General features: G+C 52.4%; 1 protein-coding gene across 1 annotated transcript; it reads left to right on the top strand.

Annotated features, from left to right (window-relative positions):
* The first annotated feature begins 19,090 nt into the window (after positions 1–19,090).
* LOC133358590 (enteropeptidase-like) lies at positions 19,091–71,452 on the top strand. Its single transcript, XM_061576957.1, has 42 exons — positions 19,091–19,430; positions 24,428–24,543; positions 25,270–25,337; positions 31,288–31,463; positions 31,824–31,856; positions 32,657–32,692; positions 33,550–33,582; positions 35,575–35,607; positions 36,822–36,944; positions 38,916–39,051; positions 40,194–40,310; positions 41,999–42,098; positions 44,923–45,033; positions 46,179–46,309; positions 46,934–47,129; positions 49,453–49,552; positions 50,013–50,152; positions 50,804–50,972; positions 51,656–51,766; positions 52,459–52,567; positions 53,035–53,144; positions 53,690–53,830; positions 56,202–56,351; positions 56,512–56,605; positions 57,757–57,907; positions 58,805–58,931; positions 59,916–60,026; positions 61,718–61,826; positions 61,970–62,079; positions 64,907–65,047; positions 65,550–65,699; positions 66,021–66,114; positions 66,515–66,665; positions 67,063–67,133; positions 67,775–67,815; positions 68,041–68,155; positions 69,153–69,290; positions 69,801–69,940; positions 70,070–70,219; positions 70,329–70,422; positions 70,923–71,073; positions 71,447–71,452. The coding sequence occupies exons 1-42, from the start codon at positions 19,211–19,213 to the stop codon at positions 71,450–71,452; spliced, it is 4,803 nt and encodes a 1,600-aa protein (XP_061432941.1). The 5' UTR covers positions 19,091–19,210.
* Positions 71,453–72,089: the final 637 nt, after the last annotated feature.

Below are 72,089 nucleotides of genomic sequence, written 5' to 3'. Positions count from 1 at the left end.
CCAGACAAAAGTGTGTTGACCAGTGTTATTATAATAAGAGCCATGTCTGTTTGCATGTTCACCACAAAGTGCGGTGCGGTTAATACAGCACTTGATTCCTTGAAAAAGGTATCTATTTGGTGTTTGAACATCTTAACACAACTTCTGTTTCATTGCTAGAAAGGGGAGACGCCTATTCTTATTTTTCATACTTTGATGCTGGCAAAAAAAAGGTCCCATGACATAGCTGCTCACCCCGAGATAAAGCTGCTCTGACACGTGCATTGCCCTCGTACTGGTCGTCTTTTGGCGTTGCTCGCTGGTCTGACACTGGTGGTGGGACTAGGCCACAAAAAGGCTGCTGTCTCTCGTGTAGGCCCAATCAGTTTCAAAGACAATGCCCGTGGCATCAAAGGCAATGACATCAAAGGCCATGGCATCAAAGACAATGGCATCAAAGACAATGGCATCAAGACATGGCATCAAAGACATGGCATCAAAGTCAATGGCATCAAAGACAATGGCATCAAAGACAATGGCATCAAAGACAATGGCATCAAAGACAATGGCATCAAAGACAATGGCATCAAAGACAATGGCATCAAAGTCAATGGCATCAAAGGCCATGGCATCAAAGACAATGGCATCAAAGTCAATGCCCATGGCATCAAAGACAATGGCTTCAAAGACAATGGCATCAAAGGCAATGACATCAAAGGCCATGGCATCAAAGACAATGGCATCAAAGACAATGGCATCAAAGTCAATGCCCATGGCATCAAAGACAATGGCATCAAAGACAATGGCATCAAAGGCAATGACATCAAAGGCCATGGCATCAAAGACAATGGCATCAAAGACAATGGCATCAAAGACAATGGCATCAAAGTCAATGGCATCAAAGACAATGGCATCAAAGACAATGGCATCAAAGACAATGGCATCAAAGACAATGGCATCAAAGACAATGGCATCAAAGACAAGGGCATCAAAGTCAATGGCATCAAAGGCCATGGCATCAAAGACAATGGCATCAAAGTCAATGCCCATGGCATCAAAGACAATGGCTTCAAAGGCCATGGCATCAAAGTCAATGGCATCAAAGACAATGGCATCAAAGACAATGGCATCAAAGACAATGGCATCAAAGACAATGGCATCAAAGACAATGGCATCAAAGACAATGGCATCAAAGACAATGGCATCAAAGTCAATGGCATCAAAGACAATGGCATCAAAGACAATGGCATCAAAGACAATGGCATCAAAGACAATGGCATCAAAGTCAATGGCATCAAAGACAATGGCATCAAAGACAATGGCATCAAAGACAATGGCATCAAAGACAATGGCATCAAAGACAATGGCATCAAAGACAATGGCATCAAAGACAATGGCATCAAAGACAATGGCATCAAAGACAATGGCATCAAAGACAATGGCATCAAAGACAATGGCATCAAAGACAATGGCATCAAAGTCAATGGCATCAAAGGCCATGGCATCAAAGACAATGGCATCAAAGGACAATGGCATCAAAGACAATGGCATCAAAGACAATGGCATCAAAGACAATGTCATCAAAGACAATGGCATCAAAGACAATGGCATCAAAGACAATGGCATCAAAGACAATGGCATCAAAGACAATGGCATCAAAGACAATGGCATCAAAGACAATGGCATCAAAGTCAATGGCATCAAAGGCCATGGCATCAAAGACAATGGCATCAAAGACAATGGCATCAAAGACAATGGCATCAAAGACAATGGCATCAAAGTCAATGCCCATGGCATCAAAGACAATGTCATCAAAGACAATGGCATCAAAGTCAATGCCCATGGCTTCAAAGACAATGGCATCAAAGTCAATGGCATCAAAGATAATGGCATCAAAGACAATGGCATCAAAGATAATGGCATCAAAGATAATGGCATCAAAGTCAATGCCCATGGCATCAAAGATAATGGCATCAAAGATAATGGCATCAAAGATAATGGCATCAAAGATAATGGCATCAAAGACAATGGCATCAAAGTCAATGCCCATGGCATCAAAGATAATGGCATCAAAGACAATGGCATCAAAGACAATGGCATCAAAGTCAATGCCCATGGCATCAAAGACAATGGCTTCAAAGACAATGGCATCAAAGACAATGCCCGTGGTATTAAAGACAATGGCATCAAAGACAATGGCATCAAAGACAATGGCATCAAAGACAATGGCATCAAAGACAATGGCATCAAAGACAATGGCATCAAAGACAATGGCATCAAAGACAATGCCCGTGGCATCAAAGTCAATGCCGATGGCATCAGAGCATTATCAGAGCATATTCATGGACAAACAGCTAAGTTTGTTTGCACGTTTAGCCACAAGTACGTGTGGATTATTGCAAACTTGATGACGATGCCTTGCGATAGGCATTGTATCTATTTGTCGTCTGAACATCTTAACACACGGCTACAATTTTATTTGCCAGCGAGGGCGAAAGCCATATTCTTACTGTGTTCATCCTAATGATGATGACGATGACGAGAGAATACAAAAACATTCGATAGCGCTGTTAATATTATTATTCCTGGGGTGTGAGCAAAGCGATAGCCCCCCCCCCGAATCCGCCGGCCGCCCTAACGCCTGTGGTGTTCCGTCGCCGTTGTCATTCGCACGGCAAAACGGAGAAAAGCGGCACTACGAGCCCTCTGCTTCACTCGCAGTGGACGTTAAAGATCTCCCCCCCCCCACCCCAGTGGCGCCATTGGCAAGATTTATGAGGCCGCTCTCTCTCTCTCTCTGTGTGCCACGGGAATCGGAGCATCCAAATGTTGCCGAATTCGACAAATGACACCGCAGATCACTCAATCGGCATTTACACGCAGAACTGCCACTCGGGGAGACCTTGGCGAGACCACAGAGCAATCATCGCCCCCTACTGGCAGCAGATTGATTCACAGGGAGAGATGCCACTGGGGGTGACCTCGGTTCGACCACAGAGCAACCATCGCCCCTACTGGCAGCAGATTGATTCACAGGGAGAGATGCCACTGGGGCTGACCTCGGCTCGACCACAGAGCAACCATCGCCCCCTACTGGCAGAAAACTGATGTACAGGGAGAGATGCCACTGGGGGTGACCTCGGCTCGACCACAGAGCAACCATCGCCCCCTACTGGCAGCAGGATGATTCACAGGGAGAGATGCCATTGGGGGTGAATTCGGCGAGACCACAGAGCAATCATCGTCCCCTACTGGCAGCAGATAGATTCACAGGGAAAGATGCCATTGGGGGTGACCGAGGCGAGACCAGAGAGGAACCATCACAAGCTACTGGCAGCAGAGTCGCGTCCCAGCGCGATCATGCAAATGAGACTCCTATCCTGGTCTCATGAGTTCACACCTGGGCAGCATGAACCCCAAGTTGAAACTGGAAACGACGTCTCTCTGTAGTATCTGTGTGTGTGTGTCTATGTATCTCACTGCATCACTGTGTGTATCTGTGGGTCTCTATGTAACAGCGTCCAAATGACGGATCCTTGGGGGGGGGGGCTACGCTGTCTTTCCGACAGGCCTGTTCTTCACCTGAGGACGGCTGCTTGCGTTGTGGCCGAAACGTCGTGAGAATTGTATTTTATTATGTTTGATTTTTATTATTTTATTATTTCCCTTCTATGTGACTTTACCGAAAGAACCAAGAAGACAAGTCAGGGAAGTCGCCGCCATTTTTCGTCGGTATAAAATGTAAAGTTACGGAAGTAGAAATTGCATTGGGGCGAGGCGGAAGGAACGATTGGGATTGAGGAAATGCAAAAGGGTTCGTGGAGGTCGATTGGTGATCTGATTGCCCGCATGGTCTTGGCGCAGTGGTTCTCAACCGGGAATGGAGGTACGCGGACCCCTGGGGAGGTACCCGAATCTTTGAGGGGGTACGCAGTTCCCTGGGGGGTATGCGGATCCTTGGGGGGGGGGGCTACGCGGATTCCTGAGGGGTACGCGGACCCATGGGGGGTACGAGCACCCCTGTGGCTTCGGGGTGGGGGGAGGTGGCACCGGATTAAAAAAAGAAAACGCCAGATAATCACTAAATCATCATTTAAAATAACTTATTTTTGGCACATTCTTGTTTGACATTATGTTTTTAGGTGTTGTGTGTGTATATATATTTGGTAGTGAAATTGGCAGAAAACAACACAAATAGACGCGAATAAATATCGTTCGTTGGCTCGTTCGTTCGCTCGTTCGTTTGCTCATTCGCTCGTTCATTCGCTCATTCGTTCGTTCATTCACTCGTCCGTTTGCTTGTTCGTTCGTTCGTTCATTCACTCATTCACTCGTTCGTTTGCTCATTCGCTCGTTCATTCGCTCATTCGTTCGTTCGCTCGTTCATTCACTCATTCATTCGTTTGTTTGCTCATTCGCTCGTTCATTCGCTCATTCACTCGTTCGTTCGCTCATTCGCTTGTTCGTTCGCTCGTTCACTTGTTCGTTCGCTCGTTCATTCACTCATTCACTCGTTTGTTTGCTCATTCGCTCGTTCATTCGCTCATTCGTTCGCTTGATCGTTCGTTCATTCACTCGTTTGTTTGCTCATTCGCTCGTTCATTCGCTCATTCACTCGTTCGTTCGCTCATTCGCTCGTTCATTCGCTCATTCACTCGTTTGTTTGCTCATTCGCTCGTTCATTCGCTCATTCACTCGTTCGTTCGCTCATTCGCTCGTTCATTCGCTCATTCACTCGTTTGTTTGCTCATTTGCTCGTTCGTTCGCTTGATCGTTCGTTCATTCACTCGTTTGTTTGCTCATTCGCTCGTTCATTCGCTCATTCACTCGTTTGTTTGCTCATTCGCTCGTTCATTCACTCATTCACTCGTTTGTTTGCTCATTCGCTCGTTCACTCATTCACTCGTTCGTTCGCTTGTTCATTCGTTCGCTCGTTCATTCACTCATTCACTCGTTCGTTCATTCGTTCATTCACGCGCTCACTCGTTCGTTCGCTCATTCGTTCGTTCGCTCGTTTGCTCATTCCCCACCGAAGGATTGTAACCTCGCCTTGGTGGTGGCAGTGGTGGTGGTTTGTGTGTTCCGATGACCCTCAGAGCTACGTCGTCTGAGTCTTGTACTCCTGAGTCGGGTCTCCCTTAGGCGAACAGGTCTGGGGCGCGAGACTCCAGACAAAAACAACGGTCCATTAATGGTTCTGAAATACCAAAAATCGGAGAGCCTCATCCGGGACAAGGGGATAACCGGGACACCCGTCTGGAACTAGGCCTGTGGGTGGCGTTCGCCGGCAAGCGCCTGGTGGGGCCGGAGTGACCTCATCCCCCCCCCCCCTCACATAACCCGCTTGGGCCCCAGCCCGAAATGTCTACGAGGGCGCCGTTCCGTGGGCCACACCGTCCGCAGGACGAACATTGACGGGGCGGGCGCGAGATGCGAGAGCGCGCGATGTGAAAACGAACGTCCCACATTCTGAAAAGGTGACTGCATCTCCTGGACCATACTTACCGCTCCGACTTCGAAGACCTCTGGCCCCGTGGGCTCGAAGGAGGTAGCAGCAACTACCACGCTCCTGTTTCAACACGGACCGCTTGTGGGTTTTAACGATCGCCGGACTGGTTGCGGCCCTGGGACCGGTGCTCCGGCGAATGGCTAATTACCACAACGCAACACCCCGCCGTGTCACACCGTGCACGCTTTCTGGTTTGTATTAACCGTAGTTAAGAGTCCAGAAAAGTGTATACACGTGCAGTGTCTCCATGGTTTGAGTTGTTTGTCGCGTATCATGTACCGTGTGTAATATTTGACACTGAAATCAAGCGTAGCTACTTTTTTTTTGTCACGCGCGTGGTGGCGATCGCCGGACCGGGTTACAGCCTTTTAGAGCAGTTTGCCGGATCGGTCCTGGACCGCTGGATAATATTGGAAGAGACCGGATAGTTGATTATTGATTGTACACAGGGACTCCTCTACTAACGAACAAATTGACTTACGAACTTTCAGAGATACACACAAACCTGGTCCGTATGTCCAGTTGCCTGTCTGGACCGAGAGTTGTTCAAGCGCCGTGCACCAGATGGCGGTGGTGGCATCTATATCTGCAGAACGTGAAGAACCAGTGGCATCTACATCTGCAGAACATAAATAACCAGTGGCATCTACATCTGCAGAACATGAAGAACCAGTGACATCTACATTTGCAGAACGTGAAGAACCAGTGGCATCGACATCTGCAGAACATGAAGAACCAGTGGCACCTACATCTACGGAACATGAAGAACCAGTGGCATCTACATATGCTGAATATGAAGAACCAGTGACATCTACATCTGCAGAACGTGAAGAACCAATGGCATTTACATCTGCAGAACATCAAGAACCAGTGGCATCTACATCTAAAGAACATGAAGAACCAGTGGCATCTACGTCTGCAGAACGTGAAGAACCAGTGGCATCTACATCTGCAGAACGTGAAGAACCAGTGGCATCTACATCTGCAGAACGTGAAGAACCAGTGGCATCTACATTTGCAGAACGTGAAGAACCAGTGGCATCTACATCTGCAGAACGTGAAGAACCAATGGCATTTACATCTGCAGAACATCAAGAACCAGTGGCATCTACATCTAAAGAACATGAAGAACCAGTGGCATCTACGTCTGCAGAACGTGAAGAACCAGTGGCATCTACATATAAAGAATATTAAGAACCAGTAGAATCCACATCTGCAGAACATAAAGAACTAGTGGCATCTACATCTGTAGAATATAAGGAACCAGTGGCATCTACATCTGAAGAAAGTGAAGAACCAGTGGCATCTACATCTACAGGAGATTATTCAACTTTTAAAGCCATTCCCCGTGTTTAGTGTACACGCTGTGCAACGCGTTTGGAATCGACAGGAGGCAAGTTGGACTCGCGAACAAATCGAACAAACTTTTGGAACCTAACTCGTTCATAAGTAGAGGAGTCCATGTATAGTTCGTTGTGAATCGAAGGTTGATTCGTATAGATTTTGCTCAGTCGATGCAGGCAACAACAACAACAACTACCCCCAGGTCAAAGTCGATCCCAACTTGTGGGTTATTGATGCATCAATCCGTTGCCAATAGTGTGGTGTCGTGTGATCGAACGTCATCCTTCTTTTCGATTGGCTAATATTTGCACAATAGGTGATTCCGTCCCAGTCCGTTTTGACTGTATCGCATCGCCTTGTGTATGTTCGTTGAACTTATTTCGCATCGTACGTAGCCAACCTATGCTATGGGTCTATATGGGTGTCTCTGTGGGTCTCTATGGATCTCTGAGGGTTTATATGAGTCTATGTGGGTCTCTGTGGGTCTGGGTATCTGTGGGGTCTCTATGTATCTACTTATTTTGAATTTATATGGCACCGTACGTAGCCAACCGTGGTAATCGGAGGTGCAGACCAACAAACTGGACGCAAAAATCAGTTCTAAATAAATTAATTTGTCAATCTAGATCATTATGGGGACCTCATTTGTGCGCCTTTTGGCGTCATCTGGTCCAACCCATATGAGACTAGGCTCGAAGGAAAGCTGTCTCGGGTGTGGACCAATCAACTTCAAGGACAGTGCACATTATCAGAGTTATGTTCTTTTGTTTGTATTATGACTGCAGGTATTGCGGTCTATGCAAACATGACTCCTTGCAAAAAGGTGTCAGTTTTGTTGCCAGATAGAAGGGTAAAGAACCAATTATCAATCTAGATCATTTAAAAGTGCCATAGTTCCCAGTAGCTTCCGAGTCTATGGTGCAGTGTTGAGTCTACGGTGTAGTCTTGAGTCTATGGTGCAGTGATGAGTCCATGGTGCAGTGTTGAGTCTATGGGCAGTGTTGAGTCTATGGTGCAGTGTTGAGTCTACGGTGCAGTGTTGAGTCTACGGTGCAGTGTTGAGTCTATGGGCAGTGTTGAGTCCATGGTGCAGTGTTGAGTCTATGGTTCAGTGTTGAATCCATGGTGCAGTGTTGAGTCTATGGTGCAGTGTTGAGTCTATGGGCAGTGTTGAGTCTATGGTGCAGTGTTGAATCCATGGTGCAGTGTTGAATCCATGGTGCAGTGTTGAGTCTATGGAGCAGTGTTGAATCCATGGTGCAGTGTTGAGTCTATGGGCAGTGTTGAGTCTATGGGCAGTGTTGAATATATGAGCAGTGTTGCTTCTGCAGGGCGATGGTTTACGGGGAAAGTTAACCGGTTGTTGCCGTGCAAGAGTCCCAGCAGCGCTTGTAAAATGGCATCGCCACGTGATCTCGTGTTTGCATTCGAGGACAATTATCGGTCGTAAAGTCGCCGCCCTCGTCATTGTTTTCGTTGTAACATCGCGTCCCATGAAGATGCTGCGTCTTGCTGATTTATCTCACCCCCCCCCCTCCACCCCCACGTGGCACCTGCTGTAGGTGGTGGTGGGGGGGTTTGGTTCCTTGATCTCCAGCCAGCCAGCGTGATGGCCTCGAAAGTGCACCTAGCCTGGCACAAGCGCCGTTGTGTCGTCACTGCCACGTGTTGTTTCCCCCCCATACCCCCTCTCTCTATCTCTCTGTCTGAGCGTCTTGTAATCTCCGGGTGAATTGTAATCTATGTGTTTACGTGTACAGGGACAGAGTTAATATTTAAGTCAATGAGAATCATGGCTAGGAGATGTTGACTACCTCGCCTGGTATGCAGGAGGTCGTGGGTTCTATCCTGACCTGACGCCTGCTGTATATTTGGAGTTTGCGTGTCTCTCTCTCTCATCGTCATCACGGTGGCTCGGAGATGTTAACTACCTCGCCTGGTATACAGGAGGTCGTGGGTTCGATCCCACAGTGGCTAGGAGATGTTAACTACCTCGCCTGGTACACAGGAGGTCGTGGGCTCGATCCCACGGTGGCTATGATATGTTAACTACCTCGCCTGGTATACAGGAGGTCGTGGGCTCGATCTAACGGTGGCTAGGAGATGTTAACTACCTCACCTGGTATACAGGAGGTCGTGGGCTCGATATAACGGTGGCTAGGAGATGTTGACTACCTCACCTGATATACAGGAGGTCGTGGGTTCGATCCCGACCCTGACACCTGCTGCTGATATGAACGTCCACGCGATAATCATGATAATGGTAATCCACTTCGCGGTTCTATGATTTGTGGGGGTCAGGGTCGCTTTCTAAAAGAAAAAAGTTTCGCAACTTAATGGGGGCCTTAGTTGGTAGCATAAAAGATATATAGTTCATATTCTTGGTTCTTTCGGTAAAGTCACGTAGAAGGGAAATAATACAATAATAAAATAATAAAACATAATAAAATTATTCTCACGACGTTTCGGCCACAACGCAAGCAGCCGTCCTCAGGTGAAGAACAGGTCTGTCGGAGAGACAGCATCTGAATGAGCTCCACCAAGCTTGGCAGCGTATATTTAAGCTGGGTTGGAGGGGGAAGAGCGCCTTGACAAAAGAATTTGCATATCAAGAGTATTTTAGCATATTTACCTGAGGACGGCTGCTTGCGTTGTGGCCGAAACGTCGTGAGAATTACTTTATTATGTTTTATTTTTATTATTTTATTATTTCCCTTCTACGTGACTTTACCGAAAGAACCAAGAAGATGAATCCCTGCAGTCACGAAAGCTTTAAATCGAAAAAATAGATAGTTCATAGTTGTATCGTTAACTTTCATGGTGCCAGTGTTATCATTACCACTGCGCCCGGCCGAAAACAACATCGGCGTCTCGATGCTGACGAGTTCAATTTTAGTGGAAGCCTCATCGAATACACGGCACTCGCTCGCTGTGGAACAGAGAGAGAGGCAGACGGAGGAAAAGCCACAGAGTGTGCACTGTGTGCACGTTGAATCTCTTTCGCACCGTACGTAGCCACACGTGCCATGAGTCTGTGGGTCTCTGTGGGTTTGGGTGTCTGTGTCTCTATGTACGTGTGCACGTTGGATTTCTTTTGCACCGTACGTAGCCACACGTGCCATGGGTCTCTGTGGGTCTCTGTGTGTCTGTGTCTCTATGTACGTGTGCATGTTGGATTTCTTTTGCACCGTACGTAGCCACACGTGCCATGAGTCTGTGGGTCTCTGTGGGTTTGGGTGTCTGTGTCTCTATGTACGTGTGCACGTTGACTTTCTTTCGCACCGTACGTAGCCAACCGCGCTAATCGGAGGTGCGGTGGGGGAGGGGGGGATGACAACAAACACAACAACAACAATAACAAGTTTCGATTGAAAGCTTTCGTGACTGCAGGGATTCATCTTCTTGGTTCTTTCGAAACAACAACAAGAAGCTGTTTTAAAGAAGTGAGTTTCCAATCTAACGGAGCGGTAGAGGCAGAGAAAATCAAAGGCCTTTTGCGGTCTGTGCTTATCAACGTGTGACTATATGCACGTATTTGATTATATATCTCAATGTAAATAAACCTCGAAAAACACAGGTGTATGACACTGGCCACAAAAGACAAAGGTCCCCTGTGTAACCTGAACAGACTGTTGGGGCAAGTGCTGTTAGCGAGCATCTATGAATGCCGGCACAGCACACGAGGGGGTGGGTGGCCAACACCACGCCCGGACGCCTTTGGTTCACCCAGTGGCGATGCCCACGCACCAGTGCACCGGGTAACTCTGTTGAGGCTGAGTCGACCTAGGCGAGGCCCAGCACCGGTTCAGATAATCGTCACCGTGTGGCCACACAAAGACAAAGGTGCTCCCCGTGCAACCTGTTAACAGAATGTTGGTGTGTGGGGGGGGGGGCGAATGTTGGTCGCGAGAAGCAGCATTTGCCTACTACGAATGCCGGCGTTGTGGCACACGAGGGGGGCGAGGTTGGGTTGGGGTTGGAGGCAGAGGTCGCAACCGGGTACCCGATACCCGTACCCTACCCGATACCCGGCTACCCGTACCCAGCCGGGTACGGGTACAGGTACCCGTTTGCGACCCTGGTGCGGCCGGGTACGGGTAGACCGTGAGTCACTGGTGAGTCACCGTTTGTCACTCATTTCCCAACGTCTCGTCTCTTCTCACAATTCAAGTTCCTAGAATCAACCCACCCGCGCCTGCAACGTGGCTTCATCCCAGAGGTCGCAATCAGGTACCCGATATCCGTACCCTATACCCGTACCCGACCGGGTACGGGTGTAGGGTACGGGTACGGCCGGGTACGTGTACGGGTAAGGAATCAAAACCCGTTTGCGACCTCTGGTTGGGGGTCGACAGCAATCACGACCACACGCCACCACGCCACCACGCACGAATCGGCGGCGGTACACACGCGAAATCTTGACCGTGACCTTTTTGACCTTTTTTTTTTTGCCGCAGGGACGTCTCTGAGCTTTGCTCCGGGTGGTGATCTTTGCGCGCTATCGAGACGCCGTGTCGACGCCGCCGTTCCCCTCCCGACTTATCGCCTCCGTCCTTTGGACGTTCGCCATAAAGGCTCCGTGCCACGCGAGGTTGGACCTCGTTCGAGCGGCCAATAGCCAAATAATGCCCCCCCCCCCCCTTTTGCAAACGCGTTTCTGTTTCAATTGTTTGAAATTGTTTACCGTGTGGGTTGCGACGGGAGCCGCTGCTGCTGCTGTTGTTTTTTTCTTCTTGGTTCTTTCGGTAAAGTCACGTAGAAGGGAAATAATAAAATAATGAAAATTCAACATAATAAGATACAATTCTCACGACGTTTCGGCCGCAACGCAAGCAGCCGTCCTCAAGTGAAGAACAGGTCTGTCGGGAAGACAGACAGACGCTGCCTTTCCGACAGACCTGTTCTTCACCTGAGGACGGCTGCTTGCGTTGTGGCCGAAACGTCGTGAGAATAATTTTATTATGTTTTATTTTTATTATTTTATTATTTCCCTTCTACGTGACTTTACCGAAAGAACCAAGAAGATGAATCCCTGCAGTCACGAAAGCTTTAAATCGCTGCTGTTGTTGTTGTCGTTCTTGTTGTTGTTTACAACAACAAGAACGACAACGTAAACAACACCCGTGCGTGCGTGCGCGCGCGAGACCGCGGCGAGCGGTGGCGCAGCGGTTAGCGCTGCGTACTCCGGCGACCCGAGTTCGATTCCCGCTCACGGCCAACATTATTTGAACCGGTCCTGGGCCTCCCTTAGGTCGACTCAGCCTCAAACGAGTGACCTGGTGCGGCGGGTGTGTAAACATCGCCACTTGCGGGGAGACAAAGGCGGTCCGGGCGTGGTGCTGGCCACCCATCCCCCTGGTGTGCCGTGCCGGCCTTCACAGGTGCCCGCTACTCGCGAACAGCACGAACGACCTGGGTTTGATTCCAAGCCTGGACTTTGTTTGTCTGCACGGAGTTTCAGCCAATAATTAGCTGGCAACGCTGCTGGTTCTAGATTTGAAGCATTCGTGACTGCAAGGATTCATGATCTTAGGTTTATTTCGGTCAAGTCACGTAGGTAAAAAATGTAATTAATAAAAGTAAAATAAAAATAAAATAAAAATCACGACGTTTCGGAGGCAACACCAGCTTCCGTCTTCAGGTGGAACCGTCACAGCACGAGAGCTGTATCAAATAAGAGAAATTCCAAGAAAACAATCCTTGTATATAAAATAATATCCAGGGCCTACCTTGGCACCTCCCACCCTCAACCAGTATATATACAAATACTGTTTTCTTGGAATTTCTCTTTACTTGATACAGCAATCGTGCTGTGACGGTTCCGCCTGAATACGGAAGCTTGTGTTGCCTCCGAAACGTCGTAATTTTTATTTTATTTTTATTTAACTTTTATATTTTTTAATTTAAAATTTTTATCTACGTGACTTTACCGAAAAAACCTAAGAAAATGCTGCCGGTGCTGAACATTTCACGCCTGGCAACTCGTTCCGAGGCTGAGTCGACCTCTAACCTACCCACAGTCACACCACCCATCGACCCCCCCCCGTTGGGTCCAATCGGAGAGATCATCGGTATTGGCCCGGTGTGCGAATGCGATAAGGGGAGCGCAATACGTAGAACACGGAGATACACCAAGGCCCCCTATTGCCCGTCACACGCGCTCGGATAATAGACAACGCAGGCAGGTTATGAGAGCGCGCGCGTGTTCACGCAGACTCGGTGCCCTTTGCAATGCCTCACATAGACACTATTCACACAGAGACCCATAGACTCACACAGAGACCCATAGACTCACACAGAGACCCATAGACTCACACAGAGACCCATAGACTCACACAGAGACCCACAGACTCACACAGAGACCCATAGACACACACAGAGACTCATAGACTCACACAGAGACCCACAGACTCACACAGAGACCCATAGACACACACAGAGACTCATAGACTCACACAGAGACCCATAGACTCACACAGATACCCATAGACTCACACAGATACCCATAGACTCACACAGAGACACATAGACTCACACAGAGACCCATAGACTCACACAGAGACCCATAGACTCACACAGAGACCCATAGACTCACACAGATACCCATAGACTCACACAGATACCCATAGACTCACACAGAGACACATAGACTAACATAAAGACCCGTAGACTCACACAGAGACCCATAGACTCACACAGAGACCCATAGACTCACACAGAGACCCATAGACTCACACAGAGACCCATAGACTCACACAGAGACACATAAACTCACACAGAGACCCATAGACTCACACAGAGACCCATAGACTCACACAGAGACCCATAGACTCACACAGATACCCATAGACTCACACAGATACCCATAGACTCACACAGAGACACATAGACTCACACAGAGACCCATAGACTCACACAGAGACCCATAGACTCACACAGAGACCCATAGACTCACACAGATACCCATAGACTCACACAGATACCCATAGACTCACACAGAGACACATAGACTAACATAAAGACCCGTAGACTCACACAGAGACCCATAGACTCACACAGAGACCCATAGACTCACACAGAGACCCATAGACTCACACAGAGACCCATAGACTCACACAGAGACCCATAGACTCACACAGAGACCCATAGACTCACACAGAGACTCATAGACTCACACAGAGACCCATAGACTCGCACAGAGACCCATAGACTCGCACAGAGACCAATAAACTCATACAGAGACCCATAGACTCACACAGAGACACACAAACTCACACAGAGACCCACAGACTCACACAGCGACCCATAGACTCATCACAGAGACACATAGACTCACACAGAGACCCATAGACTCACACAGATACTCATAGACTCACACAGAGACCCATAGACTCACACAGAGACCGATAGACTCGCACAGAGACCCATAGACTCACACAGAGACCCATAGACTCACACAGAGACCCATAGACTCACACAGAGACCCATAGACTCATCACAGAGACACATAGACTCGCACAGATAACCATAGACTCACACAGAGACACATAGACTCACACAGTGAATTACAAACCTGTCAAACCATACGGTCTACTCGTATTATTGTATAGAGAAATTGAGTTTTCAGATTCCATACAGCCGTTTCAATACGGGGCAAAACAAAAATTGTGTCTGTTTGTTTGTGTTTCTCCCTTGTGATGGGACTTTGTAAGATGAACGTTGAGATGTATAAGGGGCATGAGGTGAGTAATGAGGTCTGAATCGGTCTGTAACAAGGTAGGGCACTGATAAGGGGTTAACAGGTATGCAATGGGTGCATCCAATGCGGTGGGTGGACATCTGGACACCTCTTGGGTTTATTGGCAGAACGCGTGGTGGGGGGGGGGGGGGCTAAACGCCTGTTGTTGTTTATTTTATTTTATCATTTTAATGCTGGCAACAACAACAAAAAACAAGTCCCATCGATGCCGGTGTGGAACTCGACCTGCAGTTCATCATCCGATTGGTCGTTATCTATGATTTATTTAAGTCCTGTACTGAAACGATCACCTCTTTAAATTGGCCTTTAAACTTAACTGTTTAACTTTTAATTTAACAGGTGTAAGGCCCAAACCAGGATCTATCTTTTTTAAACGCGACCTGGCCATCAAAAATGATTGCTCACAGGACGTGGGGGCTTTTCATCACCACCATCATCACGTGGATGTGGATAACAGCAGCCAAACATTTTTCGACGCGTGGTGACGCTGATTCTAAATTGTGGAGGGGAGAAACCGCTGGAGCCGGAGAAAAACCCAAGCGACCACGGGGAGAGAGACACCGCAAAATCCACATATACAGCAGCAGGCGTCAGGGTCGGGATCGAGCCCACGTCCTCCTGTATACCAGGCGAGGTAGTCAACATCTCCTAGCCACCGTGGGGTCGAGCCCACGACCTCCTGCATACCAGGTGAGGTAGTCAACATCTCCTAGCCACTGTGGGATCGAGACCACGACCTTCTGTGTACCAGGCGAGGTAGTCAACATATCATAGCCACCGTGGGATCGAGACCACGACCTTCTGTGTACCAGACGAGGTAGTCAACATTTCATAGCCACAGTGGGATCAAGTCCACGACCTCCTGTGTACCAGGCGAGGTAGTCAACATCTCATAGCCACCGTGGGATCGAGACCACGACCTCCTGTGTACCAGGCGAGGTAGTCAACATCTCATAGCCACCGTGGGATCGAAACCACGACCTCCTGTGTACCAGGCGAGGTAGTCAACATCTCATAGCCACCGTGGGATCGAGACCACGACCTCCTCTGTACCAGGCGAGGTAGTCAACATCTCATAGCCACCGGTGGATCGAGACCACGACCTCCTGTGTACCAGGCGAAGTAGTCAACATCTCCGAGCGATTCGAGGAGAAAGCAGAAACTTAGGACAGGCGTCAACACACAAAGTGGCTGTCCCATGCAAGAATTTCGCAAATCGTTGGCTCACCACGGCTGGACCATTAATTTAGCATGGCCACAAATCGCCACCTGGCCCCAAACCACGAAGGTTCACCGCCTCCGACAAGCACTCACCTGCTCAGCTCACCACCACCCTACTCAGCTCACCACCACCCTCACCACCACCATCACCACCAGTCTACCAACTCACCACTACCCTCACCACCACCCTACCAACTCACCACCACCCTCACTACCAGTCTACCAACTCACCACCACCCTCACCACCAGTCTACCAACTCACCACCACCCTCACCACCACCCTCACCACCACCCTCACCAACTCACCACCACCCTCACCACCACCGTCACCACCACCCTCACCAACTCACCACCACCCTCACCACCACCCTACCAACTCACCACCAGCCTCACCACCCCCCTACCAACTCACCACCACCCTCACCACCACCCTCACCACCACCCTCACCACCACCCTACCAACTCACCACCACCCTCACCAAAACCCTACCAACTCACCACCACCCTCACCACAGTGGCAAGATGTTAACTACCTCGCCTGGTATACAGGAGGTCGTGGGCTCGATCCCGACCCTGACGCCTGCTGCTGTATATTTGGAGTTTGAGTGTCTCTCTCATCATCATCACGGTGGCTAGGAGATGTTAACTACCTCGCCTGGTTTACAGGAGGTCGTGGGCTCGATCCCACGGTGGCTAGGAGTTGTTGACTACATCGCCTGGTCTACAGGAGGTCGTGGCTTCGATCCCAACCCCTTTACGCCTGCTGCTGCTGTATATTTGGAGTTTGCGGTGTCTGTCTCCTCGTGGATGCGTGGATTTTTCTCCGGGTCCTCCGGTTCTACCCTCCACATTTAGACTCACCATCACCACGCGTTCAGAGTATTTGGCGACTTCTACAAATTTCCACACGATGACCACGATAAGCACCACTTCGTTGATCCATCATTTGTGGCCAGGTGGTTTCTTGAAAGAAAAAAATTCGCAACGTTGCTCAGTGGGGCCTTAAGCCTCGTTAAATAAAAAAAAACCCCAACGTAGTTTAGTGTTGTTTTTAAGACCGCCGGCGCGCCTATCTCTCGCGCGATATCCCAGAAATGTATTTCTTTGAAACTTGGACCTGCGCACCATATAAACCGCATTTTTTCGGGGGACGGCGAGGTCAAAATCCTGCCGGTTCACGTGTTCCACGGCAGATAACGGAGGCGCCTTGGAGAAGGAGAGAGAGAGAGAGAGATACACAATGTGTGCACCTGCCGGCTGCAGATACGGGCGCCACAGTGGCTAGGAGATGTTAACTACCTCGCCTGGTTTACAGGAGATCGTAGGTGCGATCCCGACCCTGACGCCTGCTGCTGTATATTTGGAGTTTGCGTGTCCCTCTCATCATCATCACGGTGGCTAGGAGATGTTAACTACCTCGCCTGGTATGCAGGAGGTCGGGGGTTCGATTCCAACCCCTATGCCTGCTGTATATTTTAAGTTTGCATTGTCTCTATTTCATCATCATCACGGTGGCTAGGAGATGTTAACTACCTCGCCTGGTCTACAGGAGCTCGTGGGTTCGATCCCGAGCCTGACGTCTGCTGCTGCTGTATATTTGGAATTTGCGTGTTTCTCTCCTCGTGGTCGCGTGCATTTTTCTCCGGGTCCTCCGGTTTTCCCCTCCACATTTAGACTCACCATCACCACGCGTTCAGAGTGATTTGGCTGCTGCTGTACATTTCCACGCGATGGTGATGATGGTGATGATGATGGTGGTGGTAGTGACGATGATGGTGGTGGTGATGATGGTAGTGGTGGTGGTGACGATGATGATGATGGTGGTGGTGGTGACGATGATGATGGTGGTGATAATGATGATGGTGGTGGTGGTGATGATGATGGTGGTGGTGGTGATGATGGTGGTGGTGGTGATGATGATGGTGGTGGTGATGATGATGGTGGTGGTGATGATGATGATGGTGGTGGTGATGATGATGATGGTGGTGGTGATGATGATGGTGGTGATGATGATGGTGATGATGGCGGTGGTGGTGCTGATGATGATGGTGATGATGGTGGTGGTGATGATGATGATGATGGTGGTGGTGGTGATGATGGTGGTGGTGATGATGGTGGTGGTGATGATGATGGTGATGATGGCGGTGGTGGTGCTGATGATGATGGTGGTGGTGGTGGTGATGATGATGGTGATGATGATGATGGTGGTGGTGGTGGTGATGATGATGATGGTGGTGGTGATGATGATGGTGGTGATGATGATGGTGATGATGGCGGTGGTGATGGTGATGATGATGATGATGGTGGTGGTGATGATGATGGTGGTGATGATGATGGTAATGATGGCGGTGGTGGTGCTGATGATGATGGTGATGATGATGGTGGTGATGATGGTGGTGATAAGACATCCACGGCGTTGAGCAGCTATCATTTGCGATCGCCCGGGGTCGCTCCTCAAAGAGAACTGCATCGCTCAGTGGGACCTTACCTGGCAAGCAATAAAAATAGTTTGTAGTTGAATACGTTTTGCAACCGGCACAATTCGATCATGAAATAGAGGGGGATGGGGGGGGGTTGGAAGGGTGGGTGGACAGGTGTCTGGGTGGGTGGGTTCGTGTGTTGGTTGGGTTGGTGGGTGGACAATTGTGTGGGTGGGTTTGTGTGTGGGTGGGTGGAGTGGTGGGTGGGCGGGTTCGTGTGTTGGTTGGGTGGGTGGCCAGTTGGGTGGGTGGGTTTGTGTGTTGGTTTGGTGGGTGGGTGGACAAGTGTGTGGGTGGGTGGGTTTGCGTGTTGGTTTGGTGGGTGGGTGGAGTGGTGGGTGGGCGGGTGGGTTTGTGTGTTGGTTTGGTGGGTGGGTGGACAATTGTGTGGGTGGGTGGGTTTGTGTGTTGGTTTGGTGGGTGGGTGGAGTGGTGGGTGGGCGGGTTCGTGTGTTGGTTGGGTGGGTGGCCAGTTGGGTGGGTGGGTTCGTGTGTTGGTTGGGTTGGTGGGTGGACAATTGTGTGGGTGGGTGGGTTTGTGTGTTGGTTGGGTTGGTGGGTGGACAAGTGTGTGGGTGGGTTTGTGAGTTGGTTTGGTGGGTGGGTGGAGTGGTGGGTGGGTGGGTGGCTTTGTGTGTTGGTTGGGTTGGTGGGTGACCAGGCGTGTGGGTGGGCGGGTGGTCGGGCATCGTGTGGGTGGCTAATGTCCAACAACGGGAGGGGGACGGAGGGGGTCGCGGTGATCGGGGGCGTCGTCGTCGTCGTCGGGGGGGGCCGGAGGATAAATACCGTGGACCACCCGGCACCGACCGCTGCCGTGCTCTCGCTCGCAAAGCAACAGCACCGCCGCCCCGACTCCCAAGCGGCGCGAACGCGCTGACCCACCGACCGTCGCCAAGTCGCGCTTCGGAGCGAGCCATGGGTCGCGGGGAAGGCCGCAGCAGCCGCAGCAGCAGCAGCAGCAGCGATGGCGGGTCGAGCGAGTGCGGTGCTGGGAAGAAGAAGAAGCAGCGACGCTCATGGAGCCGACTGGAGATCGCGCTGACGGTGACGGCCTCTCTGTTCGTGGTGGCCTGCGCCGCTCTCATCGCCGTCGCCTGGCTCGCCGTGGAGGACAGCAAACAGAGCGGCAAGACAGGTCACCGATTGCGCGTTTTCTAATCGGGTGTTGCCGGCGGCGGCGGTGCTGGCGCTCAGCGACGAATTGCCCAAGTTCTGCGGTCCTTTACGTATGCTGAGACGTTTATCGGCAATAACTCACGCGTGCGTGCGAGGGAGAAACACTCTATCCCGTACAGGTCGTGTCCATATCGTGGGACACCTTTTGTTTGTCAGTGTCAAAGTATAAAAAATAAAGTTGTTTAAACAGGAGCTGTGGTAAGATGTTCAAACACCAAGTAGATATTTTTTCTCAGGAATTAAGTCTCAATTAACCACACAGAGTGCTTGTGGTGAGCACGCAAACAAACATGCTCTGCTAATATTTGCATTGTCTTTGAAACTGATTGGCCTACACCGGCCACAGCATATGTTATGGATATATTATAATATAAAATATGTTATGCATATATTATAATACTACCCAGGAACAAACATTTTATTACATGGTGCTATCAGTTTCAAATACAATGCATGTATTATCCAAACGTGTTTGTTTTGCGTGTTCACCACAGGTAAGCATGGTTAATGCAGACTTGATTCCTTGCGAACGGCACCTATTTGGTATCTGAACATCTTATCGCAGCTCCTGTTTTATTGCCAGACAGGGTACAAAGCTATTCCGTTGTTTCAGACTTTGATACTGGCAAAAAAGACAGGTGACCTGTGATACGGGATAGTGTTTCTCCCTCGCACGTACGCTGTGAATTATCTCTGAGTGCCCTGGTATCCTCCCGCCGCGGTGGATATAAACACTCATGTGGCCGATAACATCTCAGTATATGTAGAGGATCGCAGAACTTAGGCAATTAGTTGGTAGCGCCGGCTCCTCACTACGGCGTGGTGATGATGTTTTTTTAAAATCTCAATTCTGTAAAAAAAATGTTTACATTATTTATTGTTATCTGAAAAGGAGTGGGGGGGGGGGCAGATATTAATTTAGATAGCAGATTAAAACTAATTTACAAAAATAAGAAATGATTTAAATTTTAATGCCAGTATTAAAATAAATATACTGTTGCTGTAATAACTTAATGTGTCATAACTTTTGGGCAACCCTGTACGAACAATAAAACCATAGGAACAAATATATATTTTATTATATAATTTTATTTTTAATTTACTTTTATTAATTAAAATTTTTATTTTTTTACCTACGTGACTTTACCGAAAAAAACCCCAAGAATATATAAATGCCATCGAAAGAATTTGAACAGTAACGATCCGTGGGATCGTCAGTCTAGCGGCGGACCTGCCAGCCTGTGACCACTAGTCTCACGGAACTGTGGCAGCTTCACGTTTATCGCCACCGTAAAACACCTCGTGCATTGCGTTAAACGGCGAGCAGTTTAGATTTGTAGATAGCTAAGCGTTGAGATTTGTAGATAGCTAAGCGTTGAGATTTGTAGATAGCTAAGCGTTGAGATTTGTAGATAGCTAAGCGTTGAGATTTTTAGATAGCTAAGCGTTGAGATTTGTAGATAGCTAAGCGTTGAGATTTGTAGATAGCTAAGCGTTGAGATTTGTAGATAGCTAAGCGTTGAGATTTGTAGATAGCTAAGCGTTGAGATTTGTAGATAGCTAAGCATTGAGATTTGTAGATGGCTAAGCGTTGAGATTTGTAGATAGCTAAGCGTTGAGATTTGTAGATGGCTAAGCGTTGAGATTTGTCGATAGCTAAGCGTTGAGATTTGTCGATAGCTAAGCGTTGAGATTTGTAGATAGCTAAGCGTTGAGATTTGTAGATAGCTAAGCGTTGAGATTTGTCGATAGCTAAGCGTTGAGATTTGTAGATAGCTAAGCGTTGAGATTTGTCGATAGCTAAGCGTTGAGATTTGTAGATAGATAAGCGTTGAGATTTGTAGATAGCTAAGCGTTGAGATTTGTAGATAGCTAAGCATTGAGATTTGTAGATAGCTAAGCTTTGAGATTTGTAGATAGCTAAGCATTGAGATTTGTCGATAGCTAAGCGTTGAGATTGGTAGATAGCAAAGCGTTGAGATTTGTAGATAGCTAAGCATTGAGATTTGTAGATAGCTAAGCGTTGATATTTGTAGATAGCTAAGCGTTGAGATTTGTAGATAGCTAAGCGTTGAGATTTTTAGATAGCTAAGCGTTGAGATTTGTAGATAGCTAAGCATTGAGATTTGTAGATAGCTAAGCGTTGAGATTTGTAGATGGCTAAGCGTTGATATTTGTAGATAGCTAAGCGTTGAGATTTGTAGATAGCTAAGCGTTGAGATTTGTCGATAGCTAAGCATTGAGATTTGTAGATAGCTAAGCGTTGAGATTTGTAGATAGCTAAGCGTTGAGATTTGTAGATGGCTAAGCGTTGGGATTTGTAGATAGCTAAGCGTTGAGATTTGTAGATAGCTAAGCGTTGAGATTTGTAGATAGCTAAGCGTTGAGATTTGTAGATGGCTAAGCGTTGAGATTTGTAGATGGCTAAGCGTTGAGATTTGTAGATGGCTAAGCGTTGAGATTTGTAGATGGCTAAGCATTGAGATTTGTAGATAGCTAAGCGTTGAGATTTGTAGATGGCTAAGCGTTGAGATTTGTAGATGGCTAAGCGTTGAGATTTGTAGATAGCTAAGCGTTGAGATTTGTAGATAGCTAAGCGTTGAAATTTGTAGATAGCTAAGCGTTGAGATTTGTAGATAGCTAAGAGTCCCACCTTTCAGAATGGTGCTCTTGTTATCCACTCACATTGCCCAGCATGGGTTCGACTTCCTCCAGGTTGCGTGGAAGCCCCAAATCATTGAGGTCTCCGTAGGGTAACATACGCCCGAACGATGATCCAATGTCAATGATAACACCGCTGGCGTGATTCTTATTGTGTCTGTGTGTGTGGCCTTCATAAGAAAACATACACAGTGAGGGAAAAAAGTATTTGATCTCCTGCTGATTTTGTACGTTCAAATACTTATTTCCCTCATTAAAATGCAAATCAATTTATAACATTTTTGACGTGCGTTTTTCTGGATTGTGTTGCTGTTATTCTGTCTCTCACTGTTCAAATAAACCTACCATTAAAATTAAAGATTGATCATTTCTTTGTCAGTGGGCAAACGTACAAAATCAGCAGGGGATCAAATACTTGTTTCCCTCACTGTATAGTATGCGACTTTGCTTCATAGCACAGAAAGAGGGGCCATTGAGCCTTTGCCTGCGAAAGGTCACCTATGATATATTCTTCATGTGCCCTGACGAAGGGTCGTTGCCCGGAACATCGCCCCACGATGTTAATGACACGAGAGTTTTGTTTTAATCCCTCGGGTTAGATCGCGTGAATATCGACGCGTCGCTTAAACCCGCCGCCACCCGGCATAGCCACTCGGTAAGAGGTTTGCCGTGTTCTGTTCACGCGAAAAAAGCCCCTTACTGACTGACCGTGTGGTCGGGTGGTGGCGGGTTTTAACGACTCATTCATATTCGCGTGATCCTTTACCCGAGCAACCCCATAATTTACACTATGAGACATCTCCTTTACCAGTGGCAAAATATAGTAGTAGGTTTTTACCCTTTAAACTGGTACAAAACTGACACTTTTATACAAGGCATCATGTTTGCAATAACCGCAACACAAGCAGTCAAAATGCAATCAAAAAGAAACAACTCTGATAATGGTAATGATATGCACTGTTCTTGAAGTTGATTGATCCACACCCGAGACAGCTTTCCTTAGAGCCTAGTCTCCATTGATGTTGGACCAGATGACGCCAAAAGGGCTTTTGTTTCTTTTTGTTTGCATTTTGACTGCTTGTGTTGCGGTTATTGCAAACATGATGCCTTGTATAAAGGTGTCAGCTTTGTACCAGTTTAAAGGGAAAAAACCTACTACTATAACCCCATAATTGCGGACGCGGTAAACGCCGCGTCATCGTCGTTGGCCGGGCTCGCACACCACTGGCAATGGAGGCGCAGCACCGACCAGATGTTGGCGCTCCGTCAACCGATTTCGCACGCGGAGATGACGTTGAGCCCTGCAAGCCTGACTCTGCTGATGAGAACGCCGATTGTCAAAACCAGCCAGTTCACCGGCATCGATTGAAGCGACGGGTGAACTCTGCCGCTGATGAGACGTCGGATGTCTAAGCTGGCTCCAGGAGGGTTTTGCTTGCGCTGAGACACCGACGCCGCTTAAGCGATTCGCTCACAGAAGGCCACGCCTGGCTGACGGGATCTGTTCAAACAAATGGAAATACTGTTGTATGGAGGGATGCTTACGAGCAGGAGGTGGAGGTGGTGGAGCAAAAGGAGGTGGAGGAGAAGTAGGAGGAGGTGGAGCAGGAGGAAGATTAAGACGAGCAGGTGGAGGAGGCATTGGATGAGGAGGAGCAGTAGGAGGAGGAGACAGTGGAGCAGGAGGCAGAGGTCGCAACCGGGTACCCGATACCCGTACCCTACCCGATACCCAGCTACCCGTACCCGGCCGGGTACGGGTATGGGTACGTTTGCGACCCTGGTGCGGCCGGGTACGGGTAGACCGTGAGTCACTGGTGAGTAACTGTTTGTCACTCATTTCTCAACGTCTTGTCTCTTCTCACAATTCAAGTCCTAGAATCAACCCACCCGCGCCTGCAACATGGCTTCATCCCAGAGGTCGCAATCGGGTACCCAATACCCGTACCCTACCCGTACCCGGCCGGGTATGGGTAGGGTACGGGTACGGCCAGGTACGGGTATGGGTACCCGTTTGCTACCCTGGTGCGGTCGGGTACGGGTACGGGTAAGGAATCAAAACCCGTTTGCGACCTCTGGCAGGAGGATGGAGAGGAGCAGGGTGAGGAGCAAAAGGAGGAAAGCAGTAGGAGCAAGCGGAGGAGCATGTGGAGCAAGTGGAGGTGAAGTAGGAAGCGAAGAGGGAGGGGGTGGAGTAAGAGGAGGAGGATGAGGAGCAGGGGGAGGAGGTGGAGAATGAGGAGGAGGAGGAGGAGATGGAGCCCACTGGTTGACTCCATTCTGTGCGCCCCGCAGAGAGGACTGCGCTGTCTGGCAGCATGAAGATCGTCACCGGAGTCGAGTTCACGCCGGCGCTCCTCGACCGCGAGTCGGCCGAGTTCAAGACGCTCGCCTTCGACTTCGAGAAAACGGTCGCGCACCCCGGGGTCACGCATGGGGTCACGCACGGGGTCAGACACGGGGTCACGCACGGGGTCACGCACGGGGTCACGCACGGGGTCACGCACGGGGTCACGTACGGGGTCACGTACGGGGTCAGACACGGGGTCAGACACGGGGTCACACATGGGGTCACACAGGGGGTCACACGCGGGGTTACTCACGGGGTTGCACTGGGTTAAACTGGGTTGCCCATAGACTAGCTTAGGACGCATAGACTCACATAGAGACTCATAGACTCACATAGAACTCTATGGACCAACATAGAGACTCACGGACACACATAGAGACCAATGAGCTCCAATAGAGACCCATAGACTCACATAGAGACCCATCAACTCACATAGAGACTCATAGACTCACATAGAGACCCATCAACTCACATAGAGACTCATAGACACACATAGAGACCCATGAGCTCCAATAGAGACCCATAGACTCACATCGAGACCCATGGATTCACATGGAGACCCATCAACTCACATAGAGACTCATAGACTCACATAGAGAGCTATAGACTCACACATATACCCATAAACTCACGTAAAGACCCATAAACTCACATAGTGACTCATAGACTCACATAGAGACTCATATAACTCACACAGAGACCAATAGACTCGCATAAAGACCTGTGGACTCACGTGAGAATCGCCCCTCCCCCACCCGCCCACCCCTTCCCCCGGTTCCTCTTTCAGATCAACGACGTCTATTCCGCCAGCGCTATGAAGAATGACTACATCAGCTGCAAGGTGCTGACGTTCAGGTGAGCAGGGGCCCGCAGAACAACGGGATCAAAGTGCGGGCCAAACGATCCTTGCCCCTTGAGTTGGGGGCAGTTCACCAGCCACGTGTTGGTTCAGGGCAAAGCCAGGCCCGACGCTGGCGACCACTTCGCTGAAATGCCGACGCTTGCGTAACGGTGCCCGCGGCATCGGCATTCGTTAGCCCCTACACGCTGACCGGGAGAAACGCCGAGGCGTGATGGGAGGGAGATCGGTTGCTGGGAATGAGGAAACACTGACGAGGGGAGGGAATCAGAGAAGGGGGGCTGTGGGGATGAGAGAGAGACGTCGACAGGAGTGATGGGAGAGGAGAGAGATGTGGATGAAGGAGGGAGCTGTGTATGAAGAAGAGAGTTGTGGATGATGGAGGGAGCTGTGGAGGAAGGAGGGAGCTGTGGATGAAGGAGGGAGCTGTGGATGAAGGAGGGAGCTGTGGATGAAGGAGAGAGCTGAGGATGAAGGAGGGAGCTGAGGATGAAGGAGCGAGCTGTGGATGAAGGAGGGAGCTGTGGATGAAGGAGAGAGCTGTGGATGAAGGAGGGAGCTGTGGATGAAGGAGAAAGCTGTGGATGAAGGAGGGAGGCTGTGGATTAAGGAGAGAGTTGTGGATGAAGGAGGGAGCTGTAGATGAAGGAGAGAGCTGTGGATGAAGGAGGGAGCTGTGGATGAAGGAGGGAGTTGAGGATGGAGGAAAGAGCTGTGGATGAAGGAGGGAGCTGTGGATGAAGGAGAGAGCTGTGGATGGTGGGAGCTGTGGATGAAGGAGGGAGCTGTGAATGAAGGAGAGAGCTGTGGATGAAGGAGGAAGCTGTGGATGATGGAGGGAGCTGTGGATGAAGGAGGGAGCTGTGGATGAAGCTGTAGATAAAGAAGGGACCTCTGGATGAAGGAGGGAGCTGTGGATGAAGAAGAGAGTTGTGGATGAAGGAGGGAGCTGTGGGTGAAGGAGGGAGCTGAAGATGAAGGAGGGAGCTGTGGATGAAGGAAGGAGCTGTGGATGAAGGAGGGAGCTGTGGATGAAGGAGAGAGTTGTGGATGAAGGAGGGAGCTGTGGATGAAGGAGGGAGCTGTGGATGAAGGAGAAAGCTGTGGATGAAGGAGGGAGGCTGTGGATGAAGGAGAGAGTTGTGGATGAAGGAGGGAGCTGTGGATGAAGGAGGGAGCTGTTGATGAAAGAGAGAGCTCTGGATGAAGGAGGGAGGTGTGGATGAAGGAAGGAGCTGTGGGTGAAGGAGATAGCTGTGGATGAAGGAGAGAGCTGTGGGTGAAGGAGAGAGCTGTGGATGAAGGAGAGAGCTGTGGATGAAGGAGAGAGCTGTGGATGAAGGAGGGAGCTGAGGATGGAGGAGAGAGCTGTGGATGAAGGAGGGAGCTGTGGATGAAGGAGGGAGCTGAGGATGGAGGAGAGAGCTGTGGATGAAGGAGGGAGCTGTGGATGAAGGAGGGAGCTGTGTCATGAAGGAGAGAGCTGTAGATGAAGGAGAGAGCTGTGGATGAAGGAGGAGCTGTGGATGAAGAAGGGAGCTGAGGATGGATGAGAGAGCTGTGGATGAAGGAGGGAGCTGTGGATGAAGGAGGGAGCTGTGGATGATGGAGGGAGCTGTGGATGAAGGAGAGAGCTGTGGATGAAGGAGGGAGGCTGTGGATGAAGGAGAGAGTTGTGGATGAAGGAGGGAGCTGTGGATGAAGGAGGGAGCTGTGGATGAAGGAGGGAGCTGTTGATGAAGGAGGGAGCTGTTGATGAAAAGAGAGCTGTGGATGAAAAAGAGAGCTGTGTATGAAGGAGAGAGCTGTGGATGAAGGAGGGAGCTGTGGATGAAGGAGGGAGCTGTGGATGAAGGAGGGAGATGTGGATGAAGGAGGGAGCTGTGGATGAAGGAGAGAGCTGTAGATGAAGGAGAGAGCTGTGGATGAAGAAGGGAGCTGTGGATGAAGGAGAGACGTGGATGAAGGAGAGAGCTGTGGATGAAGGAGGGAGCTGTGGATGAAGGAGGGAGATGTGGATGAAGGAGGGAGATGTGGATGAAGGAGGAGCTGTGGATGAAGGAGAGAGCTGTGATGAATGGAGAGAGGCTGTGGATGAAGGGGAGAGCTGTGGATGAAGGAGGGAGCTGTGGATGAAGGAGAGAGTTGCGGATGAAGGAGGGAGCTGTGGATGAAGGAGGGAGCTGTGGATGAAGGAGGGAGCTGTGGATGATGGAGGGAGCTGTGGATGAAGGAGGGAGCTGTGGATGAAGGAGGGAGTTGCGGATGAAGGAGGGAGCTGTGGATGAAGGAGGGAGCTGTGGATGAAGGAGGGAGCTGTGTGGATGAAGGAAGGAGCTGAGGATGAAGGAGGGAGCTGTGGATGAAGGAGGGAGCTGTGGATGAAGGAGGGAGCTGTGTGGATGAAGGAAGGAGCTGAGGATGAAGGAGGGAGCTGTGGATGAAGGAGGGAGCTGTTGATGAAGAGAGAGCTCTGGATGAAGGAGGGAGGTGTGGATGAAGGAGGGAGCTGTTGATGAAGGAGGGAGCTGTGGATGAAGGAGAGAGTTGTGTATGAAGGAGAGACATGTGGATGAAGGAGAGAGCTGTGGATGAAGGAGGGAGCTGTGGATGAAGGAGGGAGCTGTGTATGAAGGAGAGAGCTGTGGATGAAGGAGGGAGCTGTGGATGAAGGAGGGAGCTGTGGATGAAGGAGGGAGCTGAGGATGGAGGAGAGAGCTGTGGATGAAGGAGGGAGCTGTGTGGATGAAGGAGGGAGCTGTGTGGATGAAGGAAGGAGCTGAGGATGAAGGAGGGAGCTGTGGATGAAGGAGGGAGCTGTGGATGAAGGAGGGAGCTGTGTGGATGAAGGAAGGAGCTGAGGATGAAGGATGGAGCTGTGGATGAAGGAGGGAGCTGTTGATGAAAGCAAGAGCTCTGGATGAAGGAGGGAGCTGTTGATGAAGGAGGGAGCTGTGGATGAAGGAGAGAGTTGTGTATGAAGGAGAGACATGTGGATGAAGGAGAGAGCTGTGGATGAAGGAGGGAGCTGTGGATGAAGGAGGGAGCTGTGGATGAAGGAGGGAGCTGTGGATGAAGGAGAGAGCTGTGGATGAAAGAGGGAGCTGTGGATGAAGGAGGGAGCTGTGGATGAAGGAGGGAGCTGAGGATGGAGGAGAGAGCTGTGGATGAAGGAGGGAGCTGTGGATGAAGGAGAGACCTGTGGATGAAGGAGAGAGCCGTGGATGAAGGAGGGAGCTGTGGATGAAGGAGGGAGCTGTGGATGAAGGAGGGAGCTGTGGATGAAGGAGAGAGCTGTGGATGAAGGAGGGAGCTGTTGATGAAAGAGAGAGCTCTGGATGAAGGAGGGAGGTGTGGATGAAGGAGGGAGCTGTTGATGAAGGAGGGAGCTGTGTATGAAGGAGAGACATGTGGATGAAGGAGAGAGCCGTGGATGAAGGAGGGAGCTGTGGATGAAGGAGGGAGCTGTGGATGAAGGAGGGAGCTGTGGATGAAGGAGAGACCTGTGGATGAAAGAGAGAGCCGTGGATGAAGGAGGGAGCTGTGGATGAAGGAGGGAGCTGTGGATGAAGGAGGGAGCTGTGTATGAAGGAGAGAGCTGTGGATGAAAGAGGGAGCTGTGGATGAAGGAAGGAGCTGTGGATGAAGGAGGGAGCTGAGGATGGAGGAGAGAGCTGTGGATGAAGGAGGGAGCTGTGGATGAAGGAGTGAGCTGTGGATGAAGGAGAGAGCAGTGGATGAAGGAGGGAGCTGTGGATGAAGGAGGGAGCTGTGGATGAAGGAGAGAGCTGTGGATGAAGGAGAGAGTTGTGGATGAAGGAGGGAGCTGTGGATGAAGGAGGGAGCTGTGGGTGAAGGAGGGAGCTGTGGGTGATGCTGTGGATGAAGGAGAGAGCTGAGGATGGAGGAGAGAGCTGTGTATGAAGGAGGGAGCTGTGGATGAAGGAGGGAGCTGTGGGTGAAGGAGGGAGCTGTGGATGAAGGAGGGAGCTGTGGATGAAGGAGGGAGCTGTGGGTGAAGGAGAAAGCTGTGGGTGAGGGAGAGAGCTGTGGATGAAGGAGGGAGCTGTGGATGAAGGAGGGAGCTGGGGATGAAGGAGGGAGCTGTGGATGAAGGAGGGAGCTGTGGGTGAAGGAGAGAGCTGTGGGTGAAGGAGAGAGCTGTGGGTGAAGGAGAGAGCTGTGGATGAAGGAGATAGCTGAGGATGAAGGAGGGAGCTGTTGCTGATGGAGGGAGCTGTGGATGAAGGAGAGAGCTGTGGGTGAAGGAGAGAGCTGTGGATGAAGGAGAGAGCTGTGGATGATGGAGGGAGCTGTGGATGAAGGAGGGAGCTGTGGATGAAGGAGGGAGCTGTGGATGAAGGAGGGAGCTGTGGATGAAGGAGGGAGCTGTGTGTGTGGAGAAGTGGGAACGAAAGGACTCAAAGTCTCACCTGTCCCCGCGTGTTTGTGACGAGTGTTCGCGAGGCTCGCGTTGAACCGATGCCACTGGAAACAGGGGTCAGATGCCCTCCCAGAATTCCGTACGACTGGTAGGATGTGTAAAAATCCCGTTTTCTTTACGTGGAGAGATACAAACAGGAGGATGCCAGCCGGACTGTGAGCCGGCATCACTACCAGTTGTCCAAGCTCTACACCCCCCTCGATATTGAGACGTTCCCTGCCAATTAATGAGTGGCCATGCATGTGGGGGGGGGGGGGGTGGACCGGAGCACCCGGAGAAAACCCGCGTGCGTCAGGGGGCAATGCATTTATTGCATACAGATGGAACAGATGCAGATTAGTCGGCCTTCTCCTGGCAGAGACAAGGGTACGACTCCTACCCACTGGTAGAAAGAAGTGTGGAACAAACGGAGATTGGTCCACACACTTTGCTCCTCTACTTCTCCTGGTAGAAAGGCGACGCTACACCCACCAGGGAACTTGCGATCCGCCAAGCCTCGCAGTCGTCGCTGCTGCTGCAAGACACGGTGCTGGTTTACCGGCGTAGCCGCCACAACCACCACCGAATCTGCGATGCCCTGGCGCGAACGGCGCTCAATCAACAACACATAAATGTCATTCCTACCGTCACGATTCATTTATTTACCATTCATCGTCATGATGAATACCGTGTGTATCTTAGTCGTACTATTGTTGCGCTCGTTTACAACGGATTGCCTCGCTAGGCCTCATGACCCTTTGCCAGGGAGGGTTGCTGCCAAGTTTTCGTAGGTGGTAGTAGTGGGGGGCCGCGGGGGGGGGGGGGGAGGTGATGTTGTTGATGTTGTTGATGTTGTTGTTGTTGCTGCCGCGCCTCGATTCAATGGCCGAACGCTCCGTAACCTTGATTTGAAGCTTTCGTGACTGCAGGAATCATCTTCTTGGTTCTTTCAGTAAAGTCACGTAGGTAGAAATGAAATAAAATTAAACAATTTCGATTTAAAGCTTTCGTGACTGCAGGGATTCATCTTCTTGGTTCTTTCGGTAAAGTCACGTAGAAGGAAAATAATAAAAGAATAAAAATGAAACATGATAAAATAATTCTCACGACGTTTCGGCCACAACGCAAGCAGCCGTCCTCAGGTGAAGAACAGGTCTGTCGGAAAGACAGTGTCTGAATGAAACACCACAAGGCTTGGCAGCGTATATTTAAGCTGGGTTGGAGGGGGAAGAGCGCCTTGACGAAAGAATGTTCATATCAAGAGGAATTTAGCATATTTACCTGAAGACGGCTCCTTGCGTTGTGGCCGAAACGTCGTCAGAATTATTTTATGATGTTTTATTTTTATTATTTTATTATTTCCCTTCTTCGTGACTTTACCAAAAGAACCAAGCAGAAAAATTAAACAAATCACGACGTTTCGATCGCGACACAAGCAATCGTCATCAGGTGGGGCAACCACATCAATAAACAACCGCTAACCTCGAACCGACGCCGCCCCCGTCGCTCGCTTTCCGCGGCAGGTCGGGCAGCGTGCTCACCTCCTTCGGGCTCGAGTTCTTCTCCGGGTCCTCCGTGCAATCGGTGGTGGACGAGGCGCTGGCGACGCTCAAGGAGGCCATCGTGCCCCTGGGCGGCGGGTCCACGGATGGCCGGCTCGGACGCTTCACGGTCGACTCGACGAGCGTGGACGTCAACGGTGAGGACCGTCGCTCCGGAACCCGCGTGCGCGTCGCGCGCTCTCATCCGTAGATGGAGGTCGCGGACCTCTTGTTTGAGGTCACGGCGGCGTGACCTCTTGTTTAAGGTCACGGCGGTGTGACCTCTTGTTTAAGGTCACGGCGGCGTGACCTCTTATTTAAGGTCATGGCTCCGTGACCTCTTATCCAAGGTCACGGCACCGTGACCTCTTTAGGATGACGACGTTGACGACGATGCAGATGTTGATGACGACGATGACGACGATGACGCCGATGTTGACGATGACGATGATGACGACGCGGCTGTTGACGATGACGACGACGACTGACCGCATTGCGTCTCTCTCGCCCTTCTCCAGGTGTGAAGCCCACGGAGCCCGGGAAACCGCCAGGTGAGAAGCGGAGAGAGCGCAGCAGCAGTGGATAGAGCGCAGCAGCGCGTGGTGACGTTCATTGTAAATGTGGAGGGGAAAACCCGGAGGACTCGGAGAAAAATCTACGCGACCACGGGGAGAGAGAGAGACGCAAACACCAAATATACAGCAGCAGGCGTCAGGGTCGGGATCGAACCCACGACCTCCTGTAGACCAGGCGAGGTAGTTAACATCTCCTAGCCACCGTGATAATGATGAGAGAGAGAGAGACACGCAAACTCCAAATATACAGCAGCAGGCGTCAGGGTCGAGATCGAACCCACAACCTCCTGCATATCAAGCGAGGTAGTTAACATCTCCTAGCCACCGTGATGATGATGATCATGATGAGAGAGAGAGAGATGTAAACTCCAAATATACGCATGCTTACACAACGTGGGCTTGAACTCACACACCGCCGCATCAACCAACCATTTACCCCACTCGCCCGTCTCACCCACCCGCTTAGTCAATCAAATTGTTCACCCACGAATTCACTCGCTTGAAGAAGGAGGGACCTCAGGGGTAGCTCTTTCATATCCGCTTCCGCGGGTTCCGTTCTGAGCCAACCAGTGTCGCTTGAAGAAGAAGGGGGGTGGGGTCTCAGAGGTAGTTCTTTGATATCCACTTCCGCTGGTTCAGAGGTAGCGTGCGTCGGAAGTGACGAAGACGTCCACGTTTTTTTCTCTCCTTCAAAGTGGAGAGAGTGGAGTTTGTTGCGGTGGCAAATTGACCAAAGTTGACTTTTGTCCCCCCCCCCCATCTCGCTTTGCGTGCAGGAGAAACGAGTACTCCCAAGACAACAACTCAGCCAGGTGAGGCGACAATCTGTACCTGCCCTCCCCCCACACAACACCGCTCTGGCGCGTGCGTGTGTGTGTCATGTGTGTAAGCGTGCGTGTGTGTGTGTGTGTGTCATGTGTGCACGCGTGTGTGTGTGTACGTGTGTGTGTGAACACGTGTGTGTGTCATGTGTGTACGTGTGTGTACGTGTGTGAACACGTGTGTACGTGTGTGTGTGTGTGTGTCATGTGTGTACACGTGTGTGTGTGGGGGTGTCATGTGTACACGTGTGTGTGTGTCATGTGTGCACGTGTGTGAACACGTGTGTACGTGTGTGAACGCGTGTGTGTGTCATTTGTGTATGCGTGTGTGTGTGTCATGTGTGTGCACGCGTGTGTGCGTATGGGGAGCGGTGGTGCAGCTGTCAGCGTGCTGCGCTACGAACCGGTCCCTGGGCCTCCCCTAGGTCGACTCAGCCTCAAATGAGTACCTGGTGGAGCGGTGTGTAGTAAACATCGCCACTGGGGAGACAAAGGCGGCCGGGCGTGGTGCTGGCCACCCACCCCCTCGCGTGCCGTTAACAGCGCTTGCCCCAACAGTTTGTTGAGGCTATACGGGGGATCTTTGTCTTTGTGTGTACACATGTGTGGGGAGCGGTGGTGCAGCGGTTAGCGCTGCCGTGCTACGAACCCGCCGACCCGAGTTCGATTCCCGCTCACGGCCAACACCAACTGGTCCTGCTCCTGGGCCCTCCCCTAGGTCGACTCGGCCTCAAAACGTGCACCCGGCGCGGTGTGCGGTAAACATCGCCACCGGGGGAGACAGGCGGACGGGGCGTCGTGGTGCTGCGATGTTGACGTTGGGTTGTGTGTGTGTCCCTGGCGTGCAGGCAAAACGACCACCACCAAACAACCCCCGACAGGTGAGCCACGATCCAAAAACAAACAAACAACAAACAAACAACAACAATAACAACGTAGTAGTAGGTTTTTACCCTTTAAACTGGTACAAAACTGACACCTTTTATACGAGGCATCATGTTTGCAATAACCGCAACACAAGCAGTCAAAATGCAAACAAAAAGAAACAACTGTGATGATGATAATGATATGCACTGTCCTTGAAGTTGATTGGTCCACACCCGAGACAGCTTTCCTTAGAGCCTAGTCTCCATTGGTGTTGGACCAGATATTGCAAACATGATGCCTTGTATAAAGGTGTCAGTTTTGTACCAGTTTAAAGGGTAAAAACCTACTGCTATATTTTGCCACTGGTAAAGGAGATGTCTCATAGTGTAAACAATAACAACAACAATAACAACAATACCATCACCGGCTCCTGGAGAACTGCATTGTGGTCCCGTTGTGCCCGGGCGACCGTTGCTAAATGATGATTTGCTCGAGGACTCATCAGTGCAGTGTGGGTCACCAAATGCCAAGGCCCTGCCTCTGGGATGCGTGCCTAGCAAAGGTGGCCAGGGCGTGCGTGGTTGCTGGCCATCCACTCACCCACCCACTCAGCCACCCACTCAGCCACTCACCCACCCACCCACTCACCCAACCCACCTACCCACATCACCCACCCACCCACTCACCCACTCACCCACCCACTCACCCACCCCACTCACCCACCCACCCACCCACTCACCCATCCACTCACCCACCCACCGACCCACTCACCCACCCACCCACCCACCAACCCACCCACCCACTCACCCACCCACTCACCCACCCACTCACCCACCCACCCACCCACCCACCCACCCACCCCCCCCCACCCACCCACCCACCCCACACACCCACCCACCCACCCACACACCCACCCACCCACCCACTCACCCACTCACCCACCCACTCACCCACCCACTCACCCACCCACTCACCCACCCACCCACCCACTCACCCACCCACTCACCCACTCACCCACCCCACTCACCCACCCACTCACCCACTCACCCACCCACTCACCCACTCACCCACCCACCCACTCACTCACTCACCCACCCACCCACCCACCCACCCACACACCCACCCACCCACTCACCCACCCACCCACCCACCCACCCACCCCACCCACACACCCACCCACCCACCCACTCACCCACCCACTCACCCACTCACCCACCCACTCACCCACCCACTCACCCACTCACCCACCCACTCACCCACTCACCCACCCACCACATCACTCACTCACCCACCCACCCACCCACTCACCCACCCACCCACTGACTCACCCACCCACCCACTCACCCTCCCCCTCGTGTTGCCACAGTGCCGGCCGTCGTACGTGCTGCTGCTACCCGCTACGAACAGCACTTGACCCCAACAGGCTGTTAGTTCGATCTCACAGGCGAATCCGTAGATACGACACGCGGATACAAGATTATTCTTGCTGTTGATTCAATAGCATTGCTATTATAGCAGAAGGAAGTCGATTGTTCGATTGTGTGTGTTTAGGTTGTTGTCCTTCCCCTGCACCTCCCGATTAGCACGGCTGGCTACGTACGGTGCAGAAGAAGCTCAACACACACTCACATACACACACAGAGACACACACACAGAGACACACACACAGAGACACACACACAGAGAGACCCACACACAGACACACACACACAGACACACACACACACACACAGACACACACCGACACACACAGACACACACACACACAGACACACAGAGATACACACACACACACAGACACACACACACAGACAAACAGAGATACACACACACACAGACATACGTCAGGATGCCACGAAAGCCTCGCGGGCTATGTCCGCTATTGGGAAGTGCGACGGATTGTTGTTGTGGTTATTTTTGTTGTTGTTGTTATTGTTGTTGTTATTGTTGTTTTGTGCCAGCGCTTCGGAATTGACGTTGGGTTATTTGTATCCCTCGGCTCGTAGGCAAACCGACAACCCCCAAAGAACCCTCGACAGGTGAGTCACGATCCAAATACCAACAAACAACAAACTCACCCACCCACTCACCCACCCACTCACCCACTCACCCACCCACTCACCCACCCACCCACTCATCCACTCACCCACCCACTCACCCACCCACCCACTCACCCACCCACCACCACGCACTCACCCACTCACCCACCTAACCACCCACCCACTCACCGACCCACTCAGCCACCCACTCACCCACCCACTCACCCACCCACTCAGCCACCCACTCAGCCACCCACTCACCCACCCACTCACCCACCCACTCAGCCACCCACTCACCCACCCACCCACTCACTCACCCACCTACTCACCCACTCACCCACCCACTCACCCACCCACTCAGCCACCCACTCACCCACCCACTCAGCCACCCACTCACCCACCCACTCAGCCACCCACTCAGCCACCCACTCACCCACCCACTCACCCACCCACCCACTCACCCACCCACTCAGCCACCCACTCACCCACCCACTCACTCACCCACCTACTCACCCACCCACCCACCCACTCACCCACCCACCCACTCACCCATCCACTCAGCCACCCACCCACACACCCACTCACCCACTCACCCACTCACCCACCCACTCACTCACTCACCCACCCACTCACCCACTCACTCACCCACTCACTCACTCACTCACCCACCCACCCACCCACTCACCCACCCACTCACCCACCCATCCACCCACTCACCCACTCACTCACTCACCCACCCACCCACTCACCCACCCACTCACTCACTCACTCACCCACCCACTCACCCACTCACCCACCCACTCACCCACTCACTCACCCACCCACCCACTGACCCACTCACCCACCCACTCACCCACCCACTCACTCACCCACCCACCCACCACCTCGTGTTGCCACAGTGCCGGCCTTCATAGGGGGTGTTGCTACTCGCTAACAGCACTTGCCCCAGCAGTCCGTTGAATGCTATACGGGGAACCTTTGTCTTTGGTCGTGTGCCCTCACAGCCTTAACAGGTGCTCGCTAACAACACGCAAATGGTCGCAACGCTTAAATCTCCACGAAACATATCTAGAACGTGCAATCATCGTCATCTTGATCAGGGGATCAGCACGCAAAAATAACAAGAATTCGAAAAAAAAAAACACGCACTTGCCCCACCAGTCTGCCGAGGCTATACCGAGGGAACCTTTGCCTCTGTGCGTGTCTCGCTGCAGACGTTTGCTCGCTGGGCCAGAAGCAGTGCCACAACAGCAGCACGGCGTGTGTCTACGAGGAGCTCTTCTGCGATGGGAACGTGGACTGCTCAGAGGGCTCCGATGAGACGCCCACGGACTGCGGTACGCGCACACACACACGTGGCACACGAAAGAACCATTGGATGTGAATCCCTGCAGTCGCGAAAGTTGTTGCGAGTCAGTGGCTGCTTTAGTGTTAAAATATGGTGCTGTATTTTTAAATCCTTTATATTAAGTTCACTTGCTTGCTTGCTTGCGCGCTTACGACCGTGCAAATCTTTCGGTCGTTTTTTAACCCACTTCCCGTGATCCAATCGAGCTGACATTTTGCACACAGACTCGTTGTGCGTGACAATTTATTTTCGTGAAACATTTTTTCCTAAATTTTCCACTTTTTAGGGAATTTTTTTTTCATATTTAATTTAAAATACCAATGTGATAAAAATGAAACTCTTACTCAAGAAAAACAGAAATGAATAATAACATAAAACCGATGCCACGCATATAAAGGATTTATAGTGAAAATCTTAGTTTTCACGGGTTAATTTTTAGGATAGTGTGTTTATAATATAATTTCATGTAGATATCCACATTGATTGAATATTTTTCTTCCGCAGTTTTTATTGAACACGCAATATTTGATATCTCAAAAACCTGATGTGATAGACAAAAACTGATGCCAGATTTGGAATCGGCACTCCAAAATTACCTTAAACCCGTTGGAATACCTTATGCCAGACAAAAGTGTGTTGACCAGTGTCATTTACCACTTCCATCAGCGCCTCTTCCCCCCGCATTTGTCTCAGTCACGGTGTTGGTAAGCCCACAAGCTGCTAAACCCTAGTAGCCCAAAATTAGTTAAAAAATAAGTATAACCCGTAAAAACTAAGTTTTTCACTATAAATCCGTTATATGCGTGGCAGCGAACTTAATATAAAGGATTTAAAAATATATTCGCCTGTGGAGGACGCGGGGATCGATCCCGCGACCTTTGGCATGGGAAGCGAGGGCGCTACCAACTGCGCTACTCCGCCACGGCCTGTGGAGGGGTTACGCTCTGGGCTCTTGTACTGTGACGTTCAGCCAAAGCCATGAATGAGTTCTATTTGAATATATGTAAAATAAAAAAATTTGCCTAAAAAGTGTAAAATTTGGGGAATTTTTTTTCAAGAACATTAATTGTCACGCACAACGAGTCTGTGTGGAAAATGTCAGCTCGATTGGATCACGGGAAGTGGGTTAAAAAACGACCGAAAGATTTGCACAGTCGTAAGCAAGCAAGCAAGCACGCAAGCAAGCAAGCAAGCGAACTTAATATAAAGGATTTAACAAAGGTCTCTGGAGAGTTCTTCTTGGTTCTTTCGGTAAAGTCACGTAGAAGGGGAATAATAAAAATGAAATAATAAAATAATCAAACATAATAAAATACATACTCTTAGTTTTTTCGGTAAAGTCACGTGGGTAAAAAAATTAAATTAAAATTAATAAAAGTGATAATAGAAATAAAATAATACATTTCTATTATTAATTTTATAAATTTTAATTTAATTTTTTTTACCCGCGTGACTTTACCGAAAAACACTAAGGGCATGAATCCTTGCAAGTCACGAAAGCTTCAAATCTAGAAATAATAAAATACAATTCTCACGACGTTTCGGCCACAACGCAAGCAGCCGTCGTCAGGTGAAGACAAGGTCTGTCGGAAAGACAGCGTCTTTCACATCAACATCATCAACATCATCAATATCATCATCAACATCATCATCATCAACATCATCATCAACATCATCAACATCATCATCTTTTTTTTTCGATTTAAAGCTTTCGTGACTGCAGGGATTCATCTTCTTGGTTCTTTCGGTAAAGTTACGTAGAAGAGAAATGATAAAATAATAAAAATAATAAAATAATTCTCACGACGTTTCGGCCACACCGCAAACAGCCGTCCTCGGATGAAGAACAGCGTCTGTCAGAAAAACAGCGTCTGAATTTCAAAGTCATCGCTTTCTTGTTGTTGTTCTTGTTCTTGTTGTTGTTCTCCGTGTGTTTGTTTGTTTGTTTGGCCGCCTGCAGCCTTCTGCCCGCTGCTGTTCACGTGCGGGGACCGCTCGTGCGTGCCCTCGTTCCGCGTCTGCGACGGCAAAGACGACTGCGCCGACGGGAAGGACGAGCAGGGCTGTGTCCACCTGGCACTGGGGGAGTCACACAGGTACCTGGGGGGTAGGAGAGGTAGGGGTACGTGGGGGGGGGGGGGGGGTAGGGGGGTACAGGGCTGTGTCCACCTGGCACTGGGGGAGTCACACAGGTACCTGGGGGGTAGGGGGGGTAGGGGGGTACAGGGCTGTGTCCACCTGGCACTGGGGGAGTCACACAGGTACCTGGGGGGGTAGGGGGTACGTGGGGGGGGGGGGGGTAGGGGTACGTGGGGGGGGGGGGTAGGGGGGGTAGGGGGCTACAGGGCTGTGTCCACCTGGCACTGGGGGAGTCACACAGGTACCTGGGGGGTAGGGGGGGTAGGGGGGGTAGGGGGGCTACAGGGCTGTGTCCACCTGACGATGGGGGAGTCGCACAGGTACCTGGGGGGTAGGGGGGGTAGGGGGTACGTGGGAGGGGGGTAGGGGGGCTACAGGGCTGTGTCCACCTGGCACTGGGGGAGTCACACAGGTACCTGGGGGGGGGTAGGGGTACGTGGGGGGGGGTAGGAGGGGGGTAGGGGGGTAGGGGGTACGTGGGGGGGGGGGGGACGCGTGCGCAGGAGCACGGAGAGAGCGGCGCGGGTGTTTGAACTTCTTCTGCGCCGTACGTAGCCAACGGTGATTCTCACGGGGGTCACGTGCACGGAGACTCTCACGGCACTTGCCTCACACGAGGGGGACCCTTTGTCCTTTGTGGTGTGTGTCTGTGTGTCTGTGTGTGTCTGTGTGTGTGTGTCTGTGTCTGTGTGTGTGTCTGTGTGTGTCTGTGTGTGTGTCTGTGTGTGTGTGTCTGTGTGTGTGTCTGTGTGTGTGTGTCTGTGTGTCTGTGTGTTGTGTGTCTGTGTGTGTCTGTGTGTCTGTGTGTGTGTGTCTGTGTGTGTCTGTGTGTCTGTGTGTGTGCTGTGTGTGTGTGTCTGTGTGTGTGTGTGTGTCTGTGTGTGTGTGTCTGTGTGTGTGTGTCTGTGTGTGTGTCTGTGTGTGGTGTCTGTGTGTGTGTGTCTGTGTGTGTGTCTGTGGTCTGTCTGTGTGTGTGTGTGTGTGTGTGTCTGTGTGTGTGTCTGTGTGTCTGTGTGTGTGTCTGTGTGTGTGTCTGTGTGTGTGTCTGTGTGTGTGTGTGTGTCTGTGTGTGTGTCTGTGTGTGTGTCTGTGTGTGCAGCCTGCAGCTGTCTAGCGGCACGGTGGACGTGAGCGTGGCGGCGTCGTTCCACGCGGCCTGCGCCGACAACTGGAACGGTCACCTGTCCGTCGCCGTGTGTCGCCAGGTCAGCCAGGGGTGAGTACAAAGGGGCCGTCCATAAATGACGTCACGCACCTGGGGGCGGGGGGGGGGTCAGACATTTGTGACGATGTGTGACGAGGGGGGGGGGGGTTGAGATATGTGACGTCACATCAAAATGTTTTCTCCTACAACATCAGAGTGCAGCGCCACATTTTTTGGGAGGGGGGGCTAGAGCTTTGTGACGTCATATTTGAGGGGGGGGGGGGTCTGACTTTTAGTGACGTCGTGTGACGAAGGGGGGGGGGGGTCAAAATCGTAAAAAATCGTCAAAAATCGATGACGTCATTTATGGACGGCCCCAAAGGCAAAGGTACCCCCTCCCCCCATCCCATATAGCAGGAGCGGAGAACCTTGGTTCTGCCAAGGGCAATTTGGATATTTATACAACATCATTCGCTGGGCCATGTAAAATGTTCAACTTAAAAATCAGCCCGTTGTTATATTTGGTCGAACATTGAATTCGCTCACCCCTAACGCGATGGGCTGGAACTGCTTCTCTTTGGCGAGGCGTGTGATGATGTTAGCTGCTGGCTATTGATGATGATGTCGCTACCCGCAACTGCTTTGCCAGGTTTGCTCCGAGATGTATTGAATTTCGAGTCCCGTTGCGGTTGGGGCACTCGGTTTGAGGCCGAGCCGACCTAGGGGAGAGGCCCAGGGACCGGTTCGGATGACGAATCGTCGCCGGCGGTGTTGGTGGCCGTGAGCGGGAATCGAACTCGTCGCGCGGCTGTGTGCTAACCGCTGCGCCACCGCTCCCCTATTATTTGTGGATGATGCGGTGACCACCGGCTTTGTTCGATGGCCAGCCGCAAGCCGCCGCCGCTTCGAGGATGATCACCAGAATTCACGACGACGACGACGACGACGACAACCTTCTTGGTTCTTTCGGTAAAGTCATCACGTAGAAGGGAAGTAACAAAATAATAAAAATAAAACATAATGAAATACTATTCTCACGACGTTTCGGCCACAACGCAAGCAGCCGTCCGCAGGTGAAAACCAGATCTGTCGAGGCGACAGCGTCTGAATGAAACAGCACCATGCTTGGAGCATATATATAAGCTGGGTTGGAAAGGGGGGAAAGGGCGCCTTGACAAAAGAATATGCATATCAAGAGGCATTTAGCATATTTATGGGAAATGCAGGTATGTGATTAGTACTACTCATGCTCGTGCATTTCTCATAAATATGCTTATGCCTCTTGATATGCATATTCTTTTGTCAAGGCGCTCTTTTCCCCCCTTCCAACCCAGCTTATATACATGCTCCAAGCACGTGTGCTGTTTCATTCAGACGCTGTCGCCTCGACAGACCTGGTCTTCACCTGAGGACGGCTGCTTGCGTTGTGGCCGAAACGTCGTGAGAATTATTTTATTATGTTTTATTTTTATTATTTTATTACTTCCCTTCTACGTGACTTACCGAAAGAACCAAGAAGATGAATCCCTGCAGTCACGAAAGCTTTAAATCGAAAGATGACGACAATGACGATGCTTTACCCTTCTTGCCAGGCCGCAAGTGTCACCGCTGCAGCCCCCCCCCCCCCCCCCAATTAACGCGCTCTGAAGCGGGGGCCCACTGGCCGTGCGAGCGTCTGCCGCTAGCCGGCGCGGTTATCACCGGCACGGTTATCGCCGGCGCGGTTTTCCACTCGCGTGCCGTGCCGTGCCGTGCCACAGGCCCCCGAAGTACGCGACGTCGGTGCTGGCCTCCGACTACGCCTACACGAGCTTCGCTCTCGTCATCAACGCGCCGGACAACCCCGTCGACTACCTCCAGGTGACGCGTGGACGGTGCAGCAGACATTTGGGGGGGGGGGTCAGACATTTGTGACGATGTGTGACGAGGAAGGGGTTGGGGGGGGAGGGTGAGAAATGTGACGTCGCATCAAAATGCGCAGATTTAAATCAATATAGACAACACGTTCTACTTAATTAAATAGACTTTTTGATTAATGTTTTTTCCTACATCAGAGTGCAGCGGGACATTAAATACGCACTACAATGACAATAGTTTAAAGCGATTTGAAGCATGGTTTATATTTTTGGGAGGGGGCAGAGCTTTGTGACGTCATATTTGAGGGGAGGTCCTGACTTTTTGTGACGTCGTGTGACGAAGTGGGGGGGGGGGGGGGGGGGAATCGTCAAAAATTGAAGAAAAGGAACGACTCAAGGTGGTATAAATCGCAGAGAAGACCAGAGAAAGGGAGAAAAAAACATTACAAAAATTACATAGAAAACAAGGAGGGAGCATAGAATGGAGTAAGGAGAGAGGGGGTAGAAAGAGAGAGGGGGGGTAGAGAGAGGCGGTAGAGAGAGAGGGGGGGTAGAGAGAAAGGTGGGGTAGAGAGAGAGGGGGGTAGAGAGTGGTATAGAGAGGGGGGAAGGGTAAGAACGAGGAGATCAGAGCGTGAAATCTTTCATTTAAAACAGGGGGTGGGGGGGCACATAAAGCAAAGCATTGGGGGAAAAAAACCCGAAACGATGAACGAAGCAAAGTGCCAACTACACCGAGCATCTTCTTGATTCCTCCGATCGTAAACAAAGGAGAGAAAAGGCTGTGTGGGTGTGATTCGGTCGTGTGGAGAGACAGCAAGACAGTGACGTGGGTCAGAAGGTGGGCGAGTGACGTGAGTGGTAAGGAAAGGGATGGAGAAGGAAGGCCGAAGGAGAGGTGCGGGGGGGGGGGGGGCGATGTAGTGCGATCGGTCCACGATGGCCCTAGGAGCGGAAAGAAAGAATGGCGCAGGACATGGCAGCGTGGAGAATCTGGCAAGATCAGCGGAACACCTCCACACGAGTGGGACAAAAGCGTGGAAGAAGGCGGAGGAAGGAGAGGTGGGGGGGGGGGGGGGCGATGTAGTGCGATCGGTCCACGTTGGCCCTAGGAGCGGAGAGAAAGAATGGCGCAGGACAGGGCAGCGTGGAGAAGCTGGCAAGAAAAGCGGAACACCTTCACACGAGTGGGACAAAAGCGTGGAAGAAGGCGGAGGAAGAAGAGGTGGGGGGGGGGGGGGCGATGTAGTGCGATCGGCCCACGGTGGCCCTAGGAGGGGAAAGAAAGAATGGCGTAGGACAGGGCAGCGTGGAGAAGGTTCGCAAGAACAGCGGAACACCTCCACACGAGTGGGACAAAAGCGTGGAAGAAGGCGGATGAAGAAGAGGTGGGGGGGGGGGGCGATGTAGTGCGATCGGCCCACGGTGGCCCTAGGAGCAGAAAGAAAGAATGGCGCAGGACATGGCAGCGTGCAGAAGCTTCGCAAGAACAGCGGAAGACCTCCACATGAGTGGGACAAAAGCGTGGAAGAAGACGGAGTTCGATGCCCCGTTGTATTTGATGCGTAATGTACGCAAGCTATCTACTATGGTTATGGTTGTAGTTGATTAATCCCGAATCTCTGCCATTACATACAATGAAACAAGAAAAGGTAAACAAAGAAAAAACAGAGCAATGTAATAGAATACACTATTAGACAGCATATTCTTGGTTCTTTCGGTGAAGTCACATAGAAGGGAAATAATAAAACAATAAAAATAAAACATAATAAAATGAAATTCTCACGACGTTTCGGCCACAACGCAAGCAGCCGTCCTCAGGTGAAGAACGTTAATGTAAAAAAATAATTAAAAAGTCCATCCTATGTGTTAGTGAATTTTTTAGTATTTTAGGCAGGAAATGGCAGGAAATTAGTTTTCAAATTGAGATTTTTTTTCTGGGAGTGGGGGACCCCCAGGAAGATTTGCTCCCCCCAATGTTGTCTCCATGGCTACGGCCTTGCTGTATGGGACCCATTTTTATGTGTGCCAGTATCAAGATGCTATTTGCGTTGTCCTTTGCCCAGTTCGCCTGGTGGAGGCCCAATCAGTTTCAAGGACAAAGCTTACGCATTGTTATCAGGGCGTCTTTGTTGCATGAGTTTATGGCTGCGATGATGATTCGCCCACTTAGTCGAACTATCGTTTGCTAGAGTCGGCTCGCTTTTGACAAAATAGCTGGACAGCTCAGTGTGGTAGGGCCTTACCTGGTTAAGTACGAATTGTTTAAAATGTGGGACCTTTCTTTGCCGGCATCAAAAGATAACAATGGGGTTTACCCTGTCTGCCCATAGTAAAACAGTTTTGTTTAGATGTTAAACCACCAAACATAATCTTTTTTTCAAGGAATCTTGTTTGCATTAACCACAGAGACCCATAGAGACCCACAGAGACCCATAGACTCACAGAGACACCCATAGCATGGTTGGGTACGTACCGTATGAAAGAAGTTCAACATCCATGCGTAGAGATCCACAGACACCCAGACCCACAGAAACCCATCGAAAACCCACGCACGGGTGGCTACGTATGGTGTGAAAGAAGTTCAACACACAGATGAACACGATAATCGCGTAAATATATAAATGTGTCGTTAAACCCGACACCACCCGACAAGGCCAAATAGCAAATGTCGTGTCCCGTAAACAGTACGTGTTCAGCACAACCGGTTGTGTGTATGGGAGCAGAAGACCCACAAGGCTTCCTCCTCCTCCCGTGTCGAGCAAAAAAAAAAAAATCAGTTTTCCTAACTGCCCCAAACGCCGCACGGGCGGATTTCTCGTCGGCAGAGCGCCATCGGTGCCGTGACCACCAAGTGTCCGAGCGAGAGGCTCATCTTCGTGGCGTGCGAGCCAATGAGTGCGGCCTGCAGCCAGCCCTGCAGCCAGCGGTGTCGCGTCGTCAGTGAGTGGCACTCACTCACTCATAGTCACTCACTCATAGTCACTCACTCGCTCACTCACTCACACACTCACTCGCTCACTCGCTCAGACTCATTCACTCATACTCACTCACACTCAGACTCACTCACTCACTCAGACTCGCTCACTCAGACTGACTCACTCACTCAGACTCACTCACTGATCTTCGTGGCGTGCGAGCCCAATGAGTGCGGCCTGCAGCCAGCCCTGCAGCCAGCGGGTCGCATCGTCAGTGAGTGGCACTCACTCATAGTCACTCACTCACTCGCTCGCTCAGACTCACTCACTCATACTCACTCACTCATACTGACTCACTCAGACTCATTCACACAGACTCACTCATAGTCACTCACTCACTCAGACTCACTCACTCACTGATCTTCGTGGCGTGCGAGCCCAATGAGTACGGCCTGCAGCCAGCCCTACAGCCAGCGGGTCGCATCGTCAGTGAGTGGCACTCACTCATACTCACTCACTCATAGTTACTCATAGTCACTCACCTCGCTCGCTCGCTCAGACTCACTCACTCATACTCACTCACTCACTGATCTTCGTGGCGTGCGAGCCCAATGAGTGCGGCCTGCAGCCAGCCCTACAGCCAGCGGGTCGCATCGTCAGTGAGTGGCACTCACTACTCATAGTCACTCACTCATAGTCACTCATAGTCACTCATAGTCACTCACCCAGACTCATTCACTCGCTCACTCAGACTCACTCATACTCACTCACTCATACTCACTCGCTCACTCACTCAGACTCATTCACTCAGACTCACTCACTCGCTCACTCACTCATACTCACTCACTCACTTGCTCAGACTCACTCACTCAGACTCCTCACTCAGACTCACTCACTCAGACTCACTCACTCAGACTCACTCACTCACTCATACTCACTCATACTCACACAATCACTCACACTCACTTACTCATACTCACTCATACACACTCACTCAGACTCACTCATACTCACTCACTCATACACACTCACTCACTCACCTCGCTCACTCACTCACTCATACACACTCACTCATACACACTCGCCTGCTCACTCACTCACTCACGCTCGCTCGCTCGCTAACGCTCATGCACTCGCTCGCTCAACTCTGCGTGCGCGCGACCCAGACGGAGAGCCGGCGCAGGCGGGCAGCTGGCCTTGGATGGCGTCGCTCTCCGTGGCACGGAGGCATCGGTGCGGCGCCTCGACTCATCAACAACGAGTGGCTGGTCACGGCCGCTCACTGCATCGTCAACACGTGAGTCGTCCTTGGTTTTTTACGATCAGTGGAAACAAGAAGATGCTCGGTGTAGTCGGCACTTTGCTTCGTTCATCATTTCGTAATTTTTTTTTTAATAATAACTTTGCTTTATGTAAACCCCCACCTCTCGCTCACTCTCTCGCTCACTCTCTCGCTCACTCTCTCGCTCTCTCTCTCGCTCACTCTCTCGCTCTCTCGCTCACTCTCTCGCTCACAATCTCGCTCACTCGCTCGCTCACTCTCTCGCTCTCTCTCTCGCTCACTCGCTCGCTCACTCACTCGCTCACTCTCTCGCTCACTCGCTCGCTCACTCTCTCGCTCTCTCTCTCACTCATTCGCTCGCTCGCTCGCTCTCTCGCTCGCTCTCTCGCTCACTCGCTCTCTCGCTCACTCGCTCACTCGCTCACTCTCGCTCACAATCTCGCTCACTCGCTCGCTCACTCTCTCGCTCGTCATCCTCCTCGTCAAGGGCCCGCAATGCCCTTGACGCTCCGGTGGTCCCAGTTCGACGCTTAACTCTGCGTGAAGGACCCCCTCACCATGATAACTTCTCCCGCCCCCCTCCCTTCCCCCCTCCCTTCTCCCCTCCCCCCCTCTCTCCCTCCTCCCTCCCCCCTCCAGTGACCCCAACTCCCTGCAGGTGGTGCTTGGCTCGCTGGCCACGGTGGCGGGCAGCATCCCGGCGGGCGCCGTGGTGCGGTCGGTGCGCGCCCTGCTGCCCCACCCGTGCTACGGGGACGCCGCGTGCAGCCCCACGGCCGTGGACTACGACGTGGGCCTCGTGCGCCTCGCCAGCCCCCTCGAGGGCAGCGTCACGGTCAGCGACGCAGGGACCCACCGCTGCCACCAGCTGACACCCACCCACCCTTCACTTCTATCGCTTCCCTCACTCACTCACTCGCTCGCTCACTCACTCACTCACTCGCTCACTCACTCACTCACCCACCCTCCACTTTTATCGTCCCTCACTCACTCACTCGCTCACTCACTCACTCAGTCACTCACTCACTCACTCACCCACCCTCCACTTTTATCGTCCCTCACTCGCTCGCTCACTCACTCAATCACTCGCTCACTCACTCACTCAGTCACTCACTCACTCACCCACCCTCCACTTTTATCGTCCCTCCCTCACTCACTCGCTCACTCACTCACTCAGTCACGCGCTCACTCACTCAGTCACTCGCCTCACCCACCCACCCTCCACTTCTATCGATTTCCTCACTTACTCGCTCACTCACTCACTCAGTCACTCGCTCACTCGCTCACTCACGCGCTCACGCGCTCACTCACTCGCTCACTCACCCACCCTCCACTTCTATCGTCCCTCACTCACTCACTCGCTCACTCACTCACTCACTCACTCACTCACTCGCTCACTCACTCACTCACTCACTCACTCGCTCACTCACTCACTCACTCACTCACGCGCTCACTCACTCAGTCACTCGCTCACTCGCTCGCTCACTCAGTCCACGCGCTCACTCACTCACTCACGCGCTCACTCACTCAGTCACTCACTCACTCGCCTCGCTCCCTCAGTCACGCGCTCACTCACCCCACCCTCCACTTCTATCGTCCCTCACTCACTCACTCGCTCACTCACTCACTCACTCGCTCACTCACTCGCTCACTCACTCAGTCACTCACTCACTCGCTCGCTCACTCAGGCACGCGCTCACTCACTCACTCACGCGCTCCCTCACTCAGTCACTCACTCACTCGCTCGCTCACTCAGTCACGCGCTCACTCACCCCACCCTCCACTTCTATCGTCCCTCACTCACTCACTCGCTCACTCACTCACTCACTCACGCGCTCACATCACTCAGTCACTCACTCGCTCGCTCACTCAGTCACGCGCTCACTCACCCACCCTCCACTTCTATCGTCCCTCACTCACTCACTCGCTCACTCACTCACTCACTCACGCGCTCACTCACTCAGTCACTCACTCACTCGCTCGCTCACTCAGTCACGCGCTCACTCACCCACCCTCCACTTCTATCGTCCCTCACTCACTCACTCGCTCACTCACTCACTCACGCGCTCACTCACTCAGTCACTCACTCACTTGCTCGCTCACTCAGTCACGCGCTCACTCACTCACGCGCTCACTCACTCACTCACGCGCTCACTCACTCAGTCACTCACTCACTCGCTCGCTCACTCACTCAGTCACTCGCTCACTCACGCGCTCACTCACTCAGTCACTCGCTCACTCACCGCGCTCACTCACCCACCCTCCACTTCTATCGTCCCTCACTCACTCACTCGCTCACATCACTCAGTCACTCACCCACCCTCCACTTATATCGTCCCTCACTCACTCACTCGCTCACTCACTCACTCACTCGCTCACTCACTCAGTCACTCGCTCACTCACTCGCTCACCCACCCTCCACTTCTATCGTCCCTCACTCACTCACTCGCTCACTCACTCACTCACCGCGCTCACTCACTCACTCACTCGCTCACTCACCCTCCACTTCTATCGTCCCTCACTCACTCACTCACTCGCTCACTCACTCACTCACTCGCTCACTCACTCACTCACTCACTCGCTCACTCACTCACTCACTCGCTCACTCACTCACTCACTCGCTCACTCACTCAGTCACTCACTCACTCACTCGCTCACCCACCCTCCACTTCTATCGTCCCTCACTCACTCACTCACTCGCTCACTCACTCACTCACTCGCTCACTCACTCACTCACTCGCTCACTCACTCACTCACTCACGCGCTCACTCACCCAGTCACTCGCTCACCCACCCTCCACTTCTATCGATTCCCTTCCTCCCTCCCTCTCTCTCTCGTCTCCCTCTTCTTCCATCACTCCCTTCCTTTCTTACTCGTTTAGCGAACACCGTCGTCGTGTTGTTGTTGTTAAACTCGGCTAAGCGATTAGCGTTGATTCGTTTGCACTCACGTGCTCACGAGCTGGGTACGGGTACCCGTTTGCGACCCTGGTGCGGCCGGGTACGGGTAAGGAATCAAAACCCGTTTGCGACCTCTGCTACCCGGGTGACCTTTGTCTGTGTGCCGTGTGCCGGTGAAGGTTACCCGGGTGACCTTTGTCTGTGTGCCGGTGAAGGCTACCCGGGTGACCTTTGTCTGTGTGCCGTGTGCCGGTGAAGGCCTCGGGCCTGGTGGGGCCGGCGTGCGTCCCCCCAGGCGACTTGGTCTTCAACGACGGCGAGCTGTGCTTCACCTCCGGCTGGGGCAAGGACGGCGCCGGTAGGTTGGTGGTGGTGGTGGTTGTGGTTGTGGTGGTGGTGGTGGTTGTGGTGGCGGTGGTGGTGGTGGTTGTGGTGGCGGTGGCTGTGCTTCACCTTCGGCTGGGGCAAGGACGGCGCCGGTAGGTTGGTGGTGGTGGCGGTGGTTGTGGTGGTGGCGGTGGTGGCGGTGGTTGTGGCGGCGGTGGTTGTGGTGGTGGTGGCGGTGGTGGTTGTGGTGGCGGTGGCTGTGGCGGTGGTGGCGGTGGTTGTGGTTGTGTTGGCAGTGGTGGCTGTGTTGGCAGTGGCGGCGTTGGGTGGCGGTGGTTTCGGTAGTGGTAGCGGTGGAGGCGGTGGTGGCGGTGGTGGCGTGGCATGCATGGACGCAGCAGCGAGGGTTGCCGGTCACGCGGACAATGCCCACAGAGTCGCTGCAACGGCGCGAGTGAGTGGACCCCCCCTGATGTGTGCGTGTGCTGCAGGCGCACTGCCCAGCGTTCTGCAGGAGCTGCGCATCCCCATCATGAACCAGCAGCTGTGCAACGAGTCGATCCACGTGGGGAAGGTGTCGCCCAGGATGATCTGCGCCGCCTACAAGGCCGGGCACGCCGGCGTGTGCTCCGTGAGTACCCACTCGCTCGCCCGCTTGATCAATCGCTTGCTCACTCGCTCGGCCACTCGCTCACTTGCCCACCCACCCACTCAATCGCCCCTCATTCACCCACTCGCTCGCCCACTCAGCCGCTCGCCCGCTAACTCACCCTGTCACTCAACCACCCACTCAATTGGTCACTCACCCGCTTACTCGCCCACTCATTCACCCACTCGCTCGCCCACTCAGCCGCTCGCCCGCTCACTCACCCTGTCACTCAAACACCCATTCAATTGGTCACTCACCCGCTTACTCGCCCACTCATTCACCCACTCGCTCGCCCACTCAGCCGCTCGCCTGCTCACTCACCCTATCACTCAACCACCCACTCAATTGGTCACCCACCAACTAAATCGCCCCCTCATTCACCCATTCGGCCACCCACTTTCTCACCCTATCACTCAACCACCTGCTCACTCGCCCACTCATTCACCCACTCGCTAGCCCACTCACTCACCCTGTCACTCAACCACCCACTCAATTGGTCACTCACTCGCTCGCTCGCCCACCCACCCACTCAATCGCCCCCTCATTCACCCACTCGCTCGCTCGCCCACTCGGCCACACGCTCGCCCGCCCACCCGCCCGAGGGATGGAGCCGTCTCCCTGTCCTGGCTGCAGGGAGACAGTGGCGGACCGCTGGTGTGCCAGCGCTTCGACGGGCGCTGGTACCTGGCCGGCATCACCAGCTGGGGCTTGGTCGACTCGGAGGGGCGCTGCTCCGTCAACTACGACGTCTTCGCACGCGTCACCTCCTTCTCCTCCTGGATCGAGTCCATCCAATCGCAGGGTACCAACACCACCACCACTACCGCTGCCACCACCATCACCGCCACCACCACCACCATCGCCACCACCGCTGCCACCGCCACCACCACCGCCACCACCACCGCCGTCACCACCACCGCCGTCACCATCGCCGCCGCCACCTTCGCCACCACAACCGTCACCGCCACCACCACCACCACCATCACCACCACCGCCACCACCATCGCCACCGCCAGCACCACCTTCGCCACCACCACCAACGTCATCCTTCTCTGCCAGCCCCCCTCCCTTAGCCCTCCCTCCTTCCGTTCTCCCTCCCTCCACCCCTCCCCCCTCCCGACGATGACAATGATGTCGACGATCATCATCGTCCTCGTCATCATCATGATGGACACCATCGTCATCGTCGTCATCATCTTCATCATCGTTGTCATCATCATCGTCGTCTTTATCATCGACTTCATCGTCATCATTATCGACATCATCGTCATCGTCAATGACATCATCGTCATCATTATCGACATCATCGTCATCGTCATCATCATCGTCATCGACATCATCGTAATCATTATCGACATCATTGTCATCATCATCGACATCATCGTCATCATCATCGACATCATCGTCATCGACATCATCGTCATCATTATCGACATCATCATCTCTCCCCCCCTCGTCCGCTCCCCCCCCCCCGCCCCTCCGTAGCGGTGTGCGGTGCCGGCGAGCTGTCGTGCGACGCGGTGTCGTGCGTGCGTCGCCGCGCGATCTGCGACGGCGTGGAGAACTGCGCCGACAAGACCGACGAGGCCAACTGCGGTGAGACACGCCGGCGTGGGAAGACGTGGGCGCAGAGAGAGAGAGATGAGATGGACACAGGGAGAGAGAGAGATGGACACAGGGAGAGATGGGCACACAGAGAGAGATGGGCATACAGAGAGAGATGGGCACACAGAGAGAGATGGGCACACAGAGAGAGATGGGCACACAGAGAGAGATGGGCACACAGAGAGAGATGGGCACACAGAGAGAGAGAGATGGGCACACACAGAGAGAGAGTTGAGATTTGATGGTTGAGTGTGTGGGTGTGAGTGGGCAAGTGGTTGAGTGAGTGCGTGTGTGTGCGAGTAGGTCAGTGAGTGAATGAGTGGGCGAGTGAGTGAGTGTGTGGGTGGGTGGGTGGGAGAGTGGGTGGGCCAGTGTGTGTGGTGTGTGGTTGAGTAACTGTGAGTGTGGGCGAGTGGGAAAGTGGGCGAGTGGGTTGGTGAGTGGGCGAGTGAGTGGGTTTGAGTGAGCGTGTGTGTGTGGGCGAGTGGGGAGAGTGGTGGAGATGAGACGGTGGATGAGTGAGTGGGTTTGAGTGAGCATGTGTATGTGTGGACGAGTGGGGAAAGTGGTTGAGATGAGAGGGTGGATGACTGAGTGGATGAGCGAGCGAGCGAGCCAGTGGGCTTTAGTCGATGAGAAATCAACTCCCCGATTCCTCTGATTCTGGTTCGGGGTGCGTTCAGCTTCGGGCTGCGATGACAATTTCCTCTTCACGGAGACGTCGGGAGAGTTCCACTCCATCAACTACCCCCAGAACTACGAGGACAACACGAACTGCCGATGGATCATTCAGTGAGTCGCCGTCGTCGTCATCATCGTCGTCGTCATCATCAGAATTAACGTCGGTGTCCATGCCGTCGGTGTCTCTCTCCGTGTCTCTCTGCGTGTCTCTCGCCGTGTCTCTTGCCGTATCACTCGCCGTGTCTCTCACCGTGTCTCTCTCCGTGTCTCTCACCGTGTCTGTCACCGTGTCTCCAACCGTGTCTCTCTCCGTGTCTCTCACCGTGTCTCTCGCCGTGTCTCTTGCCGTATCACTCGCCGTGTCTCTCACCGTGTCTCTCTCCGTGTCTCTCACCGTGTCACTCACCGTGTCTCTCTCCGTGTCTCTCTCCGTGTCTCTCACCGTGTCTCTCACCGTGTCTCTCTCACCGTGTCTCACCGTGTCTCTCACCGTGTCTCTCACCATGTCACCGTGTCTCTCTCCGTGTCACTCACCGTGTCACTCACCATGTCACGTGTCCCTCACTGTCACGTCCCAGGGCCCCCCAAGGTCACGCCATCGACTTCACGTTCTCCGCCTTCAGCGTGGAGTTCAACTACGACTTCCTGCGCATCTACAGCGGACTCGGAGAGGACATGCTGCTGAGAGGTGAGTGGCCGTGGTAGAGGTGGTGGTGCTGGTGGTGGTGATGGTGGCGGTGGTGGCGGTCGTGGTGGTGGTGGTGATGGTGGTGACGGTGGTGGTGGTGATGGTGGTGGTGACGGTGGTGGTGGTGGTGACGGTGGTGGTGGAGATGGTTGTGGTGGTGACGGTGGTGACGGTGGCGCTGGTGGCGGTGGTGGTGGTGCTGATGGTGGCGGTGGTGACGGTGGTGGTGGTGGTGTTGGTGGTGACGGTGGTGACGGTGGTGGTGACGGTGGTGGTGGTGATGGTTGTGGTGGTGGTGGTGCTGGTAGTGGTGACGGTGGTGATAGTGGTGGTGGTGATGTTTGCTGCTGTTGCTTGTGCTGGCGATCACAAGGGTCACGACGGACGTGGCGTTCCGGGTTGCGCCGGGGCCTGGGGAGAACCTGGTCATAACCGGCCATTAACAATTGTCCACCCCCCCTCTTCCTCCTCCCCCCTCCCTCCTCCCCCCTCCCTCCTCCCCCCTCCCTCCTCCCCCCTCCCTCCTCCCCCCTCCCCCCACTCAGCTTCGCTCACGGGAACCGAGAACCCCGGTTTGGTGCGACTCTTCTCCAACGTGGCCACCGTCGAGTTCTCGAGTGACGTCAGCCTCAACAGCAGCGGATTCGCCGCTCGCTACAGCTCCTTCTTCTTCGGAGACCTCTCCAGTACGACGCCATCATCATCACCGTTACCATCGTCGTCACCGTTACCATCGTCGTCATGATTGCCGTCATCGTCACGATCGCCATCATCATCATCGTCACGATCGTCATCATCAACATCATCATCGTCGTCACCGTCGTCACCGTCGTCACCGTTACCATTGTCGTCATGATTGCCGTCATCGTCACGATCGCCATCATCATCGTCACGATCGTCATCATCAACATCATCATCATCGTCGTCACCGTCGTCACCGTCGTCACCGTTACCATCGTCGTCATGATTGCCGTCATCGTCACGATCGCCATCATCATCATCGTCACGATCGTCATCATCAACATCATCATCGTCGTCACCGTCGTCACTGTCGTCACCGTTACCATCGTCGTCATGATTGCCGTCATCGTCACGATCGCCATCATCATCATCGTCACGATCGTCATCATCAACATCATCATCATCATCGTCGTCACCGTCGTCACCGTCGTCACCGTTACCATCGTCGTCATGATTGCCGTCATCGTCACGATCGCCATCATCATCATCGTCACGGTCGTCATCATCAACGTCGTCATCATCGTCGTCATCACCGTCATCACCGTCGTCACCGTTACCATCGTCGTCATGGTCTCGATCGTCATCATCAACGTCGTCATCGTCGTAATCATCGTCGTCGTCACCGTCGTCACTGTCGTCACCGTTACCATCGTCGTCATGATTGCCGTCATCGTCACGATCGTCATCATCAACATCATCATCATCATCGTCATCGTCGTCACCGTTACCATCGTCGTCATGATTGCCGTCATCGTCACGATCGTCATCATCAACATCATCATCATCGTCGTCATCGTCGTCACCATCGTCACCATTACCATCGTCGTCATGATTGCCGTCATCGTCACGGTCGTCATCATCAACGTCGTATTCATCGTCATCATCGTCGTCATCCACCACTCACCGATTCGCTCCGGCCGCTCGCTCGCGCTCGTTGTCGCTCGCTCTCCAGCGGTCAGTCGCTCTGGTATCGCTCTTCTACCGCTCGTAACTCAGAGGTGTTCGTTTGGGTGAGATCACGTAAATGTATGAATGTTGTGTCATTAAAACCGCCACCAACCGACACGGCCAATTAATAAGAGGGTGATTCACGTAAACAGAACGTGGCCAATTCGTTACTAGTTACAGCACTAGTGTGTAGTGTAGTGTATAGTGTATAGTAGTGTATAGTGTAGTGTATAGTAGTATATTGTATAGTGTAGTGTATAGTGTAGTATACTAGTACAGCACTAGTGTATAGTGTGTATTGTGTATCGTGGTGTAGTGTATAGTGCAGTGTATAGTAGTATATTGTATAGTGTAGTGTATAGTGTAGTATACTAGTACAGCACTAGTGTATAGTGTAGTGTGTATAGTAGTGTAGTGTATAGTGTAGTATATAGTAGTATATTGTATAGTGTAGTGTATAGTGTAGTATATAGTATAGTATAGTAGTATATTCTATAGTGTAGTGCATAGTGTATAGTAGTATAGTGTATAGTGTAGTATATAGTGTAGTGCATCGTGTAGTATATAGTATAGTGTATAGTATAGTAGTATATTCTATAGTGTAGTGTATAGTATAGTAGTATTTTGTATAGTGTAGTGTATAGTGTAGTATATTGTATAGTGTAGTGTATAGTGTAGTGTATATTGTAGTGTATAGTGTAGTATATTTTATAGTGTAGTGTATAGTGTAGTATACTACTACAACACACCGGTTGTGTGTTGGAGAGTAAATCCACAACATTTACAATCTGAGCCCCGTGACGTTTTGCCAGTAACTACAACCAGCATCATCAGGCGGACGGCAGGAAGATTTGTGGAGAAATCCTCCCCCTGTTCCGCTCCTTAAACAGAGGGGTTGGTGTGATGACGTCACGTGTGACGTCATGAACAGTGGGGGGGGGGAATTAATTAATTAATTTATGCATGTCATTGACTCTGGGTATCCATTGCCCACTCACCCGCTCGCTTATTTACCCACTCACTCACCCGCTCACTCACCCACCCACCAACTCACCCACGAGCTCGCTCACCCACCCACCCAACCCACTCACTCACCCACTGGTTCACTCACTCACCCACCCAACACACAACCACCCAACCCACTCACCTGCTCACCTGCCCACTCACCTAATAGTTCACTCACCCGCTCACTCACCCACCCACCCACTCACCCACTAGTTCACTCACCCACCCACCCAACCCACTCACCTGCTCACTCACCTACTAGTTCACTCACCCGCTCACTCACCCGCCCACTCACCCACTAGCTCGCTCACCCACCCAACCCACTCACCTGCTCACCTGCCCACTCACCTTATCTGTGTGCAGACAAGGAGCTCATCGACTGCACGTTCGAGTCGGGCTGGTGCTACTGGGAGCAGGACCCCTACGACAGCGCCGACTGGGAGCGGCTGAGGGGCCCCAGCAGCCCCCAGGGCTCCGGCCCGGACGTGGACCACACCGTCGGCGACGCTACCGGTAACGATGCTTCGGTGGCCTTGGGGGGGGGGGTGCTCCAGTGGCCTTGGGGGGGGGGGGGGGCGCTCCAGTGGCCTTGCTCGCAAACGACACTTGCCCCGGCAGTCTATTAAAGGCTACCCGGGGGGGCCTTTGTCTTTGTGTGTCCCCTGAACTGCAGGCTACTACATCCGCGGGTCGGTGAACGGCGTGGCGGCCAGCCTCGTCAGCCAGCTGCTCGCTCCGCAGACATCGACGGCGTGCTTCCAGTTCTGGTGGGTCCGTGCGTGATCGTCATCGAGATCGTCATTGTAATCGTCGTCGCAGTTGTCGTCATCGTCATCATCATCATGATCATAGTCGTCATCATCGTCATCGTAGTTGCCACTGTAATTGTCACCGTAGTCATTATCATCATCATCATCATCGCCATCATCGTAGTTGGCACCCTAGTCATTGTCATTTTAGTCAACATCGTCGTCATCATTGTCATCACCGTAATCATCGTCATCCTAGTTATCATCTTCATCGTCATCATCGTAGTCGTCATCGTCATCATCGTCATCGGATCCACGTCGTCTGCAATGAAAAATAAATCATCAAACCGCTCGCCTCCTGCTTCACACACATTTCTCATCTGACAGCAACGACTCTTCGCTCCCGCGGTTTTGCGCCAAATCTGTTGAGGCGCGACAGCCTGTGTAGGCTGTACGAGGATGTCTTTGCGTGCATATCCATCCCTCTGTGTGTCGCTGTATCCGTGTGTGTTCCTGTGTGTGTCCGTGTGTGTTATGGGGAGCGGGAGTGTAGCGGCTAGCGCTACGCTGCGCTACGAACCCGGCGACCCGGGTTCAATTCCCGCTCACGGCCAACAGCGGTGACGATTATCTGAACCGGTTCTGGGCCTCTTCTAGATCGACTCAGCCTCAAATGGGTACCTGGTGCGGTGTGTAAATGTCGCTGCTTGGGAGACAAAGGTGGCCGGTTGTGGTGCTGGCCACCCACAGGTGCTCGCTAACAGCACTTGCCCCGATAGTTTGTTAAGGTTATACGGGGGATCTTTATATTTTACGTGTGTGTGTGTATCCGTCCCTGTGTGTGTGTAAGGTGCTCGTTGTGTTAAAGCTCTACAGGGGATAATTGTCTTCGTCCAAGTGTATGTCCTTGTCAGTTTAACAAAAAAAAAAATTGTAAATGTTGTGGTTTCACGCTTCAACACACCGATGGGCTAAAGCAGTGAACTATTTTGTCTTTTGTCAACGTGACACTTTTTTTTGCTGATTGGCCGTGTCGGGTGGTGGAGGGTTACGACACATTTATAAATAATAACGCGATCTAAACCCAAAAACGTTGATTATGAATGTATGTCCCTGTGTCTGTCTCTGCGCGTGTCTCTGCACGGACCTCTGCGTGTCCCCGTGCGCAGGTACCACATGCACGGGGTGGACGTCTACCGCCTCACCGTGTTCCTGCGGAGGGAGGGAGCGGCCGACTCTCTCCTGTGGCAGAAGGAGGGGAACTACGGCAACCAGTGGCACTACGGGCAGATCGCCATCAGCCAGACGCAGAGCTTCAAGGTAGCCGGCGCCGGCGATCTGCCACTCTGGCCAAGCCCCTTGTCGCGTGCCGCGGTCGGAACGCGGCGGGCGCCGTTTGCAGGCCCATCGGCAGGCACGGGCGACGTGTCGTCGATGGGGCCTCCTGTTCGATCTGCTGCTGGATGAAGGCCGCGTCGAAGGGGGTTGCGGCCATGTTTTTGCGATTTGAAGTCCACGCCGGTCCCAACGGGCGCTCGTGGCCACGCGACGGGACCGAGAAAATGGCGGCGGCGCATGCGCGAGTTGTACAGTACCTCTATTACCCCCCCCTCCCACAGAGCCGCGTTCGCAAATGGTAATGGAAAACCACGATGATCACCGGTGTTGGCCGTGAGCGGGGATCGAAGTCGGGTCAACGGGCTCGTAGCGCAAGCGTTTTACTTTCCGCTCAGCGTCATAGCAACGAGCGCGCTGGGAAGTTGAACATCGCGGGACCTTTTTGGGCAGTGCTATAAAAGTATGACGATTCTGAATAGATTCGCCACCATTGTCGTCGTCACAGTCCTCCCTGCCGTCACCGTCGTCGCCGTAGTCACCGTCGCCATCATCGCCGTCGTCACCGTTGTCACCGTCACCATCATCGCCATGGTCACCGTCACTGATCACCAGTGTCACCGTCACGTCATCGGTGTCATCACCGTCCTCACCGTGGTCACCGTCAGCATCATCACCGTCGTCACCATCGTCGTCACCGTCACCATCATCACCGTCGTCACCATCGCCACCATCGCCATCATCACCATCGTCACCATCGTCGTCGTTGTCGTCACAGCCATCACCGTCGTCGCCGTGGTCACCGTCACCGTCGTCACCATCGCCACCATCCTCATCGCCGCCGTACCACGTGATGTGACGAGGTGGTGACGCCCCCTGCAGGTGGTGGTGGAGGCGCGCCGCAGGCTGCACCAGCTGTTCAACGAGATTGCGCTGGACGACGTGGCGCTCATCCCCGGGGTCTGCCCCCCCCCGCCCTCAGAGCCCCCGATTATCACCACCACCGCCCGTGAGTGACCCCCTCCACACTGCCCACACCCCCCTCCAGCGGTAGTGCGGTGGCCTCTCCCGGCGGTAGTGCAGCGCCCTCCACTCGTACCAGCGGCGTTGCAATGATGCGCCTGTGCAAGCGGGGAGTGGTGGCGCAGCGATTAGCACGCTGCACGCCGAAGCCAGCGACCCGAGTTCGATTCCCACTCATGGCCAACAGCGGTGCCCGAACTTCCGGAACCGGTCCTGGACGTCCCCTTAGGTCCGCTCAGCCATAACTGAGTGCCTGGTGCTCTGTGTGAAACATCAGCCGTGGGGAGACAAAGGCGGCCGGGCAGTGGAAATTCTGGCCACACACCACCCCGCCGAGTCAGCCTTCATAGCTGCAACTCGCTCACTGCACTTGCCCCAACGGCATGTTAGAAGGCTATATGGGAGATCTTTGTCTGTCTTCGTATCTGTGCGCAAGTTGGCACGGTAGGGGGCACAGGCGGTGAATCTGGTGGTGATGATGATGCTCGTGGATGATGATTGTCAGTGGCCATAATGATGGTGATGATTCTAGTGACGATGATGATGGTGGTCATGATGATGATGATGGTGGTGGTTGCGATTTTATCCATTTGTTAGTGAATGCTATTCCACACGACTTTCCACCGTCAAAACACCAGATACATTTACAAACTATGTAAAAGGATAAATGTTCTTTGAGTCTATGTCAGCCTCCTCCTCCTCCATCCAGCATGTTCAGGGCAACAACCAGTCCGCCCGGGACGCCCTGACGCACTTCACAGCCGATGTTCACGCCACGGTCTCCTAGCTCCACCGGCATTCACACAGCGGTTGCCTGTCACGTGGTATCACGATGTCCCACCCATCGACGTTCGGACGCAGCAACAAACTTCCCCGGTCACGCAGGGAGCAGTTCAGCTGTACCCATCGGGAAGCAACTCCTGATTTGACGTGCGCGTTTTGCCCACGTTCTGCCCGTGCGCGTGCGCAGCCCCGTGTCCCCCGGGCCAGTTCGTGTGCGCCGACATCTCGTGCGTCCCCCTGTCCGCTCGCTGCGACGGCATCAACGACTGCAACGACGCCTCCGACGAAGCCTCCTGCAGTACGTCGAGAGGGAGCGGGTCCGGGGGGTGGTGGGGCGGAGGGGAAATAGTAACCTCCTCCAGTCTCGCCTTCCTCCCTTTACTTTCACTACACCTCCCCCCCCCCCCCCCCCCCCAATGTTTACGCCCGGGTTAGAGCGGGCGATATCGGCGTTTGCAGTCAACTGAGAGGCGCGGGAAGCCGTGGGCAAAGCAGCGGATCTACTGACGACCTCCGTGGCCCCTTGTAGAGAGGTTTCGTGAACTCCCGTGAATGTGGGAGAGAACGGGAGGTGAGTGCACAGTCGGCTGTGCAAGCCTTCTCCTGGCTAGCCAGGGCACGTGGCTCATACTCGACGCCCGCCCACGGGAAGTGCTAGGTCACCTTAACCCATTCCCGTTCCGAGGCATCTGCAAGTTTGCCGCGTGGGGGCTCCCGTTCACCGCCGAATGTCGGAAACGCGCGAGCGATTCCGACATTAATTTTTGTTGTTTGCTTATAAATGTTTATTGTGACAAGAGCGCAGGACCCACATCCGACGCGCTCGCTTTCAGGCTCTGCAACAAGGAGGGGAGGGAGACCATCTGGCTTCAAATTCCTTCTCCCTTCCCTTGGAGCTTATGACTTATGGCTGCGTTCCACGCTCGCATGAATGTTCATTTTATTTCGAGAGGCGTGGTGCCGTGTTTGCAAAAGACGTTGTACTCACCGCACAGAACTGTAGCGACACGACCGCCACGCTATGATAGCCAGCGCCAAGCTGTGCCACGTGCCCTCCCGCGTTGCCTTGTGGGAGCCTCGGTACGAACAAAGTTATTTTATATTTTAGTTTTTCTTCCGTCTCCGTTCCGATGACGTACATAGAAGGTGCCACGGTGGCTAGGAGATGTTAACTACCTCGCCTGGCATACAGGAGGTCGTGGGTTCAATCACGACCCTGACACCCATGATCGTGTGGATTTTTCTCCGCATCCTCCGGCTTTCCCCTCCACATTGAGAAACAACACGCGTTTAGAGCTGTAAATTGCCACGCAATAAGCCACTTCGTTGAGCTATCATTTGTGGCCTGGTCGCTTCTGAAAAAAGAGCTACATAGCTCAGTGGGCCTTACCCAGTAACAGTAATAAAATAGTTTTAAATATCGATTTAAATCTTTCGTGACTGCAGGGATTCATCTTCTTGGTTCTTTCGGTAAAGTCACGTAGAATGGAAATAATAAAATAATAAAAATAAAACATAATAAAAAAAACGTCGTGAGAATTATTTTATTATGTTTTATTTTTATTATTTATTATTTCCATTCTACGTGACTTTACCGAAAGAACCAAGAAGATAGTTTTAAATAGCTCAGCTTAGTACGCGAACATCATCGGAATGCGAACGGGTAAAGTGGGGTCATCGTGCTGGTTCGGCTCGGTTACGAGCCAGTGGAAAAATGAGTCTTAGGGTTCCTCTCAGTTGGATCAATTCACAGAGGGGTCGGCATAAAGTGACTGGAAAAACTAGAGCAGAGTTATGAGCGGAGCACTAATAGGACAATAAATAAGTGTGGGCTCAAGAAAGCTGCAGTGCAATGTGGGGCAGTTATCCTCATCAGGCCATCCGTCGAACACCGCAATCAACAAGATGTGAGCGAGTGGGCGGGCAAGCAAGCGGGTGAGGTGAGCGTGTGAACAATAAAAAAAAACAATTTGCATCGTCCCTCTGCAGATTCCGGCTGTGACGACAACTTCCTGCTCACGGGGATGTCCGGGAGCTTCAACTCCATGAACTTCCCCGGGGACTACAACGACAACGCCAACTGCCACTGGATCATCCGGTGGGTGGGTGGATTAGCTCGAGTGAGTGAGTGAGGAGTGAGTGTCACCCGGCCAGTATTCCAACCGGGAACACCTCTGCCCATGTCCCCGGCACCGCCGCGCGCCCGACGTCCTGACGGCACTCCCGTTCTTTTCCCCGCAGGGCCCCAGATGACTACGCCGTCCAAATCTCGTTCTCGGCCTTTGCGCTTGAAAACAGATACGACTTCCTCAAGATCTACAAGGGCCTGGGCCCCGACAAGGAGCTCCAAGGTGAGCGGACCGAGGGATCGGTGGACCGGTAGCTCATGCGTCGAACTCGGACCCCACACCGCATCGCAGCAAAGGGGCCGGGCTCCGCTGTCTGTACGAGATCTCCAGGACCGGCAGTCTCGCCGGCATTGGTTCGAGCCGAGCCCGACTCTGTTGCCGATGAGACGCCGCGCGTCGTAATTGGTCGGGAGTTTATTTTTCGCTTTGGCCTGAATCAATGCTGCTGAAATAGTGCAGGCTCGGATGGTCGTGCTTTATTGCTTTACGTGAAGGGGACACTGTTGGGGGACATGTGCACCAACAGGGGCTTGCACACAAACACGTCCACGTCGACATCTACGCACACTTCTTTTAGCCCCGCCCCCCTCCCAATACGTTCCATTCATTGGCTACCACATTCTGATAAGCTCCCCCCCCCTTAACTTGTATGTAAGAGCTTGCATCTTGGAATCCCTGCCTCACTTGATGCAGCAAATCTGGCTGTGACGGTCCCACCTGATGACAGAGACTTGTGTTGCCTCCGAAACGTCGTGATTTCTATTTATTTATTAATTTTAATTTCATTCTTTTTACCTACGTGACTTTACCGAGAAAACTAAGAGTATACTGTTGGGGGAGGCACGCGGTTGTGGGTATTGCGTTGTGGCTTTTTCGGGATGTTGCTCCATGAACGTGGCTGCCGATCTCAGGCACGAGTCTGCCGCCGTCGTGCGTCGAGTCTGGAACGCGCACGTGCCGAACGTACGTCGCCCGGTTCTTGTTTGGGATTTGTTATTACCCTTAATAGTGTGCACGGTCATTGCATGGGCGTGGCTCTTGTCGGAACGACTCGGCAACCCCAACGTGCCTTAAACATCAAGATCTTGCTTTATCTTCACAGAGCGCCTCGGCTCAAGGTGCTTTTCCAAAGTTTGAAAGCAGTTAAAACGAATGCGATTTTGTTGGCAGGGGAGGGGTGCAAAATGAGAAGGAATTAGTGACCATTACAGAAGACTCATAGGGATCACCAAAGGGCTATAGTGGAGGGACGGGAAGGAGGGCGACTGCTTAATGTATGGGGGGCGGTGTTGAGTCTATGGGTAGTGTTGAGTCTATGGGCGGTGTTGAGTCTATGGGCGGTGTTGAGTCTGTGGGCGGTGTTGAGTCTATGGGCGGTGTTGAGTCTGGTGCAGTGTTGAGTCTATGGGCAGTGTTGAGTCTGGTGCAGTGTTGAGTCTGTGGGCAGTGTTGAGTCTATGGGCCGTGTTGAGTCTGGTGCAGTGTTGAGTCTGGTGCAGTGTTGAGTCTATGGGCGGTGTTGAGTCTGTGGGCAGTGTTGAGTCTGGTGCAGTGTTGAGTCTATGGGCCGTGTTGAGTCTATGGGCAGTGTTGAGTCTATGGGCAGTGTTGAGTCTATGGGGAGTGTTGAGTCTGTGGGCAGTGTTGAGTCTATGAGCGGTGTTGAGTCTATGGGCGGTGTTGAGTCTGTGGGCAGTGTTGAGTCTATGGGTAGTGTTGAGTCTATGGGCAGTGTTGAGTCTATGGGTAGTGTTGAGTCTATGGGCAGTGTTGAGTCTATAGGCAGTGTTGAGTCTATGGGCAGTGTTGAGTCTATGGGCAGTGTTGAGTCTGTGAGCAGTGTTGAGTCTGTGGGCAGTGTTGGGTCTATGGGCAGTGTTGAGTCTATGGTGCAGTGTTGAGTCTATGGGCAGTGATAAGTCTATGGGCGGTGTTGAGTCTGGTGCAGTGTTGAGTTTATGGGCGGTGTTGAGTCTGTGGGCGGTGTTGAGTCTGGTGCAGTGTTGAGTCTATGGTGCAGTGTTGAGTCTATGGGCAGTGTTGAGTCTGTGGGCGGTGTTGAGTCTGTGGGCGGTGTGGAGTCTATGGGCGGTGTGGAGTCTATGGGCGGTGTTGAGTCTATGGGCAGTGTTGAGTCTGGTGCAGTGTTGAGTCTATGGGCGGTATTGAGTCTGGTGCAGTGTTGAGTCTATGGTGCAGTGTTGAGTCTGTGGGCGGTATTGAGTCTGGTGCAGTGTTGAGTCTATGGTGCAGTGTTGAGTCTATGGGCGGTGTGGAGTCTATGGTCGGTGTTGAGTCTATGGGCAGTGTTGAGTCTGGTGCAGTGTTGAGTCTATGGGCCGTGTTGAGTCTATGGGCGGTGTTGAGTCTGTGGGCAGTGTTGAGTCTATGGGTGGCAGTGTTGAGTCTATGGGTAGTATTGAGTCTATGGGCAGTGTTGAGTCTATGGCAGTGTTGAGTCTATGGGCAGTGTTGAGTCTATGGGCAGTGTTGAGTCTGTGAGCAGTGTTGAGTCTGTGGGCAGTGTTGAGTCTATGGGCAGTGTTGAGTCTATGGTGCAGTGTTGAGTCTATGGGCAGTGATGAGTCTATGGGCAATGTTGAGTCTATGGTGCAGTGTTGAGTCTGTGAGCAGTGTTGAGTCTGTGAGCAGTGTTGAGTCTATGGTGCAGTGTTGAGTCTATGGTGCAGTGTTGAGTCTATGGGCAGTGTGGAGTCTATGGGTACTAGAGGCTTCAAGGGAGGAACAGAAGGGTGTTAAGGAAGCGGGCTGCTTAATGTACAGGGGACCGTTCCAGCCCCTGCGCACCACAAGGCAACTTTTCCATTTTAACTGACAAATGAGGGCAAACGTAACCACACGGTGATTGAGGCCTATCGCCGTGCGGCTTGTACTGTTTGTACGCGCACGTGCCGATCGGTGCCTTGGTTACTTGGTTACTCAAACTCCGCGGTGCAACAGTTACACCGGTTATTGTTTAATAACCCTCTACCATTTTCTCTCGTTTTGTCCCGCTCTCTCTGTGCGTGTGCGTCTCTCCGCATCGCAGCCTCGTTGACGGGAACGAGCATTCCAGGCGACGTGCGGGTCTTCAGCCACGAGCTCACCGTGGAATTCACCTCCGACGCGAGTCAAACAGACAGCGGCTTCAGTGCCACCTTCACAGCGTTTGACTTCTCCGGACTCACGAGTACATCACCACACAATACACTCACTCACCCGCTCATACACTCACTCACCCACTCACTCACTCAACCACTCACTCACCCACCCACCCACTCCCTTCACCACGTTCCGTTTCTCCGGACTCACAAGTATGGCCAGCGAGAGCGGCATGGCCCTCTCACCCGCCCACTCACTCACTCACCCACCCACTCACTCACTCACCCGCTCGCTCACTCACTCAGCCGCTTACTCACTCGCTCACCCGCTCACCCGCTCACTCACTCAGCCGCTCACTCACTCGCTCACCCGCTCACTCACTCACCCGCTCGCACACCCACCCACCCACTCCCTTCACCACGTTCCTTTTCTCCGGACTCACAAGTATGGCCAGCGAGAGCTGCGTGGCCCTCTCACTCACTCACTCACTCACTCGCTCGCTCGCCCGCTCGCTCGCTCACTCACTCACCCGCTCACTCAGCCACTCACTCGCTCACCCGCTCAGTCACCCACTCTTTGTCTGTGTATAGACAAGGAGCTGGTGGACTGCTCCTTCGAGTCGGGCTGGTGCTACTGGGACCAGGACCCTTATGACAGCGCTGACTGGGAGCGGTTGAGCGGGCCCAGCTCTCCACCCAACACTGGCCCGGACGTGGACCACACCTTTGGGAATTCTTCAGGTGCGCGCGAATGCAGAGGCTTGTGTTTTCCCACATGATGGATGCCGTGCCCTACGAGAGGCCAAGGAGTGGACATCCATCCTTCTCTGTCTGCCCATCCACCCATCCACTTGTCCATCTGTCTGTATGTCCGTCTGTCCATCCGTCCATGCTTGAGAATGCTGTCAATGAGCCTGCCTGTAGGTCTGTGTGCAAAGTTGGGTCACGGTAACCCTCGTAAAGATGATCTAATGTGAACGAAACAGGAAAGTACAAACGCATGTTGGAAACCGTTATAGAATCCTTGCGTTGCATGATTGTTCTCCCTGGTTTCTCCCGCAGGGTTCTACATCCGGAACCAAAACAGCGGCGTCGCCACAAGCATCCGCACGTTTACCTTGGACCCCGAACCCAACCCCACGTGCCTCAAGTTCTGGTGAATACGATGACACGTTACCCTCCACTAGAAGCTCCACGGTGGTGTGGGAATAGTTTGAAATCACACGGGCCCAGAATGTAAACAATGGGCCCTTACCTGTAGACATCCTGTCAGTTCATCGGCAAAGTCTGCCTCTGCCGATGAGTCACCGTCCGCCCAAACCCGGTCCACTGGACTCAACGCTACTGAAATTGTGTGTGATCCACAATCCTCGCTGCTGCTGCCTCCACATTGCTGACAAACAGGCAGCCATGTGCGGCGTAACCACCACCACCGGCCGGCTGTGTGACAAGAAACTTGCAAACGCCACATGTCTGTGCATGTCATTGTGTTGTGTGTCCACGTGCGTTGGTGCGTGCATATTTGTACACCCGTCTCTGCGTGTCCCTTTGCGCAGGTTCCACATGTACGGGGTGGACGTCTATCGCCTCTCCGTGTCCCTGCGGAGGGAGGGAGTGCCCGATATTCCCGCGTGGCTCAAAGAGGGGAACTACGGCAACGTTTGGCACTACGGGCAGCTCTCTTTCATAGAAGCAAATTCCTTCCAGGTCAGTGCACGCTGCTTTGTCACCGTCAGCAGCTAAGGCAAGTCCCACGGGGCACGGTCTGAAATTCGGGGCTGCAGTTTACAGGCCCATTGGCAATATGCCGTACTTGTCATGGGGCCTCCTGTTGATCTGCTATTGGATGAGCCCCCCCCACGCCAAAGTTGTGGCCTCATTACAAGAATAGGCCTAGGCTCAAGTCCCAACTCGGACTCCTCTCTGTGCTGAAAATCTAATTATTCAGTAATAAAAAAATATATATATCATGCGTACCAGTGTTCCAAACCTCGTTGTATGGTTTTGTCAAAAACAATCATCTTCGTCTTCGATTTTCGGTTACGGTTCGCAAATGTTATTCCCGGTCAACGGTTACTGGTTACCGGTTTACTCTCCATTGCAGGTGGTGTTTGAGGCCCGGCGGAGAGCCGGCAGCAGCGAGATAGCGCTGGACGACATCTCGCTGGAGCCTGGGTCTGCCCGGAGTTGCCCTATTCCCCGCCCACCCCTATAATCCCTACCACCCGTGAGTCTTCCGCCGAGCCTCGTGGTCTGATGGCCACGTTATGAATCGACGTGCAGGCTGAGCCGGGATGAGTTGGGCCCGGAAATGGCTTTTGTCAGATATGTAGACGATTTGCCATCGACTGGCACTGCGAGCCTTAGACTCGCACAGACACCCACAAACTCGCACAGAGACCCATAGACTTGCATAGAGACCCATAGACTCACACAGAGGACCCATAGACTCACACAGAGACCCATAGACTCACAGAGAGATCCATAGACTCGCACAGAGACCCATACATAGACTCACATAGAGACCCATAGACTCACACAGAGAACTAAAGACTCGCAGAGAGAGACAGATCCATGGCTGGCTTATGTATGGCTCGCTGGTTCTAGGCTCACCGGAGCCAGAGCCTAGCCTGAGCCGATCCATGACTACCAAAACGAGGGCATTATCCTGAGCTGCTATTACAGACGCCAGACTGTCTACAAACATTGGACGCCAGCAGCTGCAGCAGCAGACATTCTCCGCTCTTGCGATCACTCTTTTGCCTTCTTCTTCTCCCCCTCCGCTCCATTGTGCCTCCTCCCATCCGCTCTATCAGGCCGGTGACCCGAGCTGGATTCCCGCTCACGGCCAACACGAGTGACGATTTTCTGAACAGGTTTTGAGCTTACCCTATGTCGAGCGAGCCTCAAATGAGTACCTGGTGCAGTGTGTACACATCGCCACTAGGGAGACAAGGCAGCCAGGCATGGTGCTAGTCACCCACCTCCTCGTGCACCGTGCCGGGTTTCATAGGTGCTCGGAAACAGCACTTGCCCCAACAGTGCACTGAAGGCTACACGGGGGATCTTTGTGTGCATGCAGCCCCGTGTTCTCCGGATGAGTTCGTGTGCGGGGACATCTCCTGCATCCCTCTACTCGCGCTCTGCGACGGCGTCACCGACTGCAACGACACCTCGGACGAAGTTGCCTGCAGTACGTTGAGCGGGGGGCGGGGGGGGGGAAGGTCCCCCTCCCGCCATGCCTTCCTCTCTAACTCCCATTTCTCTCCACGTCATCCCCAACGTTTACCCCCGATGCCGCCGGGTTAAAGCGGGAACGTCAATGATTTCCATAATTTCAGAGGCGCGGGGAAGTCACGGACGAAAGTTGTTCAAGGCAGCAGCGCTACTAACGATCGCTCGAGCCCTGTGGTCTTTCTAGGGAGGGTTGGCAAACTCCGAATTAATGTGGGAGGGAACCGGAGATGAAATATCCTGGCTTGCCAGGAGAAGGCTGTGCCCGCCTTCTCCTGGCAAGCCAGGATATTTCTCCTCCTCGATGCCCACCCCAAGGAAAATCTTGGGTCCTCAAAGTGGTGTCACTTGCCCTGTCTGACTTGGATACTCGCCAGTGGACAAGGAGTCAAAGTCTAGGTCCTCTGATGTGGAATCAATTCGCAGAGATATTTGGTATGAGGGCCAAATCGGAGTGAGGGGTCAGGATAAATTGACTGGCTTATTGAGCTTGCCATCGAAAGCCTCAAATGACAAAATGTGAGTAAGGCGAGTGGGTGGGTGATTGAATAAGCAGGGGGGTAAATGAGTGTGAGCGAGTGAGTGTCTGAGCTGGTTCATGAAATAACCAACCTGCATTATCGCTCTGCAGATTCCGGCTGTGATGACAACTTCCTGCTTACGGGACATCCGGGAGCTTCAACTCTATGAACTTCCCTGAGAACTATGTAAACAATGCCAACTGCCGCTGGATCATCCGGTGGGTGGGTGGGTGGGAGGGTGGGTGAGTGGGTGAATGGGTGAATGGGTGGTTGAGCTTGATTGAGTGTGTGTGAGTGAGTGAGCTAGCGAAGCGAGGGTGACCCGGCCAGTATCCAACCGTGAACCTCTGCACCAGAGTCCCGAATGCACCACGGCTTGGCCATTCCTTGGCCTGCCCGTGGTCACATCCTGACCACGCGCCCACTCTTTTCCCCACAGGGCCCCAGATGGCTACGCAGTCCAATTCTCATTCTCGGCCTTTGATCTTGAAAACAATTACGACTTCCTCAAGATCTACAAGGGACTGGGCGCTGACAAGGAGCTCCAAGGTGAGCAGACCGAGGGATTGGTAGACCGGTCATCATCATCATCGATCACTCAGGGTCGAGTATGATTGTCCTCCTGGTGGGTTATTTTTGGGGATCTTCAGATGGCTGAAGAGGCCGATAAGAGATCCGCAGATTCTGCTGCAGTGTGGCAAGGGAATGTGATGGTGGTGGATAATGGGTTGGGCCTTCTTGGTGGTTAACCTCCTTCCTAAGTTGTTGCCGCTTGTCCTCTGTGGCACGGTGAAGATCTTTTTGCGTAGAGTGTGACCCCATCTTGGATAATCTTCCTCCGTGTGGTTCTGTCCTGTGCAATGTCTTCCCAGTTGGTGGTGTTGATGTGGCCACTTCTTGAAGTCGTTGTTCTTGTAGCGCTCCTTCTGTCCTACAGGGGCACACTGTCTTGCGTTTAGTTTGGGATACAGGACCTGTTTAAGGAGGGCAGGAGTTGGGCATCCTAACAACGTGGCCAGTCCATCTGAGCTGGTGTTGGGTGATTGTAGTGGTGATGATGTTCAAGTTTGCCTCCTCCATGATGCAGCTTCATTGACGGGAACAAGCAACCCGGCGACGTTCGGGTCTTCGCTCACGAGCTCACCGTGGAGTTCACCTCCGATAGCAGTCAAGTCAAAAGCGGCTTCAGCGCCTCCTTCAGCACATTCGACTTCTCTGCTCTCACAAGTAAGGCCAGCGAGAACATTCCGGCCCACCCAGTCACCTGCTGGCTCACTCACGACCATGGCCAGTGAGAGCTGCGTGGTCCACTCATCTGCTCACCCGCTCACTCACCCACTTTTTGTCTGCATGTAGACAAGGATCTGGTGGACTGCTCCTTCGAGTCGGGCTGGTGCTACTGGGACCAGGACCCTTACGACAGCGCCAACTGGGAGCGGCTGAGTGGGCCCAGCTCTCCAGCCACCACTGGCCCGGACGTGGACCACACCTTTGGGAACTCGTCAGGTATGCACTTAGGAGAGAGAAAAAACCAGCGCTAAAAGTACAAACGCATGTTGGAAACCATTATAGAATCCTTGCGTTGCATGATTGTTCTCCCTGGTTTCTCCCGCAGGGTTCTACATCCGGAACCAACACAGCGGCGTCGCCACGAGCATCCGCACGTTTACCTTGGACCCCGAACCAAACCCCACGTGCCTCAAGTTCTGGTGAATGCGACCACATGTCCCCATTTATGAGGAGCTCCACAGTGGTGTGGGAATAATTTGAAATCACACTGGACAAGAATGTAAATGGTTGGACCCTTGCCATTGTGAGAAGGAACACATGTTCCAACCCTATGTCCATGGATCTGACAGCTCTGCTATTGAATTATATTTAGCGAAGGGTGCTTAAACACCCTTAAACCTCTAGACATCCTGTCAGTTCACCAGCAAAGTCTACCTCTACCAGTGAGTCACCATGCATCAAAACCCAGTCCAGAGTTTCGCTTGTCTTGAATCAACGCTGCTGAAATTGTGTATGATCCACAAACCTCGCTGCTGTTGCCTCCACACAGTGCTTGGTAACAGAATCCATGTGTGTGTTGCTGAGTGTCCTGTTCTGTTTGTGTGTGTTCATGTGTAAGTATGCCCATCCCTGTGTATCTCTGTGTCCCTGTGTCCATCTCTGTGTCTGACTCTGCCCGTCTGTGTGTCCTAATGTGCAGGTACCACATGTATGGGGTGGACGTCTATCGCCTATCCCTGTCCTTGCGAACCGAGGGAGTGGCTGACGTTCCCCTGTGGGTCAAGGAGGGGAACTACGGCAACCAGTGGCACTACGGGCAGCTCAACTTCAGCCAATCACAGAACTTCCAGGTCGGTGCATGGCATTTGCCACCCTCACCAGCCCAATTGGCCATGGTCTGTTTAACACGTAGGCTTTTGCAATCAATATCATCCATAAAAGGTTTTTTTTAGGGTTAGATCGTGGTCTGAATGTTACAAAGGTGCGGTTTGCAGACCCATTGGTAATATGCCGAAATAGTTATGAAGCCTCCTCTCGATCCACTACTGGATCAGGGCCCCCCCGGTGCCTCCAGGCGTTCACCAACACGTTGTTTTTTGGACGACAGTGGTGAATGTTGTGGCTCTCATGGCAAAAATGGGCCTAGGTTTGAGTCCCGCCTTGGGCGCCTCTCTGTGTGGGGTTGGGACGAATGCCCCCTGTTCCACTATGCACTTGCTCCAGTGCTGAAAAAGCTAATCACGGGTTTTTAGTCGAAAACAATCATCTTTATCTTCAATTGTCAGTTACGGTTCGCAATATTTTCGGTTAACGGTTATTGGTTACCGGCTTCCCCTCTGTTGCAGGTGTTTGAGGCCCGGCGGAGGGCCGGCAGCAGCGAGATAGCGCTGGACGACATCTCACTGGAGCCTGGGGCCTGCCCGGAGTTGCCCTACCCTGAGCCCACCCCGATAATACCCACCACCCGTGAGTCTTCCTCCTGATGGCCGCGTTACAAATCGCCGTGCGGGCCGAGTAGTTAAAAATGGCTTCCATTCGATTTATAGAAGATTTGGGTCAGCGCCCTTTAAAGAGTTTTCACAATTTGCAAATTCATGCAATTTGAGTAAAAACTCGCCCCTACTAAAGAAGGTATCGCAAAACTTTACAGTATAAATGTAACGAAGGTAGTTCTACATGTCAAATCAAGACATGTGAAAAAAAAGCTAAATGAGAGGACATACTCAAGGAAAAGCCAAAAGGAAGAAAATGCGTCTTGCAGAGTATCCTGAACTGTTTGGTGCTCAGATCCAACCTTTGGGCCCACGGACGAGAGTTCCAGATATTAGGCCCCACACTCGAGAAGGCCCTACTGCCCAGCGTAGAA

This window comes from Lethenteron reissneri, chromosome 62 (genome assembly GCF_015708825.2).
Source record: "Lethenteron reissneri isolate LAM-NWPU_2019-01 chromosome 62, ASM1570882v1, whole genome shotgun sequence".
NCBI classification, from domain to species: domain Eukaryota; kingdom Metazoa; phylum Chordata; class Hyperoartia; order Petromyzontiformes; family Petromyzontidae; genus Lethenteron; species Lethenteron reissneri.
This window is presented reverse-complemented; position numbering and strand designations above follow the sequence as displayed.

Bases quoted from the DNA above. Each gene is read 5' to 3' on its own strand.
- LOC133358590 (XM_061576957.1), top strand. From the start codon at position 19,211: ATGGGTCGCGGGGAAGGCCGCAGCAGCCGCAGCAGCAGCAGCAGCAGC. The intron at 62,080-64,906 runs GTGAGCGGACCG...TCCGCATCGCAG, and splicing joins CCCCGACAAGGAGCTCCAAG to CCTCGTTGACGGGAACGAGC. The intron at 66,115-66,514 runs GTGAATACGATG...CCCTTTGCGCAG, and splicing joins CCCACGTGCCTCAAGTTCTG to GTTCCACATGTACGGGGTGG.